Source organism: Poecilia latipinna, unplaced genomic scaffold (assembly GCF_001443285.1).
Source record: "Poecilia latipinna isolate Pla-1442-1.1 unplaced genomic scaffold, P_latipinna-1.0 Scaffold308, whole genome shotgun sequence".
Lineage (NCBI taxonomy): Eukaryota > Metazoa > Chordata > Actinopteri > Cyprinodontiformes > Poeciliidae > Poecilia > Poecilia latipinna.
In genome coordinates, this window is record NW_015112924.1 from 773423 (window position 1) to 836942 (window position 63520).

Sequence of the window (63520 nt, forward strand, 5' to 3'; positions counted from 1 at the left end):
TTAATGAACTCTTTTACAGTTCAGTCTTAATATTTTATACCCGAATGTCTGATATGCAACTACAACAGCAGAAAACTTTTCAACATTTTAGTCTGAAGAAGTGTTAAACTTTGAAATAAGAAATGTGTATGAACCCTGCAAAGAAATAAAGGTTTCTCAAATCTCAAACTGTGCTGGTTAAAGTGTGTATTTCTGTGTGTTTTTAAAAGGAAGTGCTAAGATATTAGAAACTGTGTAGTTTTAAGGTCTTGTAGCTATTTGTACTACATAAACAAGCTATTGATTTTTAGCAGATTCCAGTGGCTGTTTTTGCATGAAAATATGTCGTCTGTATTCGAATCATCTTTTCCACTTTTGATTCCAGGCAGCGTGTTAGACGCGGCTCTGGAAAGCCTGCTGCATCGTCTGCGTGGTCTGTGTGACAACATGGAGCCGGAGACGTTTACAGACCACGAACTGGTGTACCTTTTGAAAGGCCAGCAGGGGAACCCTTTCATTCTGCGCGCTCGCCGCTCTCTCTCCCACCCCACGGCTCCGTGGCACCTCCGCTATCTGGGCCAACCTGAAGTAGGAGACAAGAGCCGCCACGCCCTGGTGCGTAACTGCGTCGACGTGGCCGCCTCTCACAGCCTTCCGGATTTCCTCAATGAGATGGGCTTCCGCATGGACCACGAGTTTGTGACCAGCGGACACATATTCCGAAAGGGAGCTATGAAGGTTGTGGTGTGCAACGTTTCCCGTGTGTTGGTGCCCGGGAACACAGAGAACACCGAGCGAATGTCGCTTTCACATTTGGTTGAGCTGAGTGTTTTGGCGCCGGCCGGCCAGGACACCGTATCGGAGGACATGCGGAGCTTTGCTGAGCAGCTGAGGCCTCTGATACATTTGGAGAAGATCGACCCGAGCAAGCAGAGACATTAAGAAGGTTTCAAAATGGGGTTCTGGTGAACGATAAGAAGCAGCTCCCGTCTTTGCTTTAAGTTAATACCTTCATTGGTGTCTTTATTTAGGTCAAAGAGAGGCCACAAACAAAGGTGATTACTATCTAACAGGTTTGTTTTAAAGCAGTATTTAGTAAGAACATCTGTCTTCCTAAAATCATATTTTTTTAGAATAATTGTCATAAAATAGTGTTTTCACAAACAGCTGTGAACATTTTTAGATTAGAATGGTAGAAATCATCTGACTAGGCATTAACATCAGTCTTCTGGATTAGCTAATCTGAATTTATAAAATGAAGACACCAAGAGAGCTAGCTGCTGTTTGTAAGAAAACTGCTGCTAAGCTTTTAACAGAACCTCACATTAAAAACTTTGACGTATTAGTTATGTCGATCTAGTCTGTTCTGAAAGCAAAATGTCTTGTTTATTTTGTACTTAAAATATTTTTTGCTACAGTTAATAAAATACAGTACAATTTTGACTATGCAGCTATATTTCTGGTTGATTTGTTCTGCAAGTTGGACAAAAGATAATCTTTTTATTGCCATTGGATGTCTTCCCATATTAACATGTTGGAAATAAGTCTAGTCTCGAACATATTTACAGTCGTGGTGTTGAAGCTAGAGTAGTCCCACCTGCGAGTCTCATTAGGGACGTACTCTTTTGACAGCAAACTTTGACGGTCTCTCATACCTGTGTTACTTTGTGGGAATATTTGTTGCTTTTTTGTTGTTGTAGGTAAACGTAATTGAATAATATTCTCTTTGTTTCTAAACTTTGCTGTAAAACAGTGTGGCTTTTTCTCAAATATCAGTGCTTTAATTTTTAAAAAATTTTTTTCTCTTATTTTAGTAATCATATCACGTTTTTTTATATAAAGCAGATACACATAAAGTAGAATGCAAATATATTTTCACTTGTGACTACAGCAAACTACTGGAAAGACAAACTGTTTAAACACGTGGTATCTGTTGCCAGGGAGTTGTTCGTTTTATTCCTTTTCATCTTCCAAATAGTAGAACAAAATCTTTCCACGCTTTCAAGATGCAAAACCCCTTCAAGTCAAACTCCTTTTTAAAGTGAATTCGCTTGTCAAAGCCACTAGGGGTCGCTCTTTCTCTTTTTTTTCCAGCCTTGATTGGCGCACACTGAACGCCACCTCTCCTCATCTACAGGAGCTCTGGTTGCCATGGAAATAATTAGCTGCGAGATCCGCACATCTTTTACCCTACTCTAATTAGCTTTCTCAATTGCTTAATGATACATAGACCTGTGAAAGCCTTTCTTTCTTCCCTTCAACAAAAGCATTGATTTCCACTCTCTTCCCCTTTCATTTCCACTGTTAACCCATTAGTGTCCCTTTTTTTTTTCCCCATGAACTTGAGCTGGAAGTGTCACACATGCAAACCCTGCAGCTGCCTCAGGTTCTTCCGTGTCCATGTTGAAATCAACAAAAGGACTCTTCACTGGTGCGTCAACATTAGGGGCCAATTGCCAGCAGAAGACGGAAGTAACTAATGCACATCCTGTCGGTTATGATAATGATGTTGGCAAAAAGACGTGAGTGCTTCTAATAATACGCTTGCAGGAAGATGCATTTGCCGGAGTTCAGATGCAAAGTGACCGCGTGCATGTCTGAGAGGACAGCTCCAGGGCCTGATGGCTGTCTGTGCACGTTGACCTACCTGCATGTCAAGGCTGATGAGGACAAGCTCTCTCACTGAGGTGGAAAGGTGAGGTGACTGTGCTTCCACATGCATTTAGTGCACTTTGAAAGCCACTTGTCTAAACACACGCACATAAAAAAAAAGTAATAATTGCAGAGATGTTTTAATCACTTTTTTAATGATTGGTCTGTTTAGTTGGATCTAATTTTGCATTCAATTACTGGTTAGGCTTAAGTTTTGTCTTGGTAAGACTGAACTGTATGACGGAGACAGTTTTATGTTCCAACAACACCAAGCAGAGCGCTGGCCCTACGGACTAAAGTATGATGCTTCAGCTCCAAGTGAATTATGTATTAAAGAGACAGATGCCTCCTTGCCTAAGGCTTTATGTGTCCAGCAAGGATACACTACAGTCTTCTGGCTTTTTTCCACTTAAAGTTGTGTTTAGCGCAGTGCTCTTTGGTGATGAGCTGGTCTACCCACTGCACCTTCACTCCACAGTGCCTAGAGAGCTCAGGCATAGCTGGACTAATCAGTGTTTTGGCATCTGGCCTGCTTGGCTATTGTGAATGTTACCAAGCACTGACTTCCAAAAGTGAGAAGTCTGACTTTGCTGAAGACAAATAGATGAAGTATATCGGGCATAAAATAAGCTTCTCTCAGAAATGCATCTAAAGCTTTGTGAAGATGTGTATGTTTTTCACATTTACGTTTTATGTGTTGCTTTTTTTGTTTGTTGCAAAAAGAAAACAAAACGCTGACTAATGGGACACCTGTTTGCATTCAGCCCCTGAGTCAATCCTTTGAACCTCCTTTTGCTGCAAGTAGGCAGTAAAAGGAGCATGTTTGCCAATATTTATTTGTCAATTAGTGTAAGCTGAGTCAGATTGGATGGTGAGTGTCCATGAACAGGGATTTTCACATTTTACCACAAATTATCAAAAGAAATAAGGTCTGAACTTTGACTAGGACATGTGAGCCACCTTTTTGTAGCTCTGGTTGTATATGTAAGGTCATTTTTTATTGTTTATAGCTTGATGTTTCCTTTTAACTGTATTTTTTTGTTGGCGCCCACTGGCGAGGTCTCCCTTGAGAAAGAAGTTTTTAATCTCAATGGCTCTTATCCTTGTAAAATAAAGGTTAAGTAAATAAACAAAATCCTACTGATGATTGGATCTGTAAATCAGTCTTAGGTCTTTTGCTGCCTACAGAATTGTCCTGCATTAACTTTATCCATTTGTATATATTATTATTAGTTGCCTTATTTTTTTTTTCCAGAACATTTTTCACATCCTATTTAAATTGGCACATTTTAGATTACGTAAAATGACGAAAGAAAATTACAGAAACTACTGTTTCATGTAACTATTGTGAAAAATGTTCAAATAAAAATAACTATGATGACATCACATAGCCGCATCAGAAACACTGAAATGTGTAAATGGGTTATTTAACTCAAAATTCAGAAAAAACTAAATGACTCTTCTGTAGGAATCATTTAAGGAGAACGTTGTTGCTTTACTCTACTTTGACTTGGTTTAAAACGTTTCAGCTCTAAAACACTGCCTTGAAACATCTTTAGCTTTGTTACTTTTTGTTACAAGACTTAGTCACTGACAGCCCTGAGTACGGGCACAGAGCACACAGATTTTCCAATTGGTTTTATTTGTTTTTCCCATATTTATAATTAAGTGGCTAAGTTGGGTTGTGTTAATCATATTGTATTAGACCTCTGATTGGAGATGGAAGTCATGCTATGCTTTCCAGTCTACACTGTGACCCTTTTTAAGCTGTTTGGCACCAGTAGTCTCCACAAACAAAATTTTCAGCACAGAGATGCAAATGCCAGGATGTTGCATAAAGCCGGCAATTTCTCTAAGCGGGAAGTCTTTAAGACAGCCTACCTTGGGTCAATGCCACAAAGGGGGTGAGACTGTCTCCAATGTTCCTAGCACTAAGTCGAACCACCCTCCCTCTTTTTCTTTTTTATACGAGGAGAACCTGTAGGCTTGTTAGTGGGGAATGTGGGTTGTTTGTTGAGAGGAGTGGAGACAGGATGAGGAGCTTTTTAGGACAGACATCCATCTCCCAAGGGGGGGTCCGCTGGATGCTGCATATATCTTGTCCAAACCCCGCTAGGTAAAATGGGGTGCAGGGATTGACATGCATAAAGCTCTGACATGTTGTTCATGTGATGCTCTGCCTCTCTGGGGGCTTTCTGAGGTTATTACTACCACGCAGAACATGCTGTTCCAGGGTCAGCCACTCAGATCTTTAGGGCAGTCTTGCTACCTCTGGAATGTCTGGTATGAAGAAAGACCCAGAGGGGACAAAGCACGGATAGATTGTAAAAAGAAACTGCTGGCTATCTCCAGAGATTCTCAAAATTTATTTAGAACCTTTAATTTTTCGAAAGCTTGCTCTGGTTCTACCACAAATTGCCCAGGATTTTATTTGGATTTCATGATTGAACAATACAAAGTAATACATAATTTGAAAGTGAAAGAAAATGATACAATGCTTTCCATATATTTGTTCAAATAAAATGATGAAAAGAGTTACTGTGAAAAGTGCTTTTAGTGTGTCATAGAGTCTCAATTTGATTTAGGTCTAGTACTGTTCGCCACAGTCTTGTGTCCAATGATGCTTCCTTTCAGGATTGTCCTGTGTTTTGCTCCACTCCCACAGCATGATTCTGTCAACACCATGTTTCAGAGTGTTAACCACAAAGTGCGGTGTTAGTTTCTCTCCACACAGTTCTTTGAATGCAGCTCCAAGAGTTCAGTTTTGGTCTCATCTGATCAGAGCGTCTTCTTTCTCATGTTCGTATAGCTTTTGTTCAGCAGAGACTTTCCTCTTGCTACTGTTCCATAAAGTTCAGATTTGTGGAATGAATAATGAATACTTCTCCTTTTGGTTTGTATCATACACTTTCGAATTACTTTACCAAGAATACCAAATCTTCCTTGGTATTCATGATGTTCAGAAAAAGGATTCAGTAAAGGACCAAACTTACACAGAGATTAGATACGTTTGGTGTCTTGGGAAAGCAATTGGTTGCACTGGATTTTATGCCAGGATATCAGAGGAAGTGAGCTCGGGGCAAACAATTTTTATTGGTGAAATTTTCAAAAATGTCTCCTTTTTCCCTTCTTATTTCAGTTATGCTGGCTTAGGTTGATGTATCTCATAAAATCTCAACAAATATAGTGATTTTTGTGGTTGTGATGTGACAAAATGTGAGAAAGTTCACAAGTATGCGCACTTCTGTACGGCACAGTAGCCCCGCCTCCTTTTTCTGTCGGAGCCCCCTCTGCTTCCTAAGAGCTTTGTCTCCCTCGAGATTCAGTCCTGCTGTGAGCCTCTGAATATGGTTGTTTGCCTTCTTGATAGTCATTTGGTTTTCTTTCACTTCCCGTGTAATCAAGGAACATTGTGTAATCTCAAGTGTCACCAAAATTATGGCTTTCATAAGTGCTACTTGAGAAGCATCTCAAGCAAAACCTTGTGTTAAAGTGTAGAAGCTGGGGGGGAAAGCCTTGTCTGTGCTCACCGTTGGTCTCCTTGTTATTCTTGGCACGTAGGAATGGAAATATAATAAATCATTTCAAAGCAATCATGTCTTTAATGAGCAATTTTCCTCACATTTTTAAAATAATAAACTATTAGCAAGATGGCATTTTAATCATGTGATCCCACTGGTGCTCAACAATAAGTCATACCATGAGACATCACATGACACATCCTCCTGCATTTTAAAAGCCTGCTATTTCTGACAAATTTCTCAACATCAGTCATGTCTGAGTGCACAGTGTGGCCTTGTTATGCAACTTTTAATTACAGGTTTCTTTCATGCACACTCGAAGGCACCAAAGGGGGGAGGTGTTCGTGCAAGCTACCTTGATGCACAGGAGTTCTTTTTTTCTTTTGATTTTGCTTTGGAAAAGGAAACTGTATTTTTTAATAACGTTGAATCCAGGGGTGTGAACCGACTGTTGTTTTATTGTTTCATTGGAACTGTATTGTGCCTGAAGACGTGGTGAAATTTGAGGACACTCTTGGCAAAGATGTCTAAAAAGCCTGAAAATGAATTCATAATTTCACACAAAAAATGTTCATGGGACATTAAATTCAAGTATTTCTGTTCAGAGGGAAGAAAAGCCTGTGTTTAGAAACACTATTTCTAACAGAATCACTGCTTTTACCGTCATTGTCTGTATTTTAAATAGATATTATTTGGAACATGTAATCAGTAGTCCTTGATTTTTTGTTTCTTAGAAGTGTCTTCTTTTCTATTACTACTCTACTCAAGAAAACATGTCATTTAAGTAAGGTACGTGTGTGTTGATCTTTATATCTCAGGAAAAGGCTACAAGAAAAAATCTTTCTAACATAATCGTACCCACAGCTATACTTTGAACCACATTTCCAAAGTTTAAAACAATTCAGGGTGAAAAACAAGAATCACCAATGACCCATCAGCTTCACACAAGAGTGAGGTAAAGAAAAAAAAAATCTCCAAAACTAATTTTTTGACAACTGTAATAAATGGTGTCACCTTGGTGTCATCAAGTTTTCACAGTAACCATTAGATTCTGTATACAAAACAGTTGTTTGGGAGTGATACTGGGAAAAGACATTATCTGTCATCACAAACAAGCATGTGGAATCTTCTTGGACTGTAACAAGAACTGTTGAGATTAAAAGTTTTGCCAAGCTCAAAATTCAGGAGGATATTGTGCAAAACAGCGCAACAATGTGGAAAAAGACAAAAACATCTCATGCCCACTGTTAAGTACAGCGGAGGATCTGTGATCCTGTGGGACTATTTCCCGTCCATTGATCCCAGAAACTTTGTGAGTGCTGCGTTTCTGGTGAGAAATTGCTCACCGGAAACAAAATCAATCTCCTTCTGTTCCCACCTCAGTCTTCCGATTTGAATTTGTTAAAAACTATTCTGGCGCTTGGATTTTTCTGAAATATTTCCTGTGAGATTTGCCAAAGAAGCTTCTTTATATACTAATTTTTATTTTATCCCTGTATACAAGATGTAGGTGTCCACACCTGCATATCTGCTTGGTTATGTATTTAAGATTAAAGGCAACATTCTTCACCTAGGAAATCTGAAAGTGCACTATTATTTATTTCAGTGACTGGAATAAAGAGAGAGGTTGTTGGGAGTTGTATCCACCCAGATTTCTCTTAAACGCAATAATGAAATTAGCAGCCAATCCGATAAGAGCACCTGTGCCTGAACCCCACCCAGTAGGGCAGTGAGGAGAGCGTGGTGATGGTGAACACCGACCCTCCTTCCCCCCCATCCCCAACACACACACACACACACTTCCCCCTCCTCTGCCCATCCCCACATACATCTTCTCCTTCGTGTCTCGGTCAGGAAAGCCACAGAATTGCGCACGCATGTCCGACCTATTGACTCTGGCATATGGTCTTTGAAACCTATGTGATAGTCTTTACAATTTTTTGTCTCACTTGGTGTGATTCTGGAGCTGAATATTTTTTTTCCCCCTCTCCCCTTTTCATGATGACCTCTGAAAAGCCCTACTTCAGCCCACTCCTCCCGGGATTAAGAATCTAGGGTTACCTAATCTCCGTTAATCTGAACTAAATCTGTCTAATCGGCAGAGAAAATTACACTCACTGAGGTATTGCTCGCGAATAATCAGCGGAGGTGAAACCGCCAAGTTCTCCCTGGAGGGCATTTGGACGCAGCGCGCCGCGCGCACTGGACAATTCGTCACGCGCACGGGTCGTGCTTTTATTATTTCACATAACAAACAAACCTAAAAAAAAAAAAAAAAAGCATGAAGATTTGTGGAGGGATCTCTGATTCTGGCACATTCCTTTTGCTTTTCATTTCTTTGAGTCACGCGTTGAAGATAGATTGGCGCACTAAGAAATATGTTGAGTTGTTCTTAAGGATTTCGCAATAGAAATGGTGGATATGAGACAGACACAGAAAGAAAGAGCGTTAGACAGAGAGAGAGAGAGAGAGAGAGAGAGAGAGAGAGAGTCGGGGATTTCGCTGTAATCATGTTCGAAGAGTATTGATTCCGTGAGCGCACTCCAATTGGCAGCATCTCTACTATATAGTACAGCGCCGGCGCGTCATCCTCGGCTCACATCGACGGGAGCGAGTTGTAAGCAAATGAGAACATGTGTGGCATCTGAGAGAGAGGGAGAGAGAGGAAGGAGCAAAAAGGAGGTGTGAGAAAAGCCAATTTTCTCGTCCCTGACAACTGGATGCGAGATTTGATTGCCGGGCTATTTTTTTTCTCTTCTTTTTATATATCTATATATGTATTTTTTTTTCTTTTCCCATCCAAGGAAATGATCGATTCGTCACATGCGCACGCCTCTTCATTATAATTGCAGACAGTTGGGGTGCTGTTCAGGCTGAATGGACTTGAATATGTCGCTGCCAGCGTAATCCGTGCAGACTGGAAGATTTAATAATTCACGGTAATCACGCATTATCGCCTCAGTGGATGCTCTCTGCACAGCCCTGGTGATTTTTTTTTAAAACCCCCCTCCTCATCTTCTTCTTTCCTGATTCTTCACGTTGTCTTCTAGAGGATTTATCGACGGCTGCTTTTGCTTCCTTATCTGAAATATCATCTGTTGCTGCAACTGGAATGAAAAGCCCCCGTGACTGGCTGAGGAACGCTGAAGACTTAGTGTAATAGGATGAAACGGATTGAATAAGACATATTTTTTCCCCACTAATATAGCACTCTAGTTAAAATGGACAAGAAATTGCTATTATTTTTATTACTACTCTTATCTCTACACACAAGGTTGTGATTTTCTTTTCTTTTTTTTTATTCATGATGATTGTCCTACTCCAGTGAATTGGCTCTGATTGATTCTGACTGAGCTTAATAGGCATATTACAAAGCAGATTCCAACGTGAAGTGCTGCTAAGGACAGCTTCGTCCCTTCATTTTTAATTTTTTTTTTATTTTAATCTATTTCCCTCTAAAAGGGATAAATGTTGATGATGGAGGACGACGAACTGGACGCTCATCAGGTTGATCCGGACTTCGAGCCGCAGAGCCGGCCTCGCTCCTGCACCTGGCCACTGCCATGCCCGGAGGACTTCCCCGGCGGACAAGAGGTGAGCGGGGGTCTCCCGCTGGCCAGCATCAAGGTGGAGCCGGAAGACGTGCCGGCGTGCAGAGCCGGGCTCGCGGGCGGCAATCCGGCAGAGCTAAAGCACCCGACCGGCGCCCCGGCACCCACGGTCGCGACGCACCCGTGCCTGGCCGGCGCGGCGCTCGACGTGACCGGGTCCTTGCGCAAAGCCAAGTCCTCTCGTCGGAACGCGTGGGGGAACCAGTCCTACGCGGATCTCATTACCCGCGCCATTGAGAGCACCCCGGAGAAGAGGCTCACGCTGTCACAGATCTACGACTGGATGGTCCGTTATGTGCCCTATTTCAAGGATAAGGGCGACAGCAACAGTTCGGCTGGCTGGAAGGTAAGAGATGAGAGCTCGCGAACCAACCTGGCGGGCTTTGACGTATTAATCAGTGATAATAGTTTATTGATCATTATTCCCTGATTCATTAAGGTTCCCCCCTCCCCCCTCTTTGTACACATGTTAGTGTGGGATTCCGTGTCAGTTACGCATGAATGGCGCCATGCCTTATCTTGTCTTAGTTCATTACTGCCGTCTGTCATTCTAATATATCACCAATTCTGGATGCAACAGACTGACGCTTTCCTCCAGCGAACAGAAAGTCAAAGAGTCCTCAGTGTTTGTACTTGTGGACGACATCAGTTCAGGAACACGAGGTGATTTATATAGTGCAGCAAAAAGTATTTACCCCTTACAAACCTATTGGTTTTGCCATAATATCAAATAGACATTTCAAGTTATAAAAAAAAAAAAAACGTTCTGATAGCAGACCAAAATAATGTGGATAAAAGCAAAAGGTAGTTCTGAAATTATTATTTTAATCAGCAAGCGTTATAAGATATGCTCAATGTGTATGAATGTGTGGAAAATAGATCTTTAGACTCACTAAATAGCTTCAAGAGAACCTGTCTCACAACATGAAGTAGGCTACAGGGTTTCTTAATGCAACACTGAAATCCATGAACAGATGGGAAGCAAAACCATTAACGTCTATCAGTCCACACATGGTCACAATGCAATTTCTAAGGCATTGGCACTCCGGCAAACCGCAGTGAGCGCAATTACCCACAAATGGAGAAAACATGGACTAGTGGCACACCTTCTCAGGAGTGGCAGGAGTGCATCAGCCACTCCATACATGAGTTGAACCCTGAACAATATTTGAGGCACAACGTCTGCTAACGTTGATGTTTATGATTCACATAAGACAGAGACGGGGCAAAATAGTGATTTATGTGAGATCCTCAAGGCATAAAGCAGTGCTGAACAACAAGAGCACACGTGTTTCAGAGAAGCATTTTCATAATACCCACAGCTCAGGGTTAAATAGTTCATGGACTGATGAGACAAAACAGGAACTTATGGAAGTTATGAGTTCTGTTGCATCTGGCGTAAAACTAACAAACCATATCGGAAAAAGAACATATGGATAGTAAAATGTGGCGGCTGTAGTGTGACGGTCTGAGCTGGTTTGCTGCTTCAGGACCAGAAGAACTGATTATAACTGATGGAACCATGAGTTGTGCTCTCCTGCTCTAACTACATTTCTGTGACATGACTTTAAACAGGCCAAAACATGACTGAATTGAAACACATCTGGAGAGAAGAGAGGAACAAAACTTTACAGTGATGTGACGGACCGATTGCTAATCATCAGCAAAGCTAGATGGAAGTTGTTGCCATCAAAGGTGATACAACCAGTTATTAGGTTTAGGGGCCAAATACTTTTTAATATAGGGCTAGTTTAATTGTAGCCCTTCACAAATAAAATCATAAAGTTCAAACTACGTTTTGTGTTTTCTAGGAGTATTTTTAACATTTGTTAAAATATATATTTGATGAAATGAAATATTTAAGTGGGGCAAAAAAAAAAAAAAAGAAAAAAATATGTAGTATTGGACAAATATGTTTTCACAGCAATTGCAGATGTCAGAAGGAAGCCTGTTTCCATGAGAATTGTCAGCTTGCATTCTTTTTCATCCAGCCGTTTGAAAAGGATCAGTAAATCAACAGAGTGACCCTTGTGGGAGACCACAGGTCAACTGTCCACAATGTAAATATTCACAACTGACCGCAGCTTACCACCACTGCTGACTGGCTGGCCGGCTGGCGGGGAGCCTAACCTCCTGGACATCTGCCCATGTTATCAGCCTCTCCAACCAGTCTCATCTTGTTTCTATTCATTATGGCTTTCTGAGGACAGCCAGAGGAGGGCAGTGAGAGCAGCAGAGCAGCGGTTGTTGTACTGATAGTGGAACTTTGAGCAGAGCTTCTAGAATAGATGCTTAAAAAATTATTCTAAAAAAAAATCTCTTTAATATGGTGGAAGTGATACCGGACCAGAGTCCAGGAAACTGGACTCAAATCAAAGCGGATACAAATAACCGCATAGCAGTTAAAACTAAATTACATTTTAGTCATAAGGCTTTGACTGAAATTGAATTAAAATGTGATGTCAAAATTAACTCTACATTTCTGGTCAGAGGAACCATCTGACGGGAGGAAGGCATTGGGAAAATTAACAAATTGGTGTTAAATTAAACTGCTGTGAGCATGCTTTTTTCCCCCACAGCTTTACTTTTTTATCAGACACTTCCTAACTGGAAAAGCTTTACACGTTTCTTTCTTACTAAGTGTTTCACTCAGGACAATCATTAGTGGCAAACCACCTCCCGCTTTGCAAAGAATGCTTGGGATTCAGTATTTTGTCGGGTATCATAATCTAAATGGCAGGAATTCACACTTTGCAGGGCAATACGATATTCATCCTGTTGAGTGAAATCTCACTGCAACAGGTGCCCAAAACTCACACACTGATGGTGCCCATGAGTGGATTTATCACAGCTGATGTTGTCACTGCAACAATCATTCCACCATTGCATTCATTTTTCAGATTGTGCAGTTCTAAATTAAAGGCTAAGAAATATTGTTTGCATTAACTTTTTTGACAATTTTGAATTAGTAGTTCTTTGAAGGCTGTTGATGTCCAGTTCAGTCTTTACCACCTCAGAACTAGCTGTCAACTTCGACCTCGTTGTCCAACTAACACAGAGGCCGACATTTTCCTGAATGAACATTCAGGAGAGGTATGAGAGTTTAGCAGAAACTCACTACTAAACCAAGCCTTTCCCCTTTTGGCCATCTTGACTGGTGAGGTGTGTCACCAGGTAAGCTTTGTTTCATTTGATCTGCATCAGCTGCCTTCAAGCACAGGGCCTCTGCCCCCAAAGCACCCAATTCCCCGCCTGCTATTTATGAAACTGCAAATTAGGGGGATTGGACAGTGGCAGTCTGAGGTTGCTGGCTATTTCAGTCCACAGGCGAGACATTGACTATACCAGGTAATGACAGGGATTAGGAAAGTCATTTAAAGCAGGCATTGGTAATGTCAGTAACAGGCCTGACCTGGTTTTGGTCGGAGGCAGAGTGGTAATGTAAACATACACTATGAAGTCACATGTGGGAACTTTGGACCAAAGAACTTATTAAAAGTGTATACATTGTATTTTTTTCTGAAGCATCAACTTTCTGATACATTTTAGGCTCTTTTTTGATTGGCTTTAATTTATTCATTTGTTTCAACTTTGCAGAACTTTTAGTGTAAAATAAACCCTCTAGCATAAAGTTATGCAAATATCCAGGACTGTAGTATTATGTCATGAGAATTCCTGTCGCCTTTGCTGGAGCTTTTGCAAAATAAAGGATGCTGTAACCTACATATAATTTTACGGTCATAGTAAGCAATTATATTTGACAGCAATGTTTGCAATTTGGTGAGCACCACTTCTGTCATCCATTATATTTTAATCTTAGCATGATTGTGTTGGAGGAAATGTGTTTGATGTGAAACTTCCTTTTTTTTCTGTTATGGCACAAAAAAGGAGGATTGTGTTGTTGGTTGCTGCTGATGAAATAAAATGAAATTAGGAGCCACAGCTTTGTAGCTCGACTCTGAGTTTTAGGGGTGGGGGTTGGATTGAGGGCGATGGATTAAAGGGAAAGGCAAAATTTAAGGCAGTTCCAGTAACGCCTAAATTAGAACCAAGTGCAGAGGTTCTAGAAAAATCTTGAAAAGCTGTTTGTGCCTCTGCCACTCTTGTTGGACAAGACCCAATCCTGGCTTGTTAATGGGTGCTGGTAAGGCTGCTCACCTAGGCAATACAGTTAAGCTCCTATAAATACCTAATGCCTTCTGATTTCTAGGAAGACTGCTGTCCTGAGGTCACAGGATTTTAATCAGCTCTTTACTGGAGGGAGAATACCTAGAACTCTGTTGTTGTTTACCTGTTACACTTTCTAGAAGGATTATTGTGGTTTTCTTGTTGGTACCTAAAACTGGCACAATGTAGCCACAACCCTGTAATTGATCTAAACCAGACTAAGAAATCTGCTCAGGAAATGTCCCTGAATCACCTCCATGCCAGAGCTGAACTCTTTCGGTTTCCATCCGCCCCTTTGAGACATTAAGGACAAATTTTTGGTGCATGTTTGCTGGGAGACACATGCCAGTTGCAACAAAGCATCAGGGCTTGGTAGTGTGTGTCTTTGTGGGGGCTACTGCAGGGGGAGGGGCTGTCTACAACTATAGGCGTCTGTGTTTTAACCCAGTGATCGGTCTGACAGCATGTCACTGCAGTGAATGGTATATGTAGTCTCCCTCTTGACTTCATAATGCCTCTAATGATGGAGTAGCACTTGGTGTTGGGATTGCCCCGTAGGCGTCTGGAAGTTCATTAACTTCGAGGGGGTTAGATGATGCCATTGTTATGCTATGGGCTTTCTTTATTGTATATGCAAGTGGCTCTAGGCTACGAAAGTCCATAATTCATTAATGCTTTTTGTGTATCAAGTATAAAGAGGTGTTTGATAATCACTTCCAGGATATCAAGTATATTATTTATGTGCAGATTATGCCTACATTTTAATACTTTACATTCACATATTTTCTTCTGCTTTATTGCGGTGGCAGAGCTTGTTCAGGCGCTTGCGCTGGTCAGATCCCAGCGGATTGTGCAGCAGGTCATTGAGAGTGCCAGGTAGTCACTCAGACGCTTTTATCCAAGGCGACTAGACTGTTATTTATAAAGCAACGTTAGCTTGAGGTTGGTGTAGGGCCAGCAGGGCAAAGGGTCAATGGGGCTTCCTTTATTGACAAAAATCAGTCAGAGCAAAATAAAAAAAATAAATACAAGTATCAAGATCGTAGCAATCTGAGAGGAAAACGGCCCCTGGATGCATATATGGGGAAATCTCAATAAATTGCTCTAGCTTAGAAAAGTTAATTCAATTTAGTAATTCAGTTCAGAAAGTGAAACTCATATGAATAAATTACACACAGGGTGGTATATTTTGAGTATTTATTTCTATTCATTTCGATGATTATTGCCTACGTCTGTTAAAAGAATTCATCATGTACTTTTCAACCCAAGAAACGTTTAAAAACAGAAATGTTATGTTATGGCCTTCATTATCATGGGGAATATTGCTAACATGACATCTTCCAAATGGAGGGTGAGGTAAAAAAAAAAACATAATTGGTAATGAAGCTAGCTCTTCAGTGCTGCATCTAAGCATATTAACGGAAATCTGAATGCATGGAAAATGTGTAGGTTGTATGAATAACTGTGGCAACTTTACAAAAGACTTCAGGCAACTTGGATTCTGTATCTCTCCACTTTCCTTTGACTTTGGAACTTTAATTTCTAAATGAAATGATGAACATAATCTTATCTGTAAAGAAGACTTTGGATCATTTAGTGACAATCCAGTCCACTTTCTCCTTAGGCCAAGTAAAAAGCTCCTATCTTTGGTTCAAGAGTCACTTAGCACAAGCAATGGTTGCAGCCTATGTGTACATCAGCCAAAGCCCAAGTCTTATGAATCTCCACTGAACTCTTTTTTTTTTTTATGCTTCGTAATCTACGTAAAGCTGTGGTTATTGCATTTTCTTGCATTCCATTTTCTACCACACATTTTCCTTCCACTTCCTTTATGCGTGGAGAGAACTTGAAATGACCTGTTGAGGCTTATTCTCCTTACAGAGGGTGTCAATAACTGTCTACTGGACAACTGTAAAGAAATAAATCTTCCTCATAATGATTGTTTATATAATACTATAGCCATGGCATAACATTTCTTTATTTAAAATATGGTCTTATGTAATAATCAACATTTCTGAGAAATTATATTGTGTATTTTATTAAATTTGAACAATAATCCTTAAAATGAGCTTTGTATAAATATATATTTTTGTCTGTATATCATTTTGTGAGTTTAAATGATCACAGTGATTAACATTTCATAATCTTTATTTGCAAAAAGAGGGGAAAAAACAGAACATATTTATTAATCTCTTAATCATGTCACTAAGGAGTGGCTCAAGAAGGTTCAGTCAATAGAGAAATAAAAAAAAACATGACTGAGTAGACTTGAAACTTTCAGTGCATGGCTGCATGTCTGATTTGTTGTATTTCTATGTCCTGATATATGCTTGCTCACTTGATGATGGTGGAGAAGGCTGGGGGGGGGGGGGGGCGGAAGCCTTCAGTTGACTCACAGTTTATCCTCCGTGTTGGCTCAGAGGAGCTAACTTATTTGGGAATGTGACTGAAGCATGCACATGCTCACACTCACTTAAAATGAGAGCATATCATGCATGCTGGACGGATTTATGGTGCAGGATTATGAGCACCTTACATCTCCCCCGGGCTCTTCTACCTGAGCCAGTTTGGGTTCGAGCAGTACATTTCGTTTGAATCAAGTATCTGATGCCAAGAAGCCCATTTTCCCCCCCCCCCCCACCCCCAACCCCATTCCTACAGCAGCCTTCAGGCAGCCGTGACAGTTTATTTCTCACTGAAATGATTAATGTACATGCAAATTACCAAGGCATGGGCATGCATTCAAATATGGGAGACAGCGATCAGGAGAGAGTAATATGAAAAACAATATTCCTTTGCCTTTGATATTATTTTGCCGCCTCTTATCACAATATCTACCAGACACCCTTTTTATCTCCCCGTTTATCTTCTTGTGTTCTTCTCATGCACTGACTTTCTATCCATTAGACATTCTATACATTCTTTCTGTCTCAATGGTTTTAGGTATAAGGGCCAATTGAGGTGAAGAGAGGGAGCTGCAGCGTCAAGGTTTTGAGCTTTAGCCACGATCCAGACTTGCCTCAAGCAGTGTTCTTCTTCTTATTTGAGGAAAATCTCATATCTGGCATTACCACAGAGATAGAAGGATAACAACGCTGAATTTTGTCCAGATCAGATAGCAACTGGCTTTTTTGAGGAGGAGATTGTCATTCCCATGTGGACATATTTGGGTTAATTTGTGTCTCATGCTTGTCTGAACTTAACTTCAGCTGCTCAAGCAGTTTTTTGTAACCCATCTCTCTTTTAGTTTCAGATCCAAATAATTTGCGATATCTTCATGGAGATACTTTGCGATTTTTGAAAAGGTTATTTGAAAAGGTTGAGGTCACTCAAAAGCAAATCTTAAATCTATTCTAATTAGAATAGATTTAATTAGAATCTATTCTAATTAATAGAATAGATTCTATTAATTAGAATCAGCAGTGGATAAAACTACCCACTGCTGAAGTCCAGTAATCTGTCTCAGTGCACTTGAACTTGGCACATCCAATGTGGTTTAAGGTGCTGATTATGTAACACTCATGATGTGATGTGTTATTTTTCTATCAGCTGGTATTATCTTACAAGACGTAGGTACCGCTCTTATTTATTTATTTTTTTATTTTATTTAAATCCAGATTAGCTGAAGCTGAGGGTTATCAGAGGGGTCTGAGCCTAAGTGGAGTTCTAATGTATTAAAATGACTCCAGTCACAAAAACATCAAATATTTATGCTAATGCTATTTTATGAACTTGTTTAACATTAGAATGTTTACATGTTTTCATTTACACAGAAGCCAATGATTTTTCAGACAGGAAATGGATGTATGTGTTTTACATGGGAAGATCATTGTAGGTGCTCCACTTCATGCCTTAATTTTGGGTGTAGATAATCATCAGCTTTGTTCAAATATCCACCCAATACAAATGTCTTGATGATTTTTTTTTTTTTTTTTTAGAATCTTGTTTGCATGACTTCCTTGAAGTTTTTGAGACTAGAGTTGTTTTCGCAGGGTATAAGCCTGCTGCCAGACTAGCTGTTAGCTTCAGCCCTCCATGGCCAACTGATCTGGATTTATACTAAATTAAGACATCAACAGTATTTTATTATCTACTTTTAACAGAACCGCTCTTCAAAAGTCCTCAGCAATGCCTTTAATTGTGGTTTTTGCTTTCCTTAGCACACTTAAACTTATGCCTATGCTATTCTGTTCCCATTGCACCATTTAGTGGGTTGATTTCCAGTATTCTCTCTGGCTCAGGCACACATATTTGTAGAAAACACACAACTGTATTACTACCTCAAACCACCCATGGAGGAACACTCTGTTCTTCAGCGGAAGAATCCTTTTTTTTTTTTTTTTTTTGGATACAAATGGGCTGACTATCTGTTAGTGGAACCAACTTTCAGCTGTGTTTCTTCGCAGTCGTATTTGTGTATATGTTTTGCAACCTGTCCGACTTTTTGACAATTGCCACATTGAGAGGGTGTGGTTGGGTTCATTAAGCTCTTGTGGGTTTTGGACAAAGCCATTCTTAGCTACGGGGACAGAATACAGTGTTCATTTCTTTCTGAGGCCATGTTTGGTTTGATACCATGGAGATTTAATTGGCCAAGAGAGGCCTTATGAGTTACCCCACTGGAGTGATCTCTTTTTATTTCTGTAGAACCAACCCGGAAGGAAACACAGAAAAGATACAAGTTGTGGGCTAGCACCTGAAATACCCACATTTTATAGATGAAGAACAAATTTGCTTCTTCTTGGTTACCTGTCAGTGAAACTCTGGTAACACCATCATCTCTGTTCCTTCTAGATCTGTTAATACTCCACGCAAAATCTACTTGCTTTTTAGGGGTTAGTAGCTGGTTAGAGATCAGTGGTGGTTCACAAGAACAAGATGAGGAAACATGTCTAAAAGTCAAAATGGCTTATACATATGGGTTTTTTAAAAATAGGTTTCACAAATCCATACTGTTTTGTAATCAGTGTAAAGCGGTTCAGCTGGTCTGTACCAGTAAAAGCTTCCCCCACGATGCCATACAAGCTAAACGAATTAGAATCAAAGGTCAAATTAAGAATGCTGTGTGGGATATTTGTGTATCTCACGTCAAATTGTATTGTTCTAAAACAGTTGTCTGATTTAAGAGAAATATTTGTGGCGCAGTTGTCAGAAATGGTTCAGATTTCCACCTGTGAGTTGACTGTTTTGGCCTTCTCTTGTGGTTGAAGTTTTGGACGCTGTCTGTAGAGGCACGCTTGTTGCTTATCTGTGTCAGTGTGCACGTTGTGTGATTGCAGATGCGAGTGCCTCGCTCTCTCCTCTGTCCTTTATGAGTGCGTCTGCGTGTGCATGTGGGTGTGTGGTAGCGGTGGAGGTGGTGGTGTGGGGGGCTGATGGGCTCAGTGGGAGCCTGGGTCCTGGGGGAACAGCTCTCGTTAATAATTCAGACGAGGCTCATTATCAAGGCAGCGCAGATTTCTCCCTGATTCCACCTTAATTGCAGGCAGGCTGCTCCACTCAGGCAGGCGGTAGTCACGCTGGGTTGACTCTCTCTTGTCTTTTTTTTTTTTTTTTCCCTCCACCACTACAGGGCCCCGCTCTGCTCTGCCCCGTCTTCGGGACTCACCTCTGTCACAGCGAGACAGCCTCTGGCTAGTCTGCTTCATGTTAACGTGTGCCTTAATAGCGTATCGTACAGCAAATGTGCTATTTTTACTTGTAATTAAAGATATGCTTCATGCATGTCCAATTAAATGCAGACTTTGTGCATTGCCATGAAATGTTTTAGCATCTTGGTCAACAGAGTCGGCCTGTATGATGGTTTATGAAGCCCATTATTAAATTAATGGTGAATCCAAACAAATAATCTGAAATGTTGTCATTCATAATAGGGGTGGGCTTTTATTGTGTCGTTTACCATTTATTGTGAAAGGTTTTTGAGCATAAGAATTTTTCATCTATCATTGTCATGATAAATTTCACTTATTAATGTAAAACAAAATGCAAAACAAAACTGACAGTATAATCTGAAATGTTATTTTTTAGCTATTGACTCCCATTAATATCAGCACATTCAAAAATATTATTAAATGCCATTACTGTGTGCAACTTAGTTACAAAATGTACACTTTTTTAAGTAAGTGGCATCCTGAAGGAGAATCATGTGAATTAGAACATTTTTCAGGAACAATATTTGTGTGCTTGGTGCTACGAATGCTGTGCAATACGGTCAGTGCAGTTGCCTAAAAAGTAAGTAACAAAAATGAGATTTTTAAAAATCTTTATTGCTGTCACAGTCGTACCATAAAATACCGCAATAAAATCCGTAAAGTCCATATCACCCACCGCTAATTCTTAATAAAAACAATCCAAACATTTCAGTAAAAAGAAGATAATTATTTCCCGCTCTTTTGCATATTGTTTGTGTTTAATTTTTACCGCCTTGCATCTTGTTACAGATTCATCTAAAAAATGGGCCATAATACCTTATGAAGCACAGAAAATTCCTAATAGGTTTTTCTTTCATTATAAGCTTTGTGAAATATTATAATGGTGGGTTTATCCTTGAAATCGCCCATGGCATATTATCATACTGATGACATTGTAGAACGTGATTGATATCACACTACAATAATACCCTTCTTCATGCCCATCTATAAGCTTATGTAATGCATCTTGTCTTCATACTGTAATTTACACTGACTGATGGCTTTCCATTCAGTCCATTTAGTGAAGCCCTGCAGAGAGATCAGCATAATGGGCCTGATCTTGTCATACATGTATATGAATATTTCAAATCATGCCATTGTAACTAGATGGGGGGAGCTTTAGATAAACAACACAGATGCTTCTTCCTCTTTGGCCGCGCTTGAAGATGAAGTGCGCTCCAAGCTGTATTTTCTCTCCCTGCCTCAAAACTGCCTTTCCACAAATCACGGTGCCCATATTTCCTAATTCAATTTTTCTCCCTGTCTGATACCTCTTCCTGTATGCAAGCGATTGATGGCTTTGCGCTCGTGCGTGCGTGTTTACGGGCGTGCACGTTGCCACGTCTGTCCCTGAGAAAGAGATGATGTACGCCGACGTAAACGATGTATTTCACAACACTCCATCTCCAGACCCTTCCTGGCAGTGGTGTGCCGGGTCGCTTGCTTCTCTGAGCCTGTCCATCAAGCATCCCTCCACACCCTCCTGTCACGGGCCAAAGAATTGTGGGAGGAGAAAGTGGAGCGTGTAAGGGGCCGCCGATCAGTTTACCTGAGCTTGGCGGTCCGGGCGAGTGATGGAGGCAGCCGCGGCATAAAGGAAAATATAGTTAATGCTGACTGATTGGAGCAGGTGGATGGAGGAAAAAAAAGAGGGATCATATTAGAAAGGAGAGGTAGTGAGAGTTATGCTCAGGAAATATGCTTGTTATGCTAATGGTGGCTATACTGCAGCCGAACCACGTGTTCAGGGCTGATGGATGGAGCTGCAGAGGTCACATCAGGTAGCAGAGGGTTGAGGACCCTGCTGAGCTGTAACGTCAGCTCACTTCTGCTGAAAGACCAAAAAGCCATAGGAAGAAATCACTTCATATTTTAAAAGCTTGCAATGTAACAGTGCTCCCACCCCACAGACTGTAAAAATATTTTGTCAAATTCTAATTACAAACTGTTTAATGTAATAGACTAACAGAATCTAGTTCAAACATAGAGTGCCTTCCATATTTTTTGTGAAATTTGTTTATATTTGTCAAGCAACTCATGCATGAGCAAATTTGCTTGGGAGAGTCGTCACGTGTGTGAGGGGGTTACTGGATTTGTGTGAGGTTAGGGGGTGACTGTAAGAACAGCTGGGATTAAAGGGCTGAAGGTAGGGGGCCCCTGGGTTACAGATACATTCGGTCATGCATGGGGTTGAAATTCTTTACGGTTCAGATTAGTATGTCAGTTGCATAAATCTGGGTCAGGACACTGGCTCCTGTGTTTAGTATGCTGACCGTGTGAGGTCTGGACTCTTAAGTCTACTCATAGCCCTGAATGAACTCAGCTCTGTCTCCAGACTGTCTCCTTTACCTTTCCGTCTTTCTCGTGGACTCATTTTTCAGCTTCTTTTTTCATCTGAGGTTCTTTCCACTCTTTCTCCTCAGTTTTCTCTCTGAGCCAAGAGCATTCTTCCAACCCCTCTTCTGTCTCTGTGCCTTTTTTCTCCCCGTACTCTAGGTTCTTTTTTTCTCTTGACTACACTTCTCTTTTTTACTGTCAGTCACTCACAGCTTTCCCTTCTTCCCTCTCTTGTTCTATTTCACACACACAGTCCTCCCCACAAAGTAGCCTTTTTATCACTCATTTCCCTCTTCCCTCGCTTATTTTTCCTGCTCCTTTCATGTGCTTTTTGAAATTCCCTTTTCATCTTTAGCAGTTTTCCTCTCTTGCCTGTTCTCTTGCTCACACACACACGCACAATGACACACACACACACAGGCTCATTCAGTCATTCTTTTATTATCCCAAAACTAAAGTGATAAATGGCTCTCTTTCTTCTCCCTAAATGTCACTCGGGGAATTGTCTCTGCTCACTGATTGACTGGAATAGAGGGTTGGCCACACATGCACATGTGCCAGTCATGTGCACATACAAAGTTGGGGTAAAATGGAAGAGGAAAGCAAGACAGAGAGGTAATGTCTTATTGGAAATATTGACTAAAGTTGAGTAGGGTTTCTGGAAGTTTCAGTAAGTTAAATTTAAAACACATAAGGCCACTTATGAATGATTGTAAATTTACTGTTAGAAAATGCTAAATAAACTTTCGCATACCTACTAGTATTTTTGTTTTTTTATCTTAATTTCTAAAACATACAATAAGCTCGTTTCAATCACAACTGCAAATCACACACGCACACAAAACTGTTTTAGTTGAAATAAACAGATTTATAAATTTAAGACTTACATTAATATGATTTGGACCTAGTATTAAAAATCTGTATATAGTTAGGCTTTTTCAGAACATCACGTCTGCTTTCTGACCCTCCATTTCAGAGATAAGTCTCTTGTAAAAAAAAAAAAAAAAGAAGAAGAAGAGAGAAATAACAGAAAATAAATGTCTTGGCAGATAACTTGGGACTATTGACCTTCTTCATTCTGCTTGATCTAAGCCTTTGACACCAAATCCCACAACATCCTGCTGAGCAGCTTTATAGAATCACCAACACATCTCTTAACTTTTTAATGTTTTCATCTCTGGTTGCACCTCATACAGCTGGAATTTTTCAAACCCAGGTCACACACTGTTGTTACTTCTGGTGTTCTCCAAGGTTCTGTCCTGGGGCCTCTTCTCCCTTTAAGATTTATTTTCTGCCATGAATGATAAATGGACTGAACTTATATAAGTCTCTTACCTCCGTCTACAATTGTTTTCATTAATAACTGTTCCCAAACAATTTTCCTAAATTGAACAGTCCTACAACAGAAATTTTCAGAAATCCATCTCAATCAAACCTGAGTTTATTATTATTATTTTCATTTTATTTCACAGACACTCTGAGAGAACCTGCATTCACAAAATATACATACCATTTATGTGACGTCACAGTTTATTGTTTGAGATTCTGTGCAACTAAAGAAAAAGACATCTGAAGAGACAAAATGTGTGTGATAGTAAGGGTTAATAATGCTCAGTCATTTTCCTAATGTCTCACTCACCGTGCCTCGGGTGCTGGAGACTGAAAAAGGTCAACACGACTGGTGGTTGCATGTCGCCTTCCCTTATTTCATTCTCTTCACTGCTCAACGGGAACAGAGAAGAAAAAGAGAACCCAGAGCTGAAGCAGCAAGAATGCTGCTCTTTGTCATCTTTACTTTCCAAACCAGGATAAAGAGATTTAACAGGGAGACGGTCGGGAGACAGACAGACGAGACTAGGGCATGGAATGAAGACAGGATGAAAAATTAAATTGATGGAGATACGGATGGGGACAGAAGTGGGGGAAATGGAGAAATAGAATAGTAGAGAGTAGATTATAGGGCTTCTATGCAGGACTGGAAGTTAGACTTGGCTGCACTTCAGCTACACTCTGCACACTTCAGCTCAAGTGTGGCTCCATTAGTGCAGTCCCACTGCACTGAGAATGCCATGCACTCTAAGATGTAACACACACATATACACACATACATACACAGACAGAGTAAATGTTACATCCACTGTTCTTGCATGTGCATGCAAAGCCCCACAGACGTAGTGTACAGGTGATTTACAGCGGCACTGCTCTCAGATGCACATTTGCCCAAAAAGCTACACTGACCTCGTGCTGCTCTCCATTTCCCTTTTCTCTTCTGTCCCATGCCTGCATACATACATACATACATACACACACATTTGCAATCTCTTCACTATCCACCAGATTGCTTCCTGTCAAAATAAATAATTAAATGTCTGCAATAACAGCTTCTGAAAAAAAAGATCCCTCAATTAGTGCAAAATGGGTAAATGGCGTGGGGTAAGGATGGTGGGAGGGAGGGTTGCACTGCATGCACACACACATATGAGCTGTTACATAAGGCAAATCATGACCCATGACATTTTTTGCACAGTTGTGCAATGGTAATTTGCCCCCTTCCCTTCCAATCAGCTTAGAGAAGTCTTTTCTCAAATCCTTACAAGCGATCATACAAGAGATCGACGGGGTTGAGATCTGAATGAGTGGCAACGAGGTGCCAAAAGGGCAGCTGAGGGGAAGCTGCTGAGGTCTAGGCTGCTTGTGTGTGTGTTGTGCGTGCATGAGTGTGTTGTGCGTGTTTACAACTTTACAGCAAATATGCTTAGCCCTCTTGCGGTCATAAGAGATGGAGTCATTTAGACCTCATGAGTTTTTTACTCTGTATGCAGTCCATTGGGGTCGTGCTGACCTGGCGTGCGCTTTTACAAGATTTTGTGTGTGTGTGTGGTTTTGGAAATTGACAGTCTGACGGTACAATCGGCCCGCTACCCCGCTGTCCGATCGTAACATTTACCACGCTCCTCCTGAGCATCGTTCAAAGAGTGTGGGAGGGTCAAAGAACTCATGTTTTTAGCCAGGAAAAAATATTTTTTTCTTGAGAAAGGTTTGACATAATGAGTTGTTATCAACTGGAAAATGTTAAACACTACGGTACGGTTCCCATTTGGATCGTTAAATCCAGGTGGAGACTTTTCAGTTCAGGTTCTGCTGGAGTAATTGTCCTTTGAAGGTTCACTTTTCTTCCATTTTGTAATAATAGCTCTTACCGTGGTTGAGTTGAGTCCTAAAGACTTAGAAATGGCTTTAAAACAGGGGGCCGTTTGTTCAAATTACTCTTATCTGATATTATAATTTGTTCAGTTCACAAAGAGAACAAATATTTTACGGGGGAAATGTTTTTACAGGAGTGAAAGAATAGAAGAAGTGTCACTCTCACCTATGAAATATGTTACATATGTCTAAATAAGGCTATAGTGACGTTTCCATGTCCTCTGTTTCAGTGAGTCAGTCTAGTGCATTCACTCTCAGCCTGATTTCATATCTGACTCAGAGCATCCAAAATCTCTGCATTTTAGCTGAGCTGGCATCTGTCCAGGTTACTTTGCACAACCTCATGATATTGCTGTCCTGCTGTCATCAGCTGGGTTGTAGCGCTTAACTGCACCCACAGCTGGTGCCAACACCAAGCCCACTAATGTTTCGCTGGGACAAGTGTATTACAGAATCGGCCCTAATCTGTGTGTGATAAATGCTGTGGCGGTAATGCAAACAGATGGATCGCTGAGCGTGGAAACTTTTTGAGCTAAGCGGAACCAGGACGGACAAATTTATACTTGAGTTTGCTTCACAGGCAGCGTAGGTCTATGAGTCTACAGGTGATACACCAGCACCAACTAACTCATAATTATTAAGTATTAGAAAAAAGGTACGCTGATACCCCTAAGTAAAAATCCAGTGCAGCCAGGCGTCTTCATAATTTATACTCATTTGTATAAGTTGACGTCAATAGAAATACGGCTGACTCTGGGCCACTGGATAGTACTGAAGCGTTTAACTGCCAGAATCTGTAAATAAATTCAGGAGCAGCATCTTGTTATCACAATAACGTGATATCCTGTTTTATAACTGGATATAAAACTCATTAAAACTAGAACACTGTATCGTTTAAATGAGGTATTTAACTGGTTATGATGCAATTCATATCTCATTAAAATCAAAATATCTTCTTATTTGAATCAGGAAGGTCGTAACGGTAAAACAGCAACACCTCTTGGGGTGTTTAAAATTCATCTCGAACACAAGTGTCAAACTCAAGGCCCTCGGGCCAAATGCGGCCCACCATAGCAATTAAGGCGGCCCAATGGAGGCTATGGCCACCTAAACGGAACTTTAAGATAACATTTGTCCGATTATTTATTTATTTATTTATTTATTTATCAGTCAACTCAATTTTCATTTGTACAGTACCAAGTTACAATAATGTGAAAACATTGTAAAAATGTTTACATTTTAAGAAGTTCTAGTGGAATGTGGATAATATTTTATAGTTAGTAATTTATGATGTCGATGCTGCCCGAAACGAAAATGCACCCTGATCTAGAAGACGCAGGATGCGAAGGAGTCAGAGAAAACCTCTTTATACCCTTATAAAAAGTTGTAATCTGTTGAAGTAGTGCACTTTTATATTTCTTTCTCATGCGAACATTTTTCATTTTTAACCAATTTTGAGTTTTGCTATAATGAGAATCTTTCATTATAACAATCTCATCACAATATAGCGAGATTAAGACTTGCAGTAATGTGAAAGTTTCTCGCAATAACGAGATGCTGCTCCTGAATGCACACTGGACACAAAATATTTTACTTGCTAAAACATTCCAAAGCATGTGCTTTGCAAGGCATCATCCAAATGTGACCTTATAATAACGCACACTGGCACAAACTGCTAGACAGATCACATTCAATGCACCTGTTTATATCTACGGATGCATTGGATGAAGAACTGCGAAACCCTGCAAGATGAAAGACAAAAACAGAAAGAAGCTTGTCCCTCAAATGTGTAGAACAGTTGTTTCACCTTGCTGCAGTCAAGAGCAGGTCAAGTAGCAATGACACTCCAGTGCAAAGAGAAGATCAGCTGTGTGAAGCAAAGCGAGTGAAGATAAAAGCAGGGGGCTGGGATAAAGTGATGGTTAATAAGAAGGAATGCAAGGTGGATCAATGTGGAGCAGGGAAAAAGAAAACCTGTGACATGTGGAGCTTAAAGAGCATGACTTGGTACTGGGAGGGACAGAACGGGTTCAGAAGAGATGAAGGGGGGAACGGGTTGAGAAGGGTGAAGGCGCACAGAATGACAAAACGGGAGACGATGACAGAGGAGGGTACCATGGCGGACCCTCTGAGGTGGGGTGATTGCGTGACTGAGAGCGAAGTGCATTGCCGTGTGTGTAATACTCTCAAGATGGATATTAAGACGTGCTGCCCGACTCACCCAGTCGTTGCCCCTCTCTCCCTTTTTTTCCTCCCCTTGCTCTCCTCCGTTCTGCTCCCTCCGTCTCCACTAATGATCCTTGCGTACTGCCACACTGCAGGGCTGAGTGATGCCCACTGACAGCCGCGCTCAGGCGGAAACACTCCAGCCCCCCTTCCAGGAGTGCCGGGACACACAGACACACACACACACACACAAAGGAACATATAGAGGTGTAGCAGCACCTCACATATGTGTATTAGTCCATGCAATGCTGCTGACAGATGTGTATTTACATTTATGGCATCCTGACAGTTTGTGCACAAAAACCAAACCCCCCCAGTGGTGCTCACAGCCATGCATTTATTGTAAATATGCCTCTATCTAGCGTCATCTGTCTTCAGGTGTTGGTGATAGATAGCTGGGGGCCATCAAAGTAATCATTGGGTACAGCCTGCTGGTTAATGATGCTACCAGCGACTCCTTTGCCCTGTGAGTCTGATGGGGAATATGTTTTTAAAAGGGGAAATTGTGAAAATGTCCGGATAACAATGACGCACAAATGATAACGGCGTTGAAATTGCCCAACAAAGATGCAAAATTGTCTGCTTTGAAAACAAAGCATCTTTGTTTCTGTGCACCATGTGTGAAGCTCGCTATTTTAAAGTAGATATGCACTAATCAAAGTTTTGTGGCTGGTTTCCGGTGTGAGGTGTTTCAAATTTCTCTTGAAGAAGTATTCAAAACCTGTTTTTTTTAGCCGTCCTGAGCGTGCAAATGACACAAATTTTTTGTAATTGCAGTGAAAATGTGGTGATTTTTGTGAAAATCTTATGCTATTCCATGCCTTCATCCAAGGTTATGTGACTGAGCTAAATATATGCTTGAATCCTGATTCAAATGCTTGATTGACCTCAGGGATTGAATTCTAGTTTGTGTCTTTTCCATTATTATTTTCTCATTTCAACCGCTCCAAAGTCTCTTATTTCTGACGTGATGCACTGCATTTTCAAAGCCTGACATCCCAAATGTCTGCAGCAAGCTTTTCGTATTTTTTTTTTAACATTTCTTTCCTAACATCTGTTGCTGTGCTCACTCTACGGTCTTGCAATCAAAACAATTGTCTTTGATGCTGCTAGTTTTAAAGTGTGTGTCTATGTGTCTATGTGAGATAACGTTGTAAGAAGGATTTTCATGGCTCAGAAATGAATTTCTTTGCCAGCTCTCACTTTCTTCTGAATCAATATTAGAAATAAAGAAGAAAATAACTATTTTCCATTGTATAATATGATGCTCAAGACATGTCACGATACTGGCCTTATATGTTACAACCCCAGCTTTGTACTTGCTGAATGAGCAACACTTGTCTGAGATTATGTTGTAAGATTAATTTATACATTTTTTGTCTCCGTCAGCATAAACTGAGACATTCTCATTTTATTCTCATTTATGATATTCAGTAAATTAGAATCTCATAAAAGAAAGATTTATTTTGAAGTGTTTATATTTGCAATATTTCATGATTAAGGGCTACAGCTAATAAAAACCAAAAATTCAATTACTAAAACATACATCTACGTATAGCTCTTTTTTGTATAATTACTGGATCACTGTGGTGAGTGATGGAGCGAACATGGCCCTGCTGAGACATTACAGAAGCCCAGGTTCCCTCTCTATGGGCCTCCAACCTTTATAGGTTATTGGCCCTCGCTGTCCCCATCAAAACACAGACCGATATGTTTGGCTAAGCAAACAGAGATACAATGATCATTAAACCAAATGATGGTGCGTTTGACATTGTTCACAGGTGTTAAGTACTGCTGTTAAAGGACATTGGTATTACGTACGTTGTGTGCTAAATGGGAATGAAAGGAAATGTGCTTCATGCATCCTTACACCTCACTTTTTCTTTCCCTCATCTTTCCATCAGTATGCTCAGACGCAGCATTGTATGATCGGCCAGCAATTACCCTCCTTGTGGAAGTTATTAGGTGACTATCTTCTGGATAATGTTTAAGTCTAGATAAAGACGGTGAGCAAAGAGAGCAGGCTCTCTTGGTTTTGGACTAGATGTAGAGAGGAGGTGTGATGCTCACAGTTTTGAGCGCGATCATGAGGATTCTCTAAAACATGCAGCTGCTTACACAGCAGAGGAAATGGTACTGATAACTTGAGAAAACCTCACCTTTTCCTTCCACTCAACTTTATATTTCTAAGCTTGACCTTTTTATGCCTACCCTTTTTGTGGAGCGTGTCAGTACTGCTGTCACTTCAGTAGTATTCTTTAAATAAATAAAAATGATCTTGTGTAATTCTGTATTTGCCTAAGAAACTGAATTTTGCTTGCATAAAATCACTGTATATAATGTATCAATAACTTTTTGAATTTCAATGACTGAAATAAACTGACTTTGATGATATTCCTGATTTTTAAAACACACCTGTACTTGTCTGTATAAGGGCCCTTGCATCTCCCATCTGAATCCAAGCTGATGCCCGGACCCAGACTAACACAGAAACGTCTGGAATTGGGTCACAGCATCCCATGCCTCTAATTAGATGCAGTGAGAGTATCTATGCTGATGCATGGCTGTATGTCTGCATACGCGTCCACACGCCAGGCACTTTTAATCCGTCGTTGGCCTCTATGGTAATGAAGAGTCATAGGAAGACATGTTAACCTTCATTTTTGTTGTTTTTTTTTGTTGTTGTTGAGAAAGAGACATTTCTGGCATCGCTGCTTGAAATGTGATGAAGTAATGACAATAGAAAAGATGCTTATAAATTACCAGCAGGGTGAGGGAAAGGTCAGGTTCAGCTATCAATGTTGCATGTGAAACATTAACATTCAATGTGGAACAATCTCCAATGGAGAGGACCCTTTGGCCTCCAGTACATGCTCTGCTTTGCAAGATTATTTCAATCCATTTGTGAGATGTAACTCCAATTTCCCTGCAGAAGTGAATGGTGCTTGAGATGAAACAACTCTTTACCTTCCTCTTGTAAGTTTAGTCTTTCCTCTTCCTGCGGTGTATCTACATAGGGGGTGAGGAAAAACATACCTGCTCTTGCAGATTTAATGGCTCTTTGTTTTTCTTTTTTATTTTATTTGTAATTTTACGTGTTTCTTTGCACGCCTCAACATGACTAATAAACTGGGATGTTTGTTAAAAATGAACGGAAATCTTTGAAGTTTTATCCCTAGAAAAGAATTTTATATCAGCTCTGCGGGGTGTATGTGCAGAAGGAATCGAGGGTAAATGATCAGCATACACTTGAAGGAGGGTGGATGGGAGAATCACATAAAATTGTGTGCGTGCGTGTGCAGGCATGCAAGAGTGTGTGTAGAAAAGGAAGTAAAAGGGAGAAAGAGTAGCGCAGGGCTAGCCTTAATTAAGTTTTCAGGAACCTCTTAAAAGGTCATGGCATGCCTGTGCAGCCCTTCACCACCTCCACCGGCAGGCCCCGCCGAAATTTCACTTTCTCCACTTCCCTGCTTTTCTCGTCTCCCTCCCTCAACACCCCGTTGCGATCTATCCAGTCATCAGCCCCCCATCTGTGCACATTAGCCATTCATGAACACACTCATTAGGGTGGGAGTTTGAAGCGATTGTGTTCTCTAGTCTGCGGCTGGAGCGTGGCGATTAATATTTCAGCGTCTCCTGCCGAGGAGCTGAGAGCAAGTTTGGCCCTCTTAGGCTGGAATGGGAGAGGCCCCCCCCCACTCCCCCCTCTCACACACAGAGGCCTACCAAACTGCACCCCCCATCCCTTATTCTGTCTTTCTCAGACAGCTTCACAACTTACAGTATGTTGCCCTTTTGTATCCTTTATTACACACGCACATGCACACACACTCATGGTTTGAATACACGTTTCACTCACACACACACACACACACACACACACACACAAATGACCCTAACTCAAACTGACTTAATTGGGCTCTTTTTGTTTCAGGAAACGGAGACAACGGGAGGAGGGGTAGTGAATTCTGTCTCTTCTTGCCCCCCTCCCTGCCCCCATCTTTCTCATTCCTCTGAGTCGGAGAGGAATGTCCTCTTTCAACCATTCTTGATTTTGTTTCCTCATGAGCTCTCGCTCAGTCGGCCCAAGCTTTGGTCAAGGAGGTGGGAGCGGGCGAGGGGGTGTCAGAGCTGTAATGGGAGGTGGGATGGTGGCATTCTTCAGCATTCACGCGCAAGCTGAGTTAATTCAGACTGAATCAATACCCTCTCTCGTCCGTACAGTACTCTCCCACTTAAAATATGAGAATTTGAGGCAGCCGGGGGCATTGCAGGTTATCAGACTGTCGATATTCGAAGCACAGCTTGTGCATACAGAAGTTATTTTGATGCTGCCTGAGAGCACTCTCGTTCTCTTTGAATTCACAGACATCTTGTTTCTCTAGACTATGTCCAACAATTACGTTGGAATGATTTGGAGGCATACCTTTTTTTTCCCCCACTATTTGGGTTCCACTTTGAGTACCAACTGTTATTTTGCAATAAAAGAATGAATGCTTTCACATTTTGCAATTTTTTTCTCAACTCTTTTATGCCATGCATTTGTGTGAACCACTTTATCTTTTCTCTGTAAGGCACAAAAGCATTCAATTGGCTCCCATCACGTTGGAAAAGTGTCACATATTTATACATACACCATTGACAATCCTAGGAACTTAACCTGAAAGACACCACACTCCTCTTGATTATATTATTTTTTTACAATACATTAGTCAGGTGTAGCATCATTTGTCTTAAAGATTTAGCTTTGTTGATGTGACTAAGCTACAGTATTCAATAAACTCGTGTTTTGATACTATGGACAGTACATGTAATGCTAACATTAGCATGTTTCCAATATATTTTAATATGACTTGTTGATTTCAAATGTAAGTGTGATTCCAGCTAAAGCCTGACAAATAATGTTTAATTCTTAGATTTACCATTTTATTTTGAATGTCAGAAATGTCTTAACTGGTGTTTCAGCTACATTTTTTTTCAGCGTGACAGAGAGTGCAGAGTAGAACCTGTAAATGGTGAATATCATTTTTTTGAGGAAAACCCAGATTTGTCAGACCAACAAAACAATGTGCATGGTCTATTATACAGAATTGGAACCAATGTACAGAAAAAAATGGAACATGGGGTTAGAAACGTCACCATGCAAAACTAGATGCCAGGGTATCTAATACTGTTTTCGGGACATTGCCAGAGCTGTTTGTTTGACTCAGGTGTGTTGGAATGAGGAAACGTCATCATGCAAGAGGGGATTTCAAAATGTTTTTGAAACACTGCTGGCTTGTGAAATATTAATGTTCACACAGTTTGTCTGAGTGCAAAAATCTTTTCCGTCGTTGTAGAGGATAGTGCTTGTCACTGAAGGTTCATGCTGCTTCAGACGGAACACATTTACACAGATAATTGTCCTAATATCGCTTTTAGCTAACAAAGCTTCAGAAATTTAGATCCCTACAACTCCCTCCAAGCAGGCTCCCTTGTTCAAGATCCTTCCTTTGTCATTCACCCACCTCTACCCTCTCAACCTCTCCCATGTGCAGATAAACTAAGCTTTTCATTCTAAACATGCCGCCCCTTTTTCATTCTTCTCCTCTATATAGGTGTATGAATAGGTGGGGGTCCATGGTCTGTGCGTGGGTAAGTGGAAGTCTGCGAGCTGAAGTGCAGCATGTGAGTAGGCATTCATGGGGCGCATTGGTGGGTGCAGTGCACATTGATGGCTAATGAAGTTCCCCTGCACCTCATAGCCCCATTAAACTGCTGCCCCCTACCTCTACCCACTTCACCCCCCACCTCTTGCCTTTTTTTCTCCCTAAGGGAGAGAGTTGGCAGGGAGAGAGCTGGCTGCTATAGCAACAACAAGGAATCCTCCCTCTCCCACAGGTCTCCTTAGCAACTGGTAGCTTGGCATTGCAGTAATGAGCGTGCCCAGTGTGCCAGGCTTTGTGTCATGTTTTCCTCTATGTGTCAGAAAGATGGGATAAATTTCTGCACAGGTGTGTAAGTGTGCCTGAGCATGATTATGTGGCTGCTGGGTACAGCTTTTTATGAGAGTTAAAATGTGTTATGACAAAGCTGGACATGATTTTTGCCCTCGAAATTGCCAATCTGATTTGACTGAAAAATGAACAAACCTAGCCGCTGACTTTTCTCAACAGACTATTTGTCTTTTCTGAATGTTTGTGCCCTCTGCAGATGTGCCCCTGTGGCCCATATTTGCATATTTGTCTTCCTCTCTGTAATTGTGGTCATTCTTCTCTATACTGTGAAATTGAAGCAATTAAAGGGACAATCTGATGAATTTTGCATGCCATGTGCATGGCTGCCTATGAGTTTCCTGCCTTGCTGAAATTAAATTAAACGCTGAGAATGATTTTTATTAAAGTGTGATCTGAGGTGTGCACTGACCTTTAGAATGTAGGAAATGAGATTCTCATTGTTATGAATGAGATTATGTGGAGCCTGAATGTGAAAAAAACCCCTTGGTCTGCATCGATTCTGTGGTTGGCTGACAGTTTCTTTGTATATAGCAGAGGGAGATTTCTGCATAACCAAATCCACACTATGGCTGTCGGCTATTAAACGGCCCGATACAAAAATATTGACACACATGCTCTCATAAATGCAGATTGACTTGCGCACGCTTGCACGCACACATATTTTGCAGATCTTGTAAAAAGAGCTGTAAAAGCCTCTCCAGAAACGTGTTGGTCTTTAACAAGAGGATGGCGAGCCCAGTGGAAAATGTTAGTTTGCTCCCCAGTCGAGGTGTGAAGTGCGAGCAGGCGGCCGGCCCCACAGGTGGCCCAGCCCAAACACCTGTTGTGTGAATCCTCTGTGGGAGGGTGTGAGGTCTGCCTACCTTGCAGGCCCCTGTGGAAAAAAAAAACCACACCCATGCTGTACTGTGGCACGTGCGTGTTCATGTGCTCTCTCCAAATCCAAGGCTCCCCCGTTCTGTGTGTGGGCGTCAGACGCAATGCCCAGATTGTGTCCTCTTTGCGCCCACCGGAAACTCTTGGCTGTCCCTGGCATCGGTAAAGCGGATTTTCCGATCCCCTATCAGGGTCTCAGATGCTACTCTAATCTGTTAGCATCTATTTTTAGCCACAAAAGCTGCGGCAGCCCTTCTCTATCCCACACCCTCTCGCCCCAATGCCAACCCTTCCCCTGGCGCCAGGGTGGGCACAGATGATGGGTTGCCAACCATTGGCTGCAATTAGTGCACAGTCAGGCAGGAATCCCCCACCAACTCCATTACACCCCTCTCCACAGCCACTTCCTGATCTAAGGCTACCAGACACGCTACCACACACTTGCTTTCCATTTTAAGCCTTTTTATAAATGGCACTCCTGCAGCGTTGTGGAATAATGGGGTCGAATTCAGAGCACCTTTCACTGTGCTTGGACTCACTCTGCTGTGCAAACTACAGTCAAGTACAGCGGAAGCCAAAGGAATGAACATTCAAGTTGTACATGTTCAGTTCTGGTGCAAAGATTAGGTGCAGAATGCCGAGCGATTCAACACAAATCAGTGAACGCAACTTTTTTCCCCCCTAAAATTAGAGTTGAACTGAACCAATATTAACTTTGATTTTGTAATGTCAACTTTAGCTGGTTATAATTTCTGTTTCAGATGTATGAATGACATTGAAAGACTTTTTTTATTTTTTTACAATTTTTTTTGACAAATGAAGTGTTTTATAAATAAAATGTTTATAGTTTAAGTACAGTATTTATTTGCTCAAAAGTTTCATTGCTCTCATTTTTCTTCACTAAAATGTTCCACAAATATAGATTTTTTTCCCCCTCAAATTTATTATAAATGATTTAATTAAATATTTGAGAAGAATTTTCTATGAAGTTTTCAATTGTTTTGTCATTGCAACTACTTTCATTAAACATCATCATTAATTATTTAAAAAAAAAAATATATATATATATATATATATATATATATATGTGTGTGTGTGTGTGTTAGAGTGTGACTCATCGGTTCATTTAACAGTGGATTAGATTTTTGAATTTGCACAACGGCATCAAAAAGGGGATGCTTCTGTGTTTTTAGGTCTGACAGTGTTTTGGAAATTATCCCAACAGACTCACTGTCAGTAGCAAAAGTTGCTCAACTGACAAACAGGGACAAGTTAAGCAGCACTCAGGTAATAATGTTGTCCTTTAATAACCACTAACGTACCGCTACATCGCTCAGGTATGATAATTTCCATTTTATGTGCTTAAAATTGCTCAAGCCAGCCAAAACAGAACAGATGAGTGGCTAAAACTTAACCTACCACCATTTTGAAAATGATGTTGCTATTTTTTTTTTTTTTTTAAACTTACTGTGGCACAGTATCTTTTCGCAACAGCTCATAATTATCAAGGACGATAATTCCACAGAATTCAAGCTTATCATTGTCCAATTCCCTTCATCAGTCTGATTCTAACTGCAGCTCTGTATAAGATGGCATGAATAAGACCCAGATATTTTTTCGTTATTTTTATTTACAGCTGCTTTGTGTAACAGATAAGTGTTGCAACCATTCATCAGTATTACAACAGTAATGCACTGAGATTCATGTATTTCCTAATCCCAGGTTTGTTTCTTTCCCAATGAGGAACACAATGTGTCTTGCATGCCAATGCAGTCGTGACCACTGCTGTGGAGGCGATGATGGCATGTGGCAGAGAAGTAACTGTTTCTCACCTCCTAATAAAAGAGACTCCTTTTTAATCTTTTCAATTTGATTGCGTTCCAAAACAGGCCTGTCTACCCATCTGTCTCTCTTAAAGAAGCCTCCTAAAGGGATTTTAATCATCTGGCTCTGGGCTTCTCAGGCAAATAACTACATCTCTCTCTTTTCCTCTTTCATGCACTACCTCTCATACACACACAGTCAATTTCAAATTTTATTTCTTGTACTGACTGTCAAAGGGTTGCTTGTCTTTTCTCTTTGATACACCGTATCAGCAGAGCCTCATCGTGCCATATCTGTGCCGCCATCAAGGCCCTACAGTCACATTTTAAGTCCCCCCTCAGACACATGAAATTCCCCCAACTCTGTCCCTTTTAATCCACATGGCTTCAAATTCTTTATTTTCCTTCAAAGGGACAACTCAAGCCGTAACATCAATCAAGGAAAGCGAATATTTAGCTGGCGCTAATTTCCACCAATAGCCTGGAGACAGGCTTAGCTGACAAAACTCATTCCTGTGCTGAACAAAACTGCTTGTGTTGAAATCTCCCCTCCCCCTGATCCCTCCTGCCTTCTGCACGGGCAAAAACAGCATCACAATAAACACAGTTAGTGCTTCTGTTACTCCCCGTTGATTTAGACTTATCAAATGAATGTGCACCATGGAGGGATACCCTTTGACAATACATAATGGATCCATTCTGCATGAAATGGTTTGGTAATACCAGTCGAGTGTGGCAAACGGCTTTACCCGGTGCCACTACAAGAACAGCTGCTGTGTTCTTAGCTGGGCAAGCGCACCGCACTGTTTCACCCTTGAGGTTGTTTGAATCGGGTGAGTGGTTTCTTTTTGCCCGTTCCCAGACTCCATTCACACTTCTTGGTTTCTCACTAGGTTCTGTTTGAATGAATGCACATTTGCCACAAGTTGAATCTTCTAAACCATTTGACCCGTTTCCTTGCCCCTCTCTGTGTGAGCGGGAAAAAACCCAGTGGATACTAACAGAGGCCTAATAAAGGGGGATGGGCATTTTGAGGGCACTTCTTTTGTATAGTTTGGAGGGGGCCCCTTGTGGTACCTCCTATTCCCTCCCCTTTATGCACAGCACCCTCCACCACAGCTGAACCCATGCCAGTCAATCAAGTTGCTTCAGACGAATCAATGGGCACTATAACAAACCCTGACCAACCCCCCCACCGCCTCCCCGTCTACTCGTATTTTCTCCCAACTCACACTTGGAGTGGGGGAAAGAAGGGTGTGTGGGCATGAAGCCGAAGTGGCCAAGTGGGCACCATCAGTTAACAGACAAGCTGGTGACGGTTAGGCATTGTTATGAGAACAGTGAGGTTTATTGAGCACCCCTACTGCCTTCATAATGCCGGTGGATTGTGTACTTCAATCAGACCTGGATGTGTGCTGAGCTCCAACTCTGATAGCCATTAAACTTCATTGATTCTCACCACTAAAGAGGCCTCTGCAGTACCTGAATTAAACTGAGTTTGAATGTTTAAGAAGAAAACGAGAACAGGGAAGTAGTTGATCAGTGTTACAGGATTTGCAAGAGCCAGATGAATGGATTTTAATGAGGATGCTCAGGATAAATAATCACGGTTTCTTAACAGTCTTAAAAAGTCAGAAAATATTTTCAATTCAACTGAAGTATTTTTAGGTCTGCAGAAGATGGAAAGAAAGTAAAACATTTTTATTTCCTTACTTGGATACACATTGAAGGGTCGTATACACACATTTATTTATTTATTTATTTATTTATTTATTTATTTATTTATTTATTTATTTATTTGTCATCCCAAACCCTCTTTATCTGATGAATCCACCTGCTAGAGAGATACATACATACATACATACATACAGCTAGAAATTATGATGGACTTTTCCATTTGTACACATCATTTGGAAATTAGCTCTTAAAATCTGTGGTATTTTTTACTTGAACATTTTTTGCAAGACCCAAAATACCTAAAATCTGTTCATGTGCAACCTTTGTTCTATCTATTTTAGTACAATTTCCTTCTTTTAAGTTACAAAAGCCCTTCCAGCATCTAATTCAACTTGCCTGTTGTGGAAAAGTGTCAGCATGTCAGACTTGTTTTTAAAGACCCTAAGCTTTTAATCTGAGGACAAAGAATCCCATCCTCTTATTTCGTATCTATTATCTAAATATCTAAATCAGCTATTGGGATTTTAAAGACTTAATGAGAGTTGAACCCAAGCTGATTCTGCTACATCCTTGAAACCCTTGTTCACCTTAATTGGCTTTGATTGCCCTGTAAGCCATTACCCTTTACCTCTTTTGCTTTATGGCCAAATTAAGTTAGTTGTGATTGAAGACTGATGAGGGTGGATGTGCCTGATTGATGGGAAAAAAAAAGAAAAGTAACAGATCTACTTATGACTCCATCTGTTCATTCCAGTATTAGGGGACGAAGCAGTGCATCTTTCTGCATAAGCTTTGCCACTGGTTCATTCATTATTTAGAGCCCTCTCCAACAGGCCCATTGTATTAAAGGGGTATGATTTGAATAGGAAGTAGCTTCTTGGGCCCAAGCGTGTGATGTGTGTGTTCCTCTGTCATTGTATGTTTCTGTGGGCTTCATTCGTCTGTCTCGGCAAGCCAGGGGGCTGAAAAAGAATTTCCATTTTATGAATATTTAATACATAATAAAGTTTTCAATTTTATTCTGTTCAAGCTGTAGGGGTAAAGAAAATGTGACAAAGCCAACCCTCAAGGACAGAGCACAGAATAAAGGTGGTTGATTTGATGGAAGCATCAAAAATATGGTTAACACCGGCTTGCTGCTTTATCATCGACTGTAATATACAAAAACATTAGTACCACCTTACTTCAACATCCTATAAGGGTTTTATGTCGTCCTTTTTTCTGCACTTTATGCACTCCTCTTATGCAGCATTACTATAGGATCATAGTACAACCACCCTGTCCGTTGCCTCTGAGTTGACCTGGCATAGCTTTGTGTGAGACACCCAGCTGGGAGTGCCTCTGAATCAACTTGGGATTAGCCCAGGATTGTCTGGGATTACTCAGGGATGGAGGGGGATTAGCAATGACTGCCTGTTTCGGGGGCGTGAGGACTTCAGGCTGGCCAAATTGCCCCTGACTCAGAGAGCAGAATGTGAACGGAACCACACCCACGGCGGAACCACCTGCAACCTGAGCTATTCTTAGATTCCTGAACATGATCGCACACAAAAACAGGATGCTTTGGGGACAAGAAATTTGTTGGCATTTATGTAACAGATTTCCAGCAGCCAGTTATGATCATGGTGTTGATGCCATGGCTGGCCACCATCCGAAATCTCTCAAATCTCTCTAGCAGGTGGATTCATCAGATAAAGAGGGTTTGGGATGACAAATCCCTTCAAGTTCAGTGGGGCTGCTCTTCTTTTACAGAGGGATAAATCGAGATTTGAATCGGACAGGTCACACAGAGTGGCAACGCGAAGTGGTTCGGTTCTCTGAAAGATGTCCCATTTACAACCGGCTTACATATGTTTTAATTTAGGCATGCATGGGGCTTGGTGGGGGGATGATTTGGAGTGGTATGATAGGTGGATGATCCAGAGATCGAGACAGGGAGCTGGCGCGGCACGTAGAGAAGCCGTCAGATGCAGGGAGCGGGCATCCCCTGCGGACCTGCACTGCCAAGATGAAAGGCTGCTTAGTGTTGGAGCAGCAGCATCAAACAGCCGCTTCCTCTTGCATCCTTTCCCCATCCCCCCCCCCACTCTCCCTCCGTTTCTCTCTCTCTAACTCTCTTGACTCTCACCACAATATGATATAGTTACGCTGCTTCACGTTTACCCGGTTGCCATGGCTACCCAATGCCGGAGGTGTCACAGCAAGATAACCCAAGGAGGCATTCACAGATCACCTGAATTCAGCTTGCCTCCTATTTATGTGTTTTTCCTCACAGCAATTTGATTTATTTGTTTCCCCGCCAAGCAGTTCCATGTGAATACAAATAATCTGCAACATAATAGAGATAGTCGAAGAGTTAGAACCTCTCAATTGGAAATAATCCATTGTACAAGTATATTCTCAAACAAAAAATGCTTTTGGTTTGATATTTTTTCCTGCTTAATAGTCTAAACGGCTCATACAAACTAGGAGCAGAACTGTGACAACAACAGCAGTCTTTGAGATGCAAATGATAATGAAAAAAATACACTTGATTTTATGAATTACTGAGCCATTGACTGTACTTGCAGGCATAAAGGATAATGGGAAAGTAATTGGTGGCACACTTTCTAATTGAAAGGATGGAGATTGAACGCAGAGGTGGAAAATGACTTATGTTCAAAGAAGTGTGTAACATAAGAAAAAGGAAAATCTAGACAAGTTGAAATATGTAGCACTTGGTAACAAAAGAGAAAGCAAGACTCTGAAAGGCTGCGATAAAGACGAAACAAGGGAGGGGAAGAGAGATAGGCATTGAAGGTTGATGTCAGAGGGTTGGATACATCCATTAGCCCTCCTTGCTCCTGGCTCAGTCTTGCAATACGCCCTCCCTCTCTTCCCAATTCAAGCTAGAAGAGCAAAAGAGACAGGACTGGCACAAAGCCAGACTGGCACCAACTTCAAACATAGAGTAAGCTCAACCTTGGCGGCTTACATCAGCCCAGCTGAAGGAAGAAATAGAAGGGGACAGATGGATTGATGAGAATGAATGTGCGAGAATTGATGTGCAGAAAGAGAATCTCTCAAGACTGAGTCTCAGGTCACTTCAGGTTGGATGAGGCTGACACGAGTCTTGCCTCATGCCAGTTGAGGCTGTCCTCTGAATTTAATACTTTTGAGATGGCTCTTATGATTAGGCATGTTGACTGGAAAAATACCTCTGTATATTTTATTTGTAAGCAAAAACTGCCTCAACATCTATTCATATAAGAACATTATTGTAGATAAATGGAAATTTATTTTAAGTAAATTACTGTTTAATTTGAGATTTTACTCACTTCCTCTCTTTCATCTGTCTTTGCAGAACTCCATTCGACATAACCTTTCCCTCCACACTCGATTCATCCGGGTGCAAAATGAAGGAACAGGGAAGAGTTCCTGGTGGATGCTAAACCCAGATGGAGGAAAGATGGGAAAAGCCCCAAGGCGACGGGCGGTCTCCATGGACAATAGCACTAAATACTTAAAAAGCAAAGGCAGGATCAGAGGCAAGAGAGTAGGCCGTCCTGGGATTGGAGCAGGATCTGCTGTAGGGGGCCTTCAAAGCTCCCCAGACCATGGTAGTCCATCACGGAAAGCCCTCCCAGGCCCGGGAGTTGCATCTGGGACAGATGGAGAGTTTGACGCTTGGACTGACCTCCATTCTAGGGCTAGTTCGTCAGCTTCCACCTTAAGTGGACGTCTCTCACCTATCCTAGCAGAGGGAGAACCAGAGGAACCAGAAGAAGGTGGTCTATCCTGTTCTGCCTCCCCTCACCTTTATCCATCACCAACCAGTGCCCGCTCGCCATCAATGGGGGCAGGAAATCACTGTCCTCCACTTGAACAGCTGCCTCAACTGGCTAACCTAGCAGGTGCCATAAGTTTAGATGAGCAGATGATGGAGGATGGTTATCATCATCATTGTCCACAGCAACATCAACAACATCCTGTTGTTGGCCGAAATAAGCACCAAACTCCTGTGTATCACTACAACTCTGGAATGAAGGGGCAGGTCTCCTATGGTGGAGGAGTCTACAACACAACAGGGATGGGTATTCTTCGTCACCACTCACCAATGCAGACCATTCAGGAGAACAAGGCTACCAGTTTTTCTGGAACCATGCGGGCATACTCGAGTACAAATGCACTGCAGAGTTTACTGACAGGAGGTTCTGCGGTGCAACAGTACGGTTCTAAAGATCTGATGCTGGGACAGGAGAGGGAAGGCCATCCTATGTTGGGTCAAGCAAGTAATGGAGTAGGACCCAACCACCACAGCCACCATCCTGTGCACCACAATGGAATTCATAACCATAATAGAACTCACAACCACACCACTGGTCATAATCACAACAGTGTAAGCAACCACAACCCACCTCACAGCCTTGCTCACAATGGTCACAATCTCAGCCGGAGCCACACCCACACACCGCCACGGGCGGCGGCTCTGACCCCGTGTGGAAACAGCAATCAGCTACAGACTTATAATCACAAAGCTCCCTACTTGTACAGTCCCCCATCCCATGCTCACCTTCCTGCTTCTACAACCCTCCCCCCTAACCCAGCGGGTATGCTTGGCATGCCTCAGGATTCCTGTCACGTGGCTTCCACCCCACACCCCCGTCACAGTCATTACCCGGACTCACAACACCAGGGCTTGGCTAACGGACCCTACCATCATGGCCAGGGAATGGGTAACGGCAGTGTTGGTAGTAGCTACCATGGCTATCACCAGCCTTACCCTCATGACAGATTACCAGCTGACTTAGACATTGACATGTTTCATGGTAGCTTGGACTGTGATGTGGAATCCATCCTCCTACATGACATTATGGACTCAGGGGAGGAGATGGATTTTAACTTTGACTGCTCCCTTGCTCAGGGGGTTGGGATTGGAATGGGAATGGGAATGGGTGTGACTATGGGCATGGGAATGAGCGGTCTGGCCGGTCCACAGCAGGCCCACAGCAACCAGAGCTGGGTACCTGGCTGAACTGAAAAACAAAACCTCCAGGACTGCGATTCAACTTTTGAAGCACTGTGCCCTACCATGACATTCCTGGCTCTGAACAAAGCCTATAGGACCAAGCACCCCCTCCCTATCTTTTTTTGTTGTCTTACTCTATCACCCCTACTCTGTTTAATCCCCTTCTTACTGAGAGATCTACTTCATGTCAGATTAATTTTTTTTCTTGAATCAGCTGTACTGTGATGACAATCTCTCAGCTGTGCTTGCCCGGCATCGCTTCTCATTTACCATGAGAACTGAACTCTGAATGCACTTTATTGCAAGTGGGTCACATCTCACGGTGCAATGCCTTCGCAGAGCAGCTCAGGCAGAACTTGGCTTGTTTTCTAAGGTGCATGCAACATTTGACAGGAACAAGCAAGGAACACAACTAATGAAAGCGTCAGAAATAGGAACTAAAGAGCTGGATTTTTTTCTGGTGCAGCAGAGACTAATTTACAAATTTCTACTAATGTTGATTGGATGCTTGATTACAGTGATTCTGTATTGGGGTGCAAAATGTACTTCTCTAAACTTTCATCATTTCTTACCATATTTAAAAGATGAGTTCTGACAGTGATTAATTTGACTTTTTTTTTAATTATGGTTAAAATTTATTTCAAATAAATTTATACACATGCAAATTTCTTCTGCAGCCATGTTAGTTTTATTTTTCTACGTTACGTTACGAAAGTTGGATTTTTTTCTTGAATGTAGCGTATAAAGACTGCATTGCCATTGGTTACTAAAGACTGTCATATCATTAAACGCATGCCATCATTAGAGGCAAGCATGCAATTTGGCAAATTACACATTTTTTATTACCTTGCTTCACCTGCGCTTCTTTAACCGGTTTGTCTCTCCCCTGTCTCTGTCTGGTGTTGCAGACAAAGTGACCATTCCTCACACCAAGCCATTAATGTGGCTTGATTGAAATTCAGCATCTTGCTTTTAATCTCCAAAGTGATGCAGAGGCAATGTGTCATTATTGAGAATTTAACGTGTTGTCCTTCCTTGCTCACCCCCAGCTGTCTTTAGCATAATGCACCAGGAACGTTCAGACAAAACGGTGATTAACTTTATGTCACTCTGCCTGCCGCTCTGCTCTGAGAAGGGGCAATGTCACTGTCCACTTCCCTGCTCAAAGAGGGTAAATAATACAGAGAACAAAGCCTGTTGTTGCAGTGGGATCAGTTAGTCTCAGTTTTTATGCTCTTTGGATCAATGTGTCTGAAAAACAGTAGTGTACTCACATCGTAAATGATCTCCATCATCTGTGTTATGTTCTTTTGTTTTCAAATCTAAAAACCTGATGTTCAATCTGTCAAACAGGTGCAAAGGGAAATATTTAAAGGGACAGGTATGGATTTTTGAATTAAGGTTCTGCAAAAAGGTTAACTAACTTCTAAAATCATACGTGAAATATATAACTGTCTTAGCATCTCCATTAAGTCTAAATCAAGATTAGTTGAGCCTAGAGGATCAAGCTAATTTCTGGTCCAAAGTGGACTTATTTTGTCTTGAAACAAAACCTTTGATCTGAAAAATGTGCAAACTCTATTTTATAAACCTTTAGACTATTGTCACATTTGCATTGGACAGTTGTTGGAACTTACAAGGGAAATGATGGTAGGTGGTGTGCCACCAATGATCTTCCTTTTATAGAAGGACACAGAGTGGAACGTAAATTGCTTTTCTTCAGAGTAACCACCTAACAGAATGTGTAAAAGGCAATAAAATAGTTTTCACTTGAACCACTATAATGTTTTTTGCTTTTTACACTTATCTTGTGTCTTAAACATTTGCTCTTACCAGAAATGCTTTATAGCTTCTGTTCTCAGTATGTGTTTCGCACAGGAAGATAATTTGTGGTGCATTGCCTCCCACCTGTTTTGTGTAAAAGCCGCTCAATGCGAACATGACAGTGACAGATGTTTCAAAAGGTGGCATGGAGGTGGTGTGGGGAAAGAGGGGTGAGAATGATATACTTGAATTAATACACCAAGATTTGACAGAAGCCTTGCCAAATTTCAGACATGGTATGTTGTTTCCATTAAATATAGGCTGACTTTATTTGCTTTTATCTAACCTTAATTTAACCAAGTGAACTACATTTTTTTTTACAGGGGTGTCCTGTCATAATAATTGTAGGTACAAGAAACTCACTATAAACAATGGACATTTGATTATTGGCCAACAATTTGGCATGCCAACTGCTAAGTAAATGAATAAATAACAACTGTTGCAATTCACTAAAACTTATGCTTAATGCTCTTAAATTCATACTCTCATTAAATTATGTTCATTAGATCTTTCTGGTGAGGCAGGGTTATTAACGGGTCTAGCCAAGGTGTTAAAGGTTCATAAAATTAGTGCTTATATTAGACATTTTTTAGACCGAAGATGTTTTAAGACAGTAGAAAGACGACATTAGTTTTGGTCTCTTTCAGACTACATAGTAGTGTCATGTTACAGGGCCATATAATCTGGATTAATACCAATAGAATAGTTAATGTTTTGCAGGTAAGACATTAACTGAGTATGAAATTCTAGCAGAGCCACACTTCAAAAAACCTGGACTACTTCTTTTCAAAACAAGCAGTCTGAGTGACTATCATAAAGAATGGGGTCAAAATGCTACACAATTATCCACATCTAGTTTTTGTGTGTTTATTCTGTTGTCTTGTAGTTGTTGTTGTATTGTTTGAAATCTAAGGGGCAGACAATGACAGGACTTGAAACGTCATAGTGTATGAATTGAATCCATTGGTAAAGGGATGTTGGTATAGTGCAGTATAACCTTCCCAAGATCCAATGCCATCCGTCCCTCCCATATGTGCTTTGCTCAGTCGTTTTGTTGGTGAGGGGGCGTGTCTGCAACTTGGTTTACCACTGGTCTTGAGAGAGCAAAAGAGGATAGGATACACCTCTTCTCAAGATACCCCAAGAAGACTCCACTTTCTGCTCCAAGCACTCATACAAAAAAAAGAAACACATTGTAAGGGGATGGAGGGTGGAGTGGGTGTTATTTTTGCAGCCAAAGGTCAAGCATGGCACAGACTATCAGACCCAATATTGAGGTAAATTACATTTCTTTCAGGCCTTTTAGTTGCGCTGGTTCCAGTTAATCTTTGTGGAAAATGCGTGGAATTTTATAAGTACTCCGACCTCAAGAAGCAGTTATGTTCTATTCTATGCTACAGATGTTTAGCAATCCCCTGCTATTGGAAAGAGAGCTATATATGATGTCTAATTTTCTTATATTTATTTATGAAAGAGATCTGTCTTTGTCAATCCTAATTGTGATTGTTGTACAAGTCCAATGTTGTCCTTTTTCTGTTTTTTTATTATTTTTAAGCTGACCTTCCCCTTTTGCCAGTTTTACTGACTTTTATTTTGTAAAAATCTATATAAATATATATATATAAATATATATAAAATGTACAATAGTTTTTAAGAATCTCAAAAGATTATCAGTTTGCTGTCTATTTCTTTTTTTAAGAGAATGTATCTCATCATCTGGTGACTGTTAAATAAATGAAGTTTAAAGAAAAAAAAATACTTATTTTTTCCTTATTCCTTAGTATTCTGAGTCTTAAGTGTTATTTTAGAACTGTTTTGTGTTTGTCATTAGCCATTTGTGTTTTGTGTAGCTACATTTGAATAAAAATGTGGCTAAGACAGAAGCCATATGTTATTATATTCTCAAAAATATAATAATATATTACTATAATATAAGATTCTCAAAATAATATATTTTGAGAATATTTGCAAAAATGTAGAATATTTCATTAACTTATGTCAATCAATCAATCAATCAATCAATAAAAATGTATTTGTATAGCACATTTCAGCAGCAAGGCATATTCCAGGCATACAGTATAAAGAAAATGGATCCTTACATGTGCAGGGGAATTGTTTTCACAGAAAGGAAACCTGGATGACTATCATGAGTCTTACTCTCAGTGTGCAGGGCATCAGTGAATATCAAGCTGGACAACGTTCATATCAACATCCATGACCGTGTAGGCCATAGCTTAAAACTTGAGTTGCTGTGAAATGTCAAAATTTTCTAAACAACATTCTGGATTTTCATAATCCTCCAGAGTAAGATAAAGAAATGCTTAATACATCCTGATTTAATGGAGCTAAGACTTCGTTTCACTTTTGAGTACTAAATTAAACTTTTTAATGATATCCTAACTTACTGAGTTGCACCTGCATTTCTGACTTGTGCTAAAGTACACTAGCAGGAGATGCATTTGTTGCTTTAAATTTTTTCTTTGTTTTGGCTTTTTTCATTTTTAAAACATAAAACATCTCACACAAATATGATGAGTTCTGTCTGTAGTCAAATTTGAGGGTCACTATGTCATTGTGTGGGTGGATGTTGGAATAATGACAAAATAGAGAGGATAAAAGTACTGTTGCATGCACTGTGGGAGGCATCTCTTAAATGAAAAATAAATGGAAATTGGGTGAATGTGCACGATTAAGACAGAAATACTGACAGAAAACAAACAAAAAAAAAGACACAACCAGATTTTTCTGGATTAGAGGTGTGTGAGTATCATAACGCTTATGGCCCACAAATCAGTATAGGTTGGCCACAGCTGTCCGGGTCCCATCGGAGGTGTTTTCACAGGAGGAGTCTGGAGCGCAACAGCGCCATACTGCCAGACCCCAGGGGAGTCTTCGCCTCCATGCACACACACATAAACACGCAGAGATACAGACGCCACACCAAATGTTTGCGCACATGCATTTGAAAATATCACAAATTCACACATTTGCACAAAGAAGTGCACAGCTTCGTTATAAGACCCAACACACTTACTCAAACAGATATTTCTCACTTATATGTACACTTTTAATTGACTCCACTTGGCAAATCTTCTCTGTAGGGAAAAAAGTGAGAAGTAGAGAGAAAGAGAACAACAAAGGTGCCGGGAAAAGGCGCCAGGCGGCGTTTATTTAAAGCTAAAGATGCCTGACAAAAAAAAAGAAAAAAAGAAAACAATTAAATAATTGGTTTTTCATGGGTGTAGGAGGTGGGATGTCTTCAAACACGGTTCAGTGACTTTATGAGATGTTTTGTAATTTCATGGATTTAGACCAGACTTAGTGTGATTGAGTGTAACCCAAAACCCAGAGCCTGGCGTGAGGCCAGAGTCTTGCTTCTCTCTGTCTGTCTCCTGCGAGACGGATTTTAGGGCAGACAGGAAGGCACTTCAGTCCAGGTGCGGTGCCTCGGGGACGTTCTGGTCCTCTGCTTCTCATTATGAGAGAGGCAGAGAGAAGCCACGTTACAGTGTCATTATTCATCCATTCAAGCATCTGGAAACAGGTCCTTCCTCAGTTGGTATAGTCCTGCTGTTGCAGAGACCGCCCTTGGAGCTAAGGGCTGGCAGGGGACATTGCTAACTACAAACAGACAGAGCCACCCAGGCAGGACTCCGGGGTACACATGTCCTTGAGTGCTTATGAGGAATCAGCACTTCTCACCTTCCTGCTGCAACGTCAAGAGCTGGCACATCTTAAAAACATATATTTTGTTCCACAACAAAATCATCAAAATAACATGCATATGAAATAAGCTTTTGATTCATAAATATTTGAACACACTTCCATGTGACCTGTTCATAAATGACTTCCTTGAAGCTCTATCTGTGGTAAAATGCACAGGTTAATCTGACAACCCAAATGAAGGATAATTTCACAGATGATGAAAGGTTTTTCTAAGGATTCAAAGCTCCAAACTGAATGAGGGACAAGTTTAGATGAGAGAGAGTTGAGATGGCTGAACTGTTAAAACTGTGCCACTGGGATTAAAGTTCAAACAACAAGGAGAACAAAGACGTTTTTTTATTTTTTATTTTAGCAGAATTTCAGTACTTAACAATATAGAGCACCACATACACCATAGGTTTGGTGCTGTTAAAATCTCTTATCTAGTCTGAATATTTCATTACAAATAAAGCATAAATCAAAATAATAATGCATAATCACCAGTCTCAGAGTCAGAAGACAATTTGTAGCAATGAGCAGTAACCATTGTGGCTGCTGCCAAAGCAGAGCCTTTCCAATAGTTTTGCGAATGATGAAATCAAGATACTTTTACAGCTATTGCAGATGCAGAAAGTGGAGCTTGCTCAGAGCACTTCTCATAATTTGCCCTTGAATTTTCCAGGTGTGGCCTGCATTTATATGAAGCCCCAATAAGTCAAAACTGTGTAGAAACACATTTTGCTGCAGTCGCAACTACCAAGTTTAATAGCCGGCAGATATTAGCTTTATATCAACTGACTGAAATTTGTGCCTATTATTCTTTGCATAAACTCAGTCAGATTGAGAAGACCATTTGCACAACTTTGTGATGGTCCTCTAGGTAACTAGAGCAGAGATTTTTGTTAAAATGTGAGCACTGTGCAGGCTAGCAGTGGATGTGCATTGGCGCGGCATGCAGCAGCGGCGAATGATTCAGAAGTGTCGACTCTTGAGTCAAATGACGTGTGCAGCTGACCCAAAAAACATCATGAATAATACTGTATGAAGACATAGTCATTAGTAAGTTTCCCAACTGCTTCCAAGTTTGGTGAGTTCTTAATATTAGTGTCAATAGTTTTAGAAATTTTGAAAAATAATTCAATTATGAGTTGGAGATTTTTTTTTTTTTTTTTTTACCTATGTGTCTTTGCTTTGCAAATCCTAAAGCATGATCTACCAAACTAGGCAAAAACATTTTACTCAGGTCAATTCATTTTCTCCTACTTAGCACAAGCAGGTCCCCCGTATTGCTTTGCACGGTCAAAACGTGACGCCTGACCTCTCCTGAGGCTGAAGGTGGCAAACCAGAAACCCCCTAACATAGTGCTGATGGCTCATGATGCTCAGAATACAAATGGTTTACATATCTGATAGGCCTGTGAAACAGACAAAAAACAAACACAAACTTCACAAAAACAGGTTTTTCCAAGTCTCAAAAGCATAAATGGATGAAGAATATTGTCAAAGAATGTGTTGAAAAACCTTCTCGGGTTAGAGCAAAGGCTGAAAGGCAGTAGTGGAAGAGGTTGTCGGGAAGGCCTCTGAGGATTATCTGTTGAAAACAGGGTTGAAAGCTGTGGGACTGCACTTACCCTGGACAATGGTTAGAAAACAACATGTTAGAACTGAGATGATGGACAGATAGACACCTTTTTTTTCCAAGACAACAATGACATTTTTCAGCAGATTGAACCACATAAATACATTATAAATGTGTGAAAATCATATTTAAAAGTCATTGTGGCAGTTATACTATTGTTGAATAATTAAAGCCAGCATCACTGGGAAGTAAAAAACAAAGGATTAGTTGCCACTTTCTATAAACTGCGTCTACGGAAGGGTTTTCATATTACTTTAGACAGCTTTAATGTTCCCTACACTGATGTAAACAAACCTTATAGCATCAGCAAACATTAATAACTTCGACTCAGTTGTTGTTTAATGATAGTCCCTGTATTAAAGGAGATGTCAATCAGTTTAGGAGTCGCCTGAGCTTTAGTCCACGGGTAGTGATTATTTTTCCAGTAGCATACCTTGCTATTTTAATTTTTTTTAATGTCTTTTTCATATCACTTGAGCTCCTTAGCAAAAATTTCACAAAAAAAATTACAGTGACATGATGATGTTTTCAGGCTTCACTCTTAAAAAAATTGAGTCATTTGCATTTTGATGTCACAGAACAGAGTTCTTAAAGTGTAAAATTTAATCTGAAAAACATTTTTTTTCTTTCTGTGAAGGATTCAGAGGTTTGTTAGAGGTCGTCTGTGAACAAACCACACCTCAAAGAGCATTAAGTTTTGGAGAAAATAAAATTGGGGACAGGAGAACACACAAAATGTCTTTTAGGAGTTCAATGCTACAGATTTTTATTTTTATTTTTTTTTTTGATTAAAAGAAAATGACCTTTCATGAGATCCTCCTAATCTCTGTATTTATGTGTTATTAAACCAATCACTGTTCTTAATGACTCCCAACCCTCTCCCTCCCGTCTCTTCCCACATTACCCCATTTCACCTTGTTCTAGTGCAGACAGACAAGACTGATCTAATCAGATATTTCTTTTCCATCTCTGTTATGATCCACTCATCAGGAGTGGGAGATGAGGAGAAGTGCGTGCAAGGGAGAAGAGGGAGGGGTGACCTAAAGCGGTGATGACATAATTAATGGCAAATTAATGCTCCACCTGAGCGCCAGCATCACCTCATCTCCCTCTTGCATTTTTTCCTCGCTATCTCTTTCCCTGCAGCACACACTGAGCCTGCTTCATCCCCCCCTATCTAACCACATGTGGCCTAATCTCATATGTGGGGGAGCTCATCTCAGCAGCAGCTAACTTAGCTCACTAGTACACTGTATAGTGCTGAGTGCTAATAGGGGCTGGGGGGAGGTAAGAAGGGGGTAGCGGGGCAGGAGCCTGATTGCTGTCTCTAATTACGGCTTGATACTAAAGAGTAATTAATGAGTTTGTGGCTGATGGTAGCAGCTTTGGAGCTGCACACAGTACTGCAGGTAATAAGAGCTGTTTCTGGCGAGGCAGTGTAAGGTCCCAGGGGACAGGCACGTATACGTGTTCACATGCATATCCAGGGAGAGTGGTGACAGTGCTCATTGCACGCTTCTTTATCTGTTGATTTACTTCACTTCCTCAAACATTGAGGAAGAATGATATAAAAACAAATAGAAGCACAATTTCTAATCACATAGACTATAGGAATTACACTCACTGGTCACGTTGTCAGTTGCACCCTGCTTGTACATAACTGGATGCCATTTCGCCTTAATTCTTGATGGCATAGATTCAACAAGGTGTTGGAAACAGTCTTACCAGTTTTTCAATTTTGGCATGGTAGCATCATGCATTTGCTGCTCAGCAGTGCCAAATTGGCACCGAGAGCATTCTAAGGAAGTACCTTCCACCACTTTGTTCCATCACCGGCAGCCTGAACTATTGTTACCATGCAGGATGGATCCATGCTTTCATGCTGTTTACACCCAAAAAATTGACCCAACCATCTGAATGGGGAAGTTGTAACCGAGACTCATTGGTCAAGGTGACAAATTACCAATCTGTCATTCTTCAAATGTGCTGACGTGTGCAAACTGTTGCCTCGGTTTCTTGCTCTTAGCTGAAAGATGTGACACTTGTGGGCTTATGTTGCTGTAGCCCATATGCTTCAAGGGTAAACGTTTTATGCTTTCAGAGAAAGTGTTTCACACACCTTTTTTTCTAATGTGTGTTTATTTGAGCTACTTTTGTTTTTTGTTATCTCAAACCAGTATGTCTAACCTTCCCTCTGACACCAGCAGAGCATTTTTGCCCACATAAATGTTGCTTTGTGCATGTTTTCTGCATTTCTAGCCATTCTCTGTAATCCTTAGAGATGGTCCTGCATGAAAATCCCAACAGATCTGCAACAGCTTCTGAACTGTTGGTACCAAATTCATCTGATGCCAACAACCATGCCATGTTTGAAGTGACTTAAACCCCCCCCTTTTTTTCTTCTCATTCTGTTAGTTTGAAATTCAGCATATAATTTTCACAACATCTAAATGTGAAGAGCAACAATTAATTTTTGCTCCATTTGACTGGCTGGTTCGATATTTGCACCTCATGCAATGGCTGATGGGTTTATTTTATTACAACTATTTTTTAAATCATCAGGATGTTTTTTTTTAACAGTAATATTTATTATTTTTGTTTGTAGTATTAACAAAGTTTTTAAATATTTATTATTCTACGATTTTGGGGGTCTTTGTTTTTGGTCTCTGATTTAGATTTAGATAATTTTATGCTCTGGGTGTCTCTTCAGTTTTTTCAAGAAATCCATTTCTCTCTAAGCCCCCTAGTTAAATTCATTGTCTTTTCCAAATCTTACTCTACTGAGTATTTACTGTAGATTCCTTTTTGTCTGAGTCTCACCAGCCTTGTATTCAAAATTTCCACTCATTCACTGCCTAGAGCTTGGAAGCTTCTGAATCAAATAATTTGCAAGGTTAGTAGGAAGGCACAGTATGTGCTAAACCTGTGTTTGAAATATTTTCTGTCATGTCTTTACAGTTGACGTGTTCCAAACAGCATCCTGCAATCCAAAACAGAGAGCATGGTGCAGATATTTAGAGCAAATGAATAAATATCTACAATGTAGCATGTCTCTGCTGTTTCATTAGGTAAATGACCAAGTTTCAAATTACAACAGTACTTTAAACTTGCTAACCAGTCTGCATTAAGATCAATCAAACTCAAATAAGCTAGCTCAGTAGATTTTGTTGTAGAGATGGCATGGTTGCTGGTTTAATGATTACCATTGTAAAACAAACAACCACACACAAAAAAACAGTATTTACTCAGAATTAGCATTTCGACTACATTTGCTTTTTCTTACCATCTAATGAAAGTAAAAGGCAGTGAAAGAAATCGAGTAATATTTCAAACAGTAGTTCAGTATATGCGCGCAAATATTTCAGAATCCTTTCTTTGTCATGTAGATTTAGAACTTGTTAAAAATAATTGTATCCATGCCTTATCTGCAAGGTAACCCTTGTTTTCAGTGTCATCTGCTTTATGATCATCTTTCACCTTATATTTTCTGTTGTATCAAAGAGTCACACACCGGAGGGCTTCTAGAGCATTTTAGGTTGTTTCTTTGTGTTCTTGTGTGGATGAGGACATTTTGTAGAAATTATGATGTGTTAAAAATGACAAACAGGAGAATCATTTTAGAAAGAAAATCATAAGCACAATGCCAGAAGGCTCCAAATGTCTTTGTTTGTTAACATTTGTTATCTATTCAGCAGTGTGCTCTGGGTTTTGTTCTTTCCTTGTTTGGTTGAGGAATAACTTTTGGTTTTTTTATGTTTATGAATGTTATACATCTGCAGCCTCTTGGTTATTTTTCTGACTGATTCTTGAAGTTGAATATGTTTTTTTTCCACTTTCAGTTCATGACACAGCAACACGTTTAGCTTAATTGAAGAATGCACTGTTATAAGCAATCTAAATGAAGGGGTGGACGGAGGCACATGTAGTCTATTGTGCTGTTTTATCGACAAAAGCACGGTCCTTGAACCGCTTTTTCGAGGGTGCAGCTGAAAAAAATATCTATATAAACAGCTGTGGTACTGAGATTTCAATTTACTGTGGATGCTATAAAATTAATACAAAATAATTGTGGGGTTCCAAGGGTTCAAAATTGTTTTCAACATGTTTTTTAACTGAGAACCAATGGACCTCAATGGCAAATCTCTGTCGTGAAGTGTAAGCTGCTGGAACACGAGCATCGCTGTGTACAGTGAAGCACGTTAAAAGCACCTGCATCCAAACCAGTACCCCCTACTGAAAAATAAATTTAGGTTTAACTCTTATTCAACCACAGAATAAGAGGCAAAGACACGTTATCACCGTGTTTCAGAATGGGAAACAAATGTATTTAGGGTGATGGGTGTTACATGTAGGAAGTAAAGTTCAGTTTTGGTGTCATCTGACCAGAGGTCCTTCTTTCACATGTTGTCTGCCTCTATGGGAGTCATGTCTACATGATTTGTGACAAACAGAACTTCTTGGTGAATCCTTTCCACAATAATGGTCATAATGTCATTCACCCACCGGAGCTGTGCTGTCATACTTTGACCTGCCAGTTGAGCTGGACAGTTCATGTCTTAGTATTTTGGCAGCTGTGCCATATTCGTTCCATTTCCTTATGATAGTTTGAACAGTTTTTCATGAGGTGCTCAAGACTTGGGTCACTGCTCTGACTTAACCCTGATCTCAACCATTGTATTCTGCTGTGTTCACAGAACTCAGATTAAACTTTACACAAGTTACACAAGTTGACTCTATTTAGTAATTTGGCAACTTTTGAAAAGCAGTTGGATGCTGTGGATTTTATTAAAGAATATTGAAGTAAAAGGGAATGAAAACAAATGCGCTCCACACTGAAAACCGCTGATCATTTTCCTTCTGTTTTACCTTTCGTTGCAATCTTGTGTCGGTACGTCACATAAAATTTAAGTTAAATTAATTGAAAATAAAATATATACCTGAGCAAGACTCTTCTTAGAAATTTGTTTAGATTTGAACGGCATCTCATTGAAGCTCTCTGGTGACACAGATTTAAAATCCTTAACCATTAAGATTTTTCTGGTCATACCTCCAGCCTGATACATAAAAACTGATGATGCTACAATATATATGGAAATTTAGGCGAAAAAAAAAAAAAAAAAAAAACAACAACATAAATTTGAGTAGCAGTGGTTGTGTTTGAATGTTGCAGAAGACAAAGAGGGAAGGGAGATGAAATGTATGTGTGGCTTTTGGAGACATCGAGGAAGAGAGAGAGAGAGAGAGAGAGAGAGAGAGAGAGAGAGAGAGAGAGAGACAGAGAGAGCGTGCTGAGGAGTGTCTCTAATACAGGGGCAGCTGTAGTGCAGTTAATGAGGCCTGCAGTTGAAAGCCCAGTGAGTGAGCATGTTCTCTCTCTGTGTGTGTGTGTGCGTGTGTGAGTGAGTGTCTCAAGGGGAGGCAGAAAGACAGTAAACGTGTGTGCTGAGCAGAGTTACCCAGAGTGCAGTCTTCCTTGACCCTGAGTCAGTCTGTCACCTGGAATCAGCCCTCAGAGAGGGAGGGAGCACAGGGGAAACAGAGACAGAATGGGGGAGTTTTTCAAAAATCTGTGGCACCTTTCACTCAGCTGAATAACTGCAGCAGACTTTCAGCATGGCTGCTAACAAGCTCCGCGTCTCTCTTTCACCGGCTCTTTCTCACCCTTTGCGTCCTTTCATTCTCTCTCGCTCTCTCGTTACCCTTCTGTTTCTTTGCCCTTTGCAAAGTGGCACTTTAATGAACACAGTGTGTGTATTCAGTGGCCAGGTTACCTTAAGAGATGCCTCAAAAGAGCTTCTTATTATGAGGCGCATGTAAAGAGACAAAGAAAGAAAAAAGAGGAAGGTCTTTGTGAGACAAGCTCCAGCTTTTCACAGCTCACCCCCACAGGGAACTAAGCTGACAGACGATATGAAGTCCGCTACCTTCATACAAGTATGTTACCTGCTAATAGCTGCCCCCTCAGTGGCTCCTTAATGGACTTTATTTTCTGACACCCGAAAGATGATAAAAATGCTCCACAAGGAAGAAAATACATTTTTCAGATTGAAAATTAGTATATAAAATATTTAATCTTTCTTTCCAACATGCTTTTGGTTTCATAATATTGAAGAATGTACAGCAGTTGATTCTTTTACGATAAAGAATTTTGGCAAATTTGAGATCATGAATTAGATCACCACTGGGAGATTCTTTCTTCCCTGTTGCTGTTCTTCTTCACATAAAAAAAAGACTATTTGACACCAATTTACTTTATATTTCTATTTAACTGTTGACCAAAAATGACATCATGAACTGGTCCTTACTAGTAAATAATCACATTCAGCAATCATGCTGAACTTAAAGCATTACAATACAGAGTTATGGTTTCTACTGCAGTGGTGGAGTCAGAAAACTTTCAGAGGTGGCCAGGCTGTTGATCAAATTGTCAGAGAGAACAAGAATACACATTGTATTCAGAGGGGTGGTCATTCTGACTGATCTCTTCACTCAAAATGTTTACCTGTCAATTTTTAAAATTACTGTAACATTTTTATTAATTTTAACTAATACCCAAAAGAGCTGAACAGATATATTGTACCATCACACATCGAGCAAATTAATATATGCAAATGTTTCTCCAAAGAGACAAAAAATAAAAAATAAAAAAAATAATTGTCAACGATTTACCAGCTGTGGCCTGAATGCACAGCCTCACAAACTCCCACTTACATAATCTCTGGTGTGGAATTGCTGTAGATGTTATTGTATTGTGGTTTTGGACTTTTGCCTCGGACAGAAGACTTCTCATGGCTGCTTCGATGTTGACCTGGACGCTGAGTCAACACTACGCTGCCACACTGGAGACTAGAATTACAAGCACAACTTCAGCCAAAGTTTTGAAATCGAGGAATATTTCTCCAACTGAAGTGATCAGAAGTTGTCAAGACTCTCTGAATGAGTGGTTTTCTGATCACTCCCAACATATCCCAACATATCTATGGGAAGAAAATCCCATAGATATGTTTCTCCTGTAGCAGGTTTAGCTGCTCAATTCTGTGACCTGTAGAGGTCCAAAGTCTCTTTGATTCTTCAATGCATTGTCAGCAAGATACATTGAGTACAATGTCCAAGACTGAGATGAAACTCTGATGCTCTCATGGGAACCTCTTTATTTTATTGATTCAATTACATTTACTGTGTACATTAAGTTGAAAATATCCCTGTGTCTGCACCAAGTGGTCAGGGGTGTGAATTGTAATCTGTAGAAATGGCAAATGGCCTAAAGATTTTTCTGTCACGGTTACAACCAGTCAAAGATGATCCCTGATTGTATTAATAAGACATTCAAAAACAACTTTTGCAAAACATTTTAAAAGAGGATGTAATTTTGACCAAACAATGTGAATTTACACTGAAAAGCAAGATGTTTTCTTTTATTTCCTGAAACGTTGCATCAGGCTTCTGTTTGACAAAAAACAACATGTAAAAGTAAATAAGAGTGAAAGAGGACAATAGTTATCTTATGCCGGTTCAAAGTCAAGCCAAAAAAAAAGAGAAGAGAACCAAGAATGGATCCTTATGGTGCCACCCTGAAGGGAGCTGAGCAGAGGTGAATGTAAAATCGTCGATGCAGGCCGAAAACTGTCTTTGTGAGAGGTAGAACTGAAATCAGAGCTGAACCTTTGATCAACTTTGGCAGCCTGCAGGGGCAGTGACAGGAGAGGGCATTGCTAAAAAGATTTTACTAAATACCCTGAAGAGGGCAAATTGACTGCTGTGGTGAGTCTTAAATCTAAACTGGAACACTTCCAAGATCGCAAGCTCACCCAGGAAGCAGTACAGTTGATTACTGACAATATTTAACAGCACCAGACAAAAAGTAATCGTTCTATTAAAATATCTTAGATGAACACTACTCAAAATGTGTAACTGAGTCCGTATTGTGACTTTGCTGGTAGAAAGGTCTCTCCAGAACAACAGGGGTCCTTGGTGTTAGCAGGGATCCCCGTGGTGCAGCTCAGCCAATGGGCTTGCCGATGAGGAAACACAAGAGGGCATCGAGCGGTATAGAGGGTCTTGAGCAAAGACCTTTTTTTTTTTTGTCAGCTTGTGAGTGGAGAACCCTAACAGGCAATCACAGTGGAGGATGGTGTGTGAGTCTGTATGAGGGCATCCATCATGATATTGTCTACCCAAGGGCCAGTTTCTCACAAACTAGAATTATAGAGCTGGTACACTGACAGTTGGACACACTGTCACTCAGAAATGTGCACAATATACACAAACAAGACAAACGTACAAAATAGGGCTCAGCCAGAAGAAATCTCAGAAAACACACACACACACACACACACACACACACACACACAAGGCCACGCTTTCACACTCACCTTCCAGTCACACAATGTCTCATACACACATCTCAGTCGCACACTCTCCAAACACATACACAAACCTTGCCTTGTGGTGTCCCCGGAGCTGCAGCAGCAGCAGCAGCTTGCAGGCAGACAGGAAACAGTGTATAGCACAGAGCAACATGGTGGTGGTGGTACTTCTGTGCCGACAGGAGCAGTCCAGTCTAGACAGAGGCGAAAGACATCTCATTAGGCTCTCACTTGCTTTCTCTCCTCCACAGCGCCCGCCGGCAAGCAGCTTGCCTTCAATGTGAAGGCCAGAAACTAAGACGGAAACAAGATGGAGAAACTGTACCGAGGAGAAGGACGTGTGGGACAGAAAAGAGAAGACGCAACAAGAAGGGGAAAAAAATAAAATAAATCTGACAGGAAATGAAAAAAGACAAGCAGATGGAATAAGGAAGACAAGCAGGAGGGGGGGCAAAGGAGGGAAAATTAGACAATGATCACAGCAATAATAGTCTTGATCCTCCAGGAGGCCCACTCCTACAGGCTCCTTCTCTCTTTCTTTCTCGTGGCGTCTCTCATGCTCTGTCTCTCATTCAGTCCCACAGCTGCCCCCTCCTCCTTTCTTGCCTCCTGCTGCTGTTTCACTCTTAATTAATTTCTCACTACTCACCAGAGCCCAGAGCTGCAGCTCTCCTCAGCTGGCCTCTGAGACTGCTCCCAGATCAGCGCTCCTATTGCCTCAAAGACACAGCGGCTCGTATCTACAAACTTGTGCTGAATTTGGCATCAAAATGAGCGCTGAAGGTAGATGCAAACGATGACATTGCCAAGAGAAGGAGACCTACACTTAAATTAGCTTTAACTGAGCAAATCATCCTAGAGCCGTTTCCTCACCGAGTCTGTCAAAATCAGTAAAAAACTGAGTTTTAAAGGATCATTCTCATTTATTACTACTGATTTCTTATATTTGGAGTTGGACCACGCTCTCTAGCAAACATAGTAAAATTATACTCACTTTTAATTGTTTTAATTCAGACAAAAAAAAAAACAAACAGAAAATCTACATGAGCAAAAGATAAAAAAATAAATAAAAAACGAGGGAAAAGCAGACAAGAGTGGTGAATAAATTTGTCTTGTTTTTCACTTTTTTCCACTGCAAAGTTTTTTGACTGACCTACATAATCATCTCTTCCTGGAATATCCAGATCAGAGTTTTTTCCCTTACTGTACAAAAACAATTTAGATTCTGTGATACAATTAGTATCAGGTTGTCTGTAGTGACTGAAATAAAGGTTTTTAGTCTGCGTTTTCCTTTTTACTTGGTGGTTTCAATATTTTTGACAAACACCTTTAAATATGTAAGTGAATGGATGGGCTGTAACCTGAATTTGGAGTCATAATTGCTCAGGAGAGTGGACTTACCAATATGATGTAAGCAGTCAATGAAAAATAGGCCTGTAACTTTAAATCTTCTTTGTGGCTGTTAACGAATTAAAAATGGTTAATTGCCAGAAAAATGACCTGTGATGAGGTTATAAAATAATAACCAAAGTGTTGATCGTATTCTGAAAATGAAACGAGTTTGATACGACCACATATATACCAAGACATGGCTGTCTACCTGAACTGACAGGTCGGTAGTAACAGGTTTTTTTTTTTTTGTTTTTTTTTTTAACATATAATTCCATATACATCATATTTTTCTCTACTGAAGCAACTTATTCTGCAAGTATCGAGTTATAGTGTAAAAGTACAGAAGAGATTTCAATACAGTTCAAGTTTTAGGATAAAAATGCATCTGTTCCTAAGTGGGTAAAAATGTATACAACCCAGAGCACACTTAGCCCTTCAACCTTTGCCTTCCTTCTTAATTCTCAGGCCATGGTAATCCTAGCCCAAGGCATACCCTAAAGTGCTCACTGAGGCAATTTCTGCAAGCCTCCTAATGCATCAAGAAAAGAGGAAGGGGCCCTGATCCAAGGTTGACAGCTATCCACCCCAGCTCTGACAGAATCACTTGAACTCCTGAACACAAAGTCTCTTCCCTTGGCAGGAATAGAGGTGCCTTTATTTTTGAGCCTCCTTTGGCAGTCCTTTTTCAGTAAGTTTGTGGGAGAATAAGAAAAATAAAAAAAATAGATAAACAAATATGAAAAAGCAAGAATTTCAGCAGGCATTCTCAAAGTCAGTGTAAGGTGATGGTAAAACAGAGAGGAGAAACATGCACGGATGAACACGAGGTCATATTTGTATTCTGACCTTCTCGGTGAAACTAATAACTAAATGGCCTTTCATTTTAACCTTTAACCCTTTTTGGCACTAACCGGGCTACAAAGCAAATCCTATATGGAGTGTCACTCTCAGAAGGTTTATCTCTCTCTTTAGAGACCGTTTGACCTCCTCCTGTCAGCAAGCAGACTTACGTTACATGGATATTCTCAGCTTTGGGCTGTAACCTGATTATCTTAAATGCCACGTCACAAGAAACCTGCTTGGCTCAGCTTGGAAGAAGGATGAAGACAAAAGATGGTTAATGCTGCTAGTTGTCTTCTGGGGAATCTAAAAGTGTAGACTGCACAGGATTTTAGCTGTTTTTTATATTTTATATTTTTTTTTGGCTTACCATACATATAACACAGACGCAGGGCAGAAAAAAAAACTGTAAAAGTCAAGTACAAAGGAAAAGGGAGATCATTACTCATGTCCTTGCCATGCTTACAATACTAAAAAGTTTGAAGAAGTCTTTTCTGTTTCGAAACAATGCACTCCAATTATTCAGACTCCTCATTTAGACATTTACTCAGTTATTGGCTTTTTCTTGTCCACATTTCTCTTTTTAGATTAAACCGTGTCCGGTCTTTGTTGCTCATTTTTGACGATTGTTCTTTGATTGGTAGCATTTCTCTCATAGAACCTCATCCATTCACACTTTCATTATTTTGTCCCTTCTGCCTCAACGTGCTCTCCTCTCCTCTTTTACTTCCTTTCCTGGTTAAATGAGCCACAGGGGAGCGTTACCAGAGCCTTAACCCAGCAGCTGGAGCTTCCAGCTGGGTTAGAGGCAGAAATAGAGAAAGAAGGAATGAGACACTGGATACCTTTTCCTTGTGGAGAAAAAAAAAAAAAAACACAAAGCACAAATGTACAAGTTTAGGTTCCTATGTTTAAAGTCAAGTGTCTGTTACGTTATTGCCAACCATCTTCTCCTTAGACAGTCCCAGTCACATTTAATGGCACTTCTGGTAAATGGTTTCATAAAAAGCCTTAAAATAAGAACCTATCTTTTGCAGTATCCTCTACTGAAAATTGGAGAAATATTTAATTTGAGTGCGCTTATTTATTGGAGGATCTGCTCTGCCGTGTGCCTGTTTCTCCTCTAAAGGCACTGGGAAACCCTGTTGTGAACCCTGTTTGAGTGAATTTTTAAAACTTAAAAAAAAAAAAAAAGAAAAAAATTCCATGAAATTTTAATATAAAATGTGTTAGTCTCTCTAAGTAAACTGGAAGCATGTCATTCCAGAGAGATAGAGAAGTATCCAAAACATATGGCCAAATCAAGACAGACAGGTTTTAAACACAAATATTAATTTGCGTCCATCAATCAATAGCCAGCAGCCAATACGTGAAACACAAATTAGAAGCTTTTATTCCAATTTTGATCTTAATTACAATATTTAGTTGTTTCAAAGGTTTTCATTATGCTTCAGTCAATTTACTTTAATTTCAATGTTTTATTTTGGCTAGGTTCTCCCTTTTCTAAAGTTTTAAATCAAACATATTTTGTAGGAGAGAAGATTCTGAAAGTTAAACACAAAAAGCAAAAAATCTCTTCCTGATCCCCAGTAAAAAATTCTGACTTTATTGAACAACTAACAAAAAATATATTAATCATAATAAACTTTTTTATAGTAGGCCAATTCACAGTGAACTGAAAAGCAGGACACTTTAAAATCAAGTCGATGTGTCATTAAGTTTTTCTTTTGTCTAAAATGCCACCTCTGCATTGCAGAAATTATTACAAATGTGCCTCTGATAAGTGGGACATCCTCTGGGATCTCTATTTATTAAACTTGATTTCACATTTATAACATGACGCTTAGGAAATAACATCACATCAAGCTGCTCTCAGGAATCCTCAGTGGTCTCTTCCTCATTAGGATTCAAACCCCCCGCAGGTGATTCAAAATCCAACATCCTATTCAGTGCATGTGGGGTAAAGCACAGGATCAGTGGTATAAGTAGGACTCAGCAGACAGGAATGCCTTCCCCAACATCCCACCCGTGAACGTTGACACTAATTGAGAGGTCTATAAAATATAGATGATCTTTGCTGTGGTCTCTCCTCGATGCCCCTTATCACCCTCTCTGCTCCACTGTTCGTCACATCCTCTCTGTGTCTGCTCAAGCAGCTCAAGATTAAGACCGCTGCTTGCAGGCGCCATGCTGGCATGCATATGCATCACTGCACATCAGGTATATCGGGAATGGTCTGATGAACAGGTCTGTTCAGCCCATTTGGTCAGTGTGTAAGAGTCTGAGTAAGAGAAGAGACTGAATGGGAAGGGGCAAAAGTGCACAGCTTAATCATCAGTGATATGGAACACAAACGAAGGACAGAAATATTCTTTCATGTGGAAAATGCTGAGAACTATGCGCTTTCAATTTTGTTGTATGTTTTAAACAAGGGTAAAATGTATCAATTTGCTACAACTTCATTTATTTTGGCACATTTTTTTTTCTGCCAAATGTTTACAAAGAGGTGGCAAAAGCCTCTGTTTTTCAAATCTCTGCATAACTGATGCTTTTTTGTTTTATTGTAGTTAACTTTGAACAGTAAACATTCAGCGAATGAAGTTGTTTTTTTAATTATCTGTGGCTGTGCAGGACCCAAATACAGATGGGCGACAAGCAGAGGATTAAATCAAAAGCAAAACTGAAGGCATCATGGAAAAAAGACCAGTGAGGAACTTAAAGGTTAGCATGTTAATGACTGGAGTAAGGTGAATCTAATTGATTGTGTACCACTATGTTGGAACAAAAAAACTGAGGAAGAACTGTGTGAGAAAGAAATGAAAGTAACTGAACACTAGAGAAAATGCAGACATGAGTAAATGAATCAACATAAAATTGCTAAGCACTAAACTAACCAGGATTCAAATACAAATTCACTGAAGAGTGAATAACAGGAGCTATTTAAACATAGCTTATGTCACTGTTGTTAAAAAGACATTTAATAAAAA

The 63520-nt window shown here is 40.4% G+C and overlaps 2 protein-coding genes across 2 annotated transcripts in view; both read left to right on the plus strand.

The window, feature by feature from the left end:
- Positions 1 to 1430, plus strand: part of med18 (mediator of RNA polymerase II transcription, subunit 18 homolog (yeast)) — a 2520-nt gene extending 1090 nt beyond the window's left edge. The window contains exon 3 of the mRNA XM_015034695.1: positions 365 to 1430. Within this exon, the coding sequence (XP_014890181.1) occupies positions 365 to 921 (557 nt within the window). The 3' untranslated portion in view covers positions 922 to 1430. The remainder of the gene's footprint in view (positions 1 to 364) is intronic.
- A 7034-nt stretch (positions 1431 to 8464) lies between these two features.
- Positions 8465 to 45235, plus strand: LOC106948830 (forkhead box protein O3-like). Its single transcript, XM_015034696.1, has 2 exons — positions 8465 to 10109; positions 41103 to 45235. Exons 1-2 carry the CDS (start codon positions 9621 to 9623, stop codon positions 42771 to 42773), a joined length of 2160 nt encoding a protein of 719 aa, XP_014890182.1. The 5' UTR covers positions 8465 to 9620; the 3' UTR covers positions 42774 to 45235.
- The last annotated feature ends 18285 nt before the right edge of the window (positions 45236 to 63520 follow it).

What these genes read in the sequence shown, in the direction of transcription:
- LOC106948830 (XM_015034696.1), top strand. Translation starts at nt 9,621, where the DNA reads ATGTTGATGATGGAGGACGACGAACTGGACGCTCATCAGGTTGATCCG. An exon ending in ACAGTTCGGCTGGCTGGAAG is followed by an intron (nt 10,110 to 41,102) that starts GTAAGAGATGAG and finishes CTGTCTTTGCAG; the next exon opens with AACTCCATTCGACATAACCT.